The sequence below is a fragment of the Nicotiana tabacum genome, chromosome 2 (assembly GCF_000715075.1).
Source record: "Nicotiana tabacum cultivar K326 chromosome 2, ASM71507v2, whole genome shotgun sequence".
Taxonomy (NCBI): domain Eukaryota; kingdom Viridiplantae; phylum Streptophyta; class Magnoliopsida; order Solanales; family Solanaceae; genus Nicotiana; species Nicotiana tabacum.
This window is the reverse complement of record NC_134081.1, coordinates 23,463,437-23,535,525: the sequence shown is the minus strand read 5'-3', so window position 1 is coordinate 23,535,525 and position 72,089 is coordinate 23,463,437. Positions and strand designations below refer to the sequence as shown.

Below are 72,089 nucleotides of genomic sequence, written 5' to 3'. Positions count from 1 at the left end.
TGCTGGGAAGGACCTAGATACACATGGCAGGGGTCGTTCCATCCATTTTATACCAATGCATGAAATTTGAGTGGGGATGTCAGGAGATCATGGTCCAAGGCGAGTGGGGTCACTCCGCGTATTTGGAACATGTTGTTCCATTCATTGAAGGACTAGACAGAGTTACTTTCCATGCAGTGGAAATTATGCAGACTACCGAAATGGAAGAGACTGAACAAAACTTAGGAATGCAGTCGCCGTATAGGTCCAAGATGGTTGTGAGGGAGATGATGAAATATGGATACAGGCCAGGAACAGGGCTGGGAGCCAGGTCAGACGGGATCACAAAGCCAATTGAACCTAACGGGCAGAAAGGAAGGGCCGGCACTAGATATCAGCCTTCAGAGGGGAAAGCTCGTACCGATAGCTCCGAGACAAAGGTTTTTGTGCCAGAGCATGTTTCAAGTCCGAGTCAGAGTTTAGTGCCAGAAGATGATATCATCGACGGGATGGAAAAGTTGTTCGTGAATATGATTGAAGAATGTTGTGAAGGGACTGACATCAAGACACCGAGTATCAGGGATGCTAAACCAGGAGAAGAGCTGTGGAATTGGACTACCAGTCCATCTTTGGTTCACTGAGAATCTTGGTAGTATGGACCTGTAAAAGATTTTCTTTCAAAAAGTGCACGGTCAATTGAGGCATGCACAGTGTCTGTACCTTTTTTTCATTTGCCTCTTTTGAATGCTTAAGACGTTCCTCTTTTGATGAAATAAAAAAAATCATTTTCTCAATATATTGAAACTTTATTTACCGCTTCATTTGTACTTAGCTTTTCTTTTCAGTAATCAAAATACTAAAACCCCGTGTTCTGCGATTGTGATATGTAACGAAACCGTCGAGCACAACGACCGAGATTACGAGGAGTATGACGAGAGTATGACGCCAGACAATCTGCCATGGGAGATAGAATAGCTAGAGAGTCAGAAAATCCTAACCTTAAAGAAACAGAAGTGGTCAACCTTGGAAGTGAAGAAGACGTGAAAGAAACCAGAATCAGCATTCATCTAGAAGCCGAGAAAAAGGAAAAATGTGTTGAGATCCTCCGACAGTACGTCGATATGTTCGCATGGTCATATGATGACATGCTAGGATTAAGCACTGACATTGTCTCGCATCTACTGCCCACCGATCATACCAGACTGTCGGTCAAGTAGAAATCCAAAAAGTTCAAACTTGATTTAAGTCTAAGGATAAAGGAAGAAGTGACCAAGCAGATAGAAGCGAAGGTGGTAAGGGTCACCAATAATCCCAGTACCCAAGAAAGACGGAAAGATCAGAATATGCATGCATTACCGAGATCTCAACAAAGCTAGTCCAAAGGACGATTTTTCTCTACTAAATATCCACATCCTCATCGACAACTGCGCGAAGCATGAGCTGCAGTCGTTTGTGGATTGTTTCACTAGGTATCACCAAATCTTGATGCACGAGAAAGATGCCGAGATGACAGCCTTCACCATACCTTGGGGAGTTTACTGCAATAAAGTCATGTCGTTAGGTCTCAAGAACGCCAGTGCCACCTACATGAGGGCCACAATGACCCTTCTTCACGACATGATTCATAAGGATATTGAAGTGTTTGTGGATGACGTAATCATAAAGTCTCGAAAGAGTTTAGAGAACTTGGACGATTTGAGGAAATTGTTTAAACGCCTGCGAAGGTACAGTTTGAAATTGAATCCAGCAAAATGCGCGTTCGGAGTCCCCACTAGAAAGCTGTTGGGCTTCGTTGTAAGCCAGAAGGGGATAGAACTGGATCCATCAAAAATCAAGGCTATTTAGTAATTGCCACTACCGAAGAGTAAGAAATATGTAATGAGTTTCCTGGGTCGATTGAATTACATCAGTCGCTTCATAGCCCAGTCCACAATAATCTGTGAACCCATTTTCAAGTTGCTGAAAAAGGATGCTACCACAAAATGGACAAAAGAGTGCCCCAAAGCCTTCGACATAATCAAGGAGTATCTATCAAATCCACCAGTGCTGGTCCCCCCGAACTCGGGAAGCCATTGTTACTATATTTGTTAATCTTGGATAACGCCTTCGGCTGTGTGTTGAGACACCATGACGAAACTGGGAGAAAGGAGCAGGCCATCTACTACTTAAGTAAGAAGTTCATGCCAGGCGAGTCCAAGTATACCTTGATAGAACACACTTGTTGCGCTCTGACTTAGATTGCCCAAAAACTAAGGCATTATATGTCAGCATACACTACGCATCTGATATCTCAGCTCGACCCGCTCAAGTACATCTTCTAGAAGCCGATGCCTGCTAGAAAGCTAGCTAAATGGAAAATTCTCCTCAGCGAATTTGACATTGTGTACATAACTCAGAAGGCTATCAAAGGGAAAGCTTTAGCCAACCACCTCACAGAGAATCCGGTGGATGGGGATTACGAGCCAGTTACTACGTATTTTCCCAATGAAGAAGTATTATTTGTTGGAGAAGATATTGCGGAATCATACACTGGATGCAGAATGTCTTTTAATGGAGTAGCAAACTTCAAAGGATTCGGAATTGGGGCAGTCCTCATTTCGCAGTCTGGACAACACTATCCAGCATCGGCAAAGATAAGATTCCCGTGTACTAATAATATGGCTGAATATGATGCGTGCATCCTTGGGATCAAAATGGCAGTCGACATGAACATCAAAGAACGTTTGGTCATAGGGGATTCCGATCTATTGATACACCAAGTCCAAGGGGAATGGTCCACCAAGAATGTCAAGATACTTCCGTACCTGCACTGCGTGAAGGAGCTATGCAAGAAGTTCACAAAGATTGTGTTCAAGCACGTCCCCAGGATTCAGAACTAGTTTGCCGATGCCCTTGAAACTTTATCATCTATGATCCAGCATACAGAAAAGAACTATATCGACCCTATCAAGGTAGAGATCAGGGATCCACATGACTATTATTTCCATGTAAATGAAGAACCAGATGGTAAACCATGGTATCACGACATCAAGAAATTCCTTACAACCAGAGAATACTTAGAGAATGCTTTTAATGGTCAAAAACGAGCCCTCGGGAGGTTGGTAGACCACTTTTCCTCAACGGGGAAGTCCTGTACAGGAGGACCCCAGATTTAGATTTGTTGAGATGTGTAGACACTATTGAGGCAACCAGGTTATTGGAGGAAATAAATGCAGGAACGTGCGAACCCCATATGAATGGGTTCATATTAGCAAGAAGATCTTGAGAGCTGGATACTTTTGGATAACTATGGAAAGAGATAGTATCTGTTGTGTACAGAAGTGTCACCAGTGCCAAATTCACGGGGATTTCATCCGGGTTCCGCCGAATGAGCTGAACGTAATGGGTTCACCCTGGCTGTTTGCTGTTTGGGGCATGGACGTGATTGGACCTATAGATCCCACCGCATCAAACGGGCATCGCTTCATCTTGGTAGCTATCAACTATTTCACTAAATGGGTCGAATCATCTACTTACAAGGCCATCACAAAGAAGGTAGTGGCAGATTTCATCCGGAATAACATCGTCTGCACATTTAGAATACCGGAGTCTATCATCACTAACAATGCCGCTAACCTCAACATCGATCTCATAAGATAAATCTGCGAGAAGTTCAGAATCATCTACCGCAATTGCATAGCTTACAGACCACAAATGAATGGGGCAGTCGAGGCAGCCAACAAGAGTATCAAGAGGATTCTACGAAAGATAGTGGACAATCAAAGACAATGGCACGAGAAACTATCTTTCGCCTTACTGGTTTATCGAACCACCATGAGAACATCCATTGGGGAAACACCGTACATGTTGGTATATGGCACTAAAGCTATGTTACCCGCAGAGGTCGAAATACCATCTTTAAGGGTCATTCAAGAGGAAAATTTGGATGACACAAAGTAGATACGAGTCAGACAGGAGCAACTCATGCTCATCGACGAAAACATAATGGATGCAGTATGTCATGGTCAGCTATATCAGAACAGGATGGCCAGTGCATTTAATAAGAGAGTGAAGCCTCACCAGTTCGCACCGGGGTAGTTGGTCTTGAAGAAAATCTTTCCCCACCAAGTGGAAGCCAAAGAAAAGTTCGCACCAAACCAGCAAGGCCCTTACGTGGTTCACTGAGCACTGTCGGGTAGAGCTCTAATCTTGGCAAAAATGGATGGAAGAATCAACACGAATCCCATCAACTTAGATGCAATTAAGAGATACTATGTTTGAAGACAAATAGAGTTAGGTTTTGCTGTAACAGAACTACGTTCAATCTGACTTCCTATGAGGGATACGTAGGAAACCCACGTAGGGTTAGGTTTCTCTTCCCCCTTTCTCTTGTAATAGAAAAAAACAAATATCACTTTTGTATGTTGCTCCGGAACTAAGCCAATTTGATTTCCTTATAAAAGAATACGTAGGCAATTCTCATCGGATTCAGTCATCTTTTGTAATTGAACTACGTTCTAGCCTGATTCCATTTGGATACGTAGGCAGTCTGAGTAAGACTCGGCCATTTCATTCTTAATCTCATCATTTTGTATTTGTTGTAATCGAACTACGTCTTGACTTAATTCCATTTGGATACATAGGCTGCCTGAGTTAGGCTCGGTCATCTTCATCATATTTCATCATAATCCATGAACTACGTTCAGACCTAATTCTGTTCTAGATACGTAGGCAACCTAAAAGGGTTCGGTCACAACCTTAGGAAAACCTTTGTAATGCATTAGTTCGAATTAGGATGCAGACGCAATGGCAAGCAGCTGCATTATCAGAAGCATCACGGAAGATCAACATCAACAGGATGAAGTTTTCAAGAAAATACGCTCGCATGTGGAAAACTTTTCGTAACACGTCACAATTTGGAACGACGGCATTTCCCTTAAAAACAAAGTATTTTCAAAATGTTTTCTGAAAAATACAGTAATTTGTTCTACCTACCGAACTTCACGGGTCAACCATATCAAAGGCCAGGGCAAACCAACATTGTGGTCGACATAAACCAACTTTCCCGCCCCCACTAAGAATTTTTCTTTGAGTGCAGGTTCAATAGGGAGCAAGGAAGCATTAAGACCATACTGGGGGAAATGACGGATCCGCCACCTGCCTAAGATTATCTCTTTTTCTCCTTTACTTGAATTTTTCCAGTACAGCTAAGGCTAATCTTTGAATCCTTTATAGGTACCTCGGAGTTTGACCGCTGATACAGGAAAAACATGTACATAGCAAACCGCCTGCTCAACTAAATGGAGCACCTTGTACAAACGAGCCATCAATTTCACCAATTGAAGTCCTGTATATAGCAAACTGTTAGCTCAATCGATCGGAGTGCCCTGTACAAATCGAACGTCGGCTCCGCCAATCGGAGCCTTGTACATAGCAAACTGTTCATCTCGCCAACAGAACAATCCGCACCGCTACTCTATCGAAACGGATTCCAGAATAGACAGTCGCAAACCTCGTCACCGACGTTCTACCAATCGATGGCCACAACTTAGCTTCGCAGTCAAGAGTATCTCTTGGGCATGCTTTTCTTTCCCTTTGCTATTACTTTGAATATTTTGACATTTTGCTCATGCAGCTTCAGGCATGATTGCAGTCTTAGTCAATCACTCCCAAGCGGAGATTATTTTACATTTCAGCTCAAAACTCTCCCAACAAGTGGAGATGCACTCTACAACTCAAGCTCTCCCAACAAGAGGAGACATTTCTCAGTGCAAAGCTCTCCCAACAAGTGGAGATGCACTCTACAAATCAAGCTCTCCCAAAAAGCGGAGACAATTTTCAAATGCTCTGACAACTACAGAATGGTACACAGCCCGACTAACAAGTAGAGTCAAGATCAAGTATCACATTATCCCGATCCCAAATAATGACTCGCCGGCAGCCAGGCATCATCATTCCTGCATCATCTACATCGCATCTTAATATATTCTGCAATGCAATATATGGGTATGCATGTATTTCATCTGTTTTGCAGGAACAAACATCGCAACGTGGAACTCTTTCTATGCAACAGACCAAACTACAATGCTATGAGGGACAACAAACTTATTAGCGGGCCAAGGATCCAAGTTCAAGCACAAAACGACTAGTGAAACTCAAAATTTTCAAATCCTTCAAATCAAGCCGCAAATTCAAGTTATGATGAGTGCCCAATCCCCCATCTCATCGTATCGTCATAATACGATACTGGGGAAGTCCTACGAGTATCGTTTCCTCAAACAATCTTCTCTCCAGAACTACATGAGGCCTGATCCTCGTTAAGCCCGAGGTAGGTAAGCAATTCAAAGCCAGAATTCGGCCTCAATCTCTCCAAAATTCTTCCCAAAATTTTCCTTAACTCCCAATCCTGCAATTCATAATCTTTGTGCCATTCTTGAAATGCATGCCTAAAGTCGAGACAAAATTATCTTTGATTTAATTTCTTTGCCCGAAAACTCTTTCATCGTCTCCGGTCAAAGAGGGGCAGCTGTTGACGGCCAATTTTGACCCTCCCTTTTAAAATTAATTTATTTATACTTAATAATTTACTATAAATATTTTGAAAGTATTTTCTATTAATAAACACCTATTTCTACAAATTAATTAAGTATTGGTTTTGAAATTAATCATTTATTATTAGTATTATGTAATTATAAATATACTTACTATTTTAGGATTATTAAAATAACTTTTATATACATCACATAGGCCTTATAATTAATTACTCCTTAATTTCTTGTTAATTAGACTACTATGTTAATAATTTAAAATTAATGTTATAATTCAAAAAATAAAGTATTTATAAATAATTAATTAAAACAGTTTGTAATGTATATAATAATTATAATTTTACTATATTTTATTAAAAATTATTAAGCTTATTTAATTTAATTATAAAAGGGATCAAAAGAGGCTAAAGGCTATAATTGCACTTCTCTATCAAAGACCAAGTGGCTATCTTTTAGATCATCTCTAGCTCAATACCTAAGACCAATCCGAAAACACCCAGTCCAAGTCCACCCCTATCTTTCCACCCTGGCAATCCTTGCCATTCCCTTTAAACCAATAGATGTGTGCCATGTCACCTATCTCAATCACTCACATAACAAACACAACTGATCCGAGCCTTCCATCCCACATATCAACAACTCTGAATTCGTCTCCATTTTCTTTTTAATTTTAATATCCCTGGCAAGCTTAATCTTGGCCATTGAAACCAAGGCATCTAACGCCCTCAAATTTCGTCCATAAAAATGCTTAAATCCCAGATTATCAGGATCGTTGATCCAAAAGATCAACATCCCAGATCCCTTCCCCTAAGTTTAACCTAAAGAGATGACCCCAACTATTCTCCTAACCCTAATCATTTCCACATCGAACGGCCGCGCCTCTTTCCTCTTTCGTTCACTTTTCTCTCAACCTCCCATGAATATCAATCAACAGACCTTGCACATATTCGTGCAAGTTCATAAGATTTCTTAGAAAATCATCTCTCCGGCTTCCCTATTCGTGAATCTCACTGATATTTCCCTATTCATTGATCAAATCAAAAATACCAAAATTTGAACCTTAGAACCAAAACATTATTTCATCTTTGTTCTTTCAAATCAAAACTCGCAGAATTATTCGCTTTGTCCCTAGGCTGTGAGGCACGTGATTAAAATTCCTTTTTCACTGATTAAATTCAAATCCCCTCAAATCTAAAACCCTAGCTTGAAGATGTAACTTCAAATCGCTTAAATCCTCTCTCGCTCCGTCAAATCGGAGCATGCATGGAGTTTTGTAGAGGATTCATTATGAGGATTCTTTACCTAGAAGTCAAACGCAGTGCCTCTAGGTTTTAATTCATGACCGATGGTCTTTTGCCTTCAACAATCGATCTCTCTCTCCTCAGGTAAAAATCCTCATTGTTTTCCCCTCTACTCTTCTCTGATTTCACTTAGTTTGCTCACATTATCAGCTTATCATCATTTTCCATTATCAAATTTGAATTTTGTTGAACCCTAGAGGCATTGAATGCCGCTATAAAAGGAGCCTTCAATGCTCCCACCTAAAAGACCAGACCTAACACGAACACGAAAAGAAATACTAAGATTCAAAAAAGTTAGGCTCTTTACTGATTTTTTGTTTCTCTTTTCGTTTCTGAAGCTTTCACAGCTCAAGCTTGAAACTTTGGGTCCTAGGCAATTAGAAATAATCTCTGTTTGGTCTGCTTCCCTAGAGAAGGTCAATACACCTCCAACCTTTCTCTTTTGATTGTCTTACTCGAATATCATGAACATGTTATTGTCTTTTGTTAATTGTATTCGTTTATGATGTTTGTCATTAGTGTAGATGTTATTTCTAATTCATGATAATGTGTTGTCAACTTATGGTCATGTGACCTTAATGACTTTCATTCTGATTGCAAATAGTCTACATGATTAAGTTTCCATAATATGCCTCAATGACTTCTCATGTTTGCCGAGGCTTCAGATTTTCTTTTAATGATTCTGTTGTGATCTCTATATCTACCATACTATTTTTTGCATTCTGTTGTTACATAATCGAGGTTGTTGTTCAATAATTCTAACTAGAACAGACCTGAAAGCTCATGGTTTAACCCTTCTCCATTTAGCTAAAGTATGTGTAAGTTTATGTGTCTAAATGATCTCCTTCTCTATATAAGTGTTTGTTAGCTCTAAGAGCAGCTTCTGAGTCATTACTATGACAGTCTTATTGTCACGACCCAAAATCCCAACCTGTCGTGATGGCGCCTATCTCGATACTAGGCAAGCCGATAATCTCAATAAACCACAATTTCTCTTAAGTTTGAAAATATAATATTTAAATACAATACAAAATTCCACAAATACAGATACGAACACTCCCCAAAACCTGATGTCACTGACTACATGAGCATCTAATATGGATACAAGTTAAAAGAAAATGGTCTATAATAGTCTAAGACCAAATACAGTAAACAAAGAGATAGGGAAGGAGAGACAAGGTCAGCGAAATACGGCAGCTACCTCTGAATCTCCGAAAAATCAACTGTGCGAGAAAATCAACACTCACTATGTCCAGAAGCACCTGGATCTACACACAAAGTGCAGGGTGTAGTATGAGTATAACCAACTCAGCAAGTAACAATAATAAATAAGGAATTGAAGATAGTGACGAGCTACACAGTTATAGTTTATTTCCAGTAATTCCAAAAGAGAATAGACATGCTTTCAAATCCAGCAGTTTAAGTCAAATCAATTTATGCAGTTCAAGTTCATGTAATCCGGATATAAAATCTTTCAAAGAATTTCACAACAATGACAAATAGCAACTAAGTGCAATAATAAATGAAAAGCAAGTACAGCCTCTCAGGGCAATAATCACTCCACTTGTAACAACAACTCAACCACTTGACTCTCAAACCTCAGCACTCACACTCAATGGGTACCCACGCTCACTGGGGGCTGTACAGACTCCGGAGGGGCTCCTACAGCCCAAGCGCTATAATCTACACGGACAACTCACGTGCTGCATGGACAACTCACGTGCTATAATATCCTGCACGGACAACTCACGTGCCATAATATCCTTAACTCACCGACAGGCCCTCGGCCTTACTCAGTCCTTAACCTCTCTAGTCTCTCGACTCTCAGAAATCACAAAGATCAACCCAAAGAAAGATAACATAGTGGATCAACAAATATCCAGAAAGACGAAGGTATAATACGCAAGAAAAATTATGATTGAGTACAAGACAGCAATTAGTAAATAATTCAATAAGTACGCGACCTCTGCGGGTCCCAACAGTACTATAACATAGCCTAAGCATGATTTCTAACATGATTTACAGTCAAATTTCTTCAACACATAGAGAGCACATAGCTAACAATATATTATTCAACTATACAGTTTCCACGGGACAGACCAAGTCACAATACCCTCGGTGCATGCCCACACGCCCATCACCTAGCATGTTCGTCACCTCCAAAATAATCACATGACACAAAATTCCGGGGTTTCATACCCTCAGGACCATATTTAAAACAGTTACTTACCTCAAAATGTTAAATTCTTTACTCTACTATGCCTTTGCCTCGTAAATCGGCCTCTGAATGCCTTGAATCTAGTCACAAATAATTCGTTTCAGTCAATAAAATTTATTGAAATTAATTCCATATGAAAATATAATTTTTCCATAAAAATCCGAAATTACACTCCAAAAATTGTCAGTGGGGCCCACTACTTGGAATCCGATGAAACTCACAAAATCCGACAACCCATCCAATTACAAGTTCAACCATACTAATTTCACTCAAATCCGACTCCGAATCAGTGTTCAAATCTCGAAAATTCTTTTTATGAAATTGTAGAAATTCCTCCGATTTCTCTTGAAAAATCAATAATCTAATGCCAAAAACGAAGATTAATTCATGGAATATAATAACAAGGGAGTCAAGAGCACTTACCCCAAGTTGTGTGGAAAATTTCTCTCCAAAGTCGCCCAATCCGAGCTGCAAAATCCGAAAATGAAAAAAGAAACCAAAACCCACGATTTTATCTTCTGTCCAGTCATTTACTCTTCGCGATCGCGGAAAATGCTTCGCGATCGCGAAGCGCAAAAATTTCCAGCCCAAAATTTGCCTTTCGCGATCGCAAAGAACAAGTGCCCAGCTCTTCTAGACAGCCTCTAGTATAATGGTCATAACTTTTTGTACAAAGCTCCAAATTGCAAATGGTTTAACTTTCTGAAAACTAGACATCAAGGGCTATAACTTTAATATATTGCTCACCTCCCAATTCCTCGTATATTGCGAAATATAAGCTCCCAAGTTCAGCCCTGTGCAACAGCAATTTCCAAACTCTTCGAAGATAGCCTATAGTGTATCCACCATAACATTTTGTATACAACTCCAAATGACAAATGGTTTACGTTTCTGAAAACTAGACACAAAGGACTACAACTTTTATTTTTGGATCATCTCCAAATTCCTTATAAATTGCGAGATAGAAGCTTCTAAAATCGGTTAGTGCAGCAGGATATTCCTCTACGCGATCGTGAAAAGGCTTCCGTGATCGCGATGCATACTTCTGTGGCCAAAATCCAGTAACTAAGAATGGCCTAGAAATGGTCTGAAACCACTCCGAAACTCACCCGAGCCCCTCGGGACCTCAACCAAATATACCAACAAGTCCTAAAATATTATACGGACTTAGTCGAAGCCTCAAATCACATCAAACAACGCTAAAACCATGAATCATGCCCCAATTCGAGCTTAATGAACTTTGAAATTTCAAATTTCCACAAACGACATCGGAACCTATCAAATCAAGTCCGATTGACCTCAAATTTTGCACACAAGTCATAAATAACATAACAGACCTATTAAAATTTCAGAATCGAATTTCGACCCCGAAATCAAAAAGTCAACTCCCCGGTCAAACTTCCCAAAATTCAACTTTCGCCATTTCAAGTTTAATTCCTCTACCGACGTCAAAATAATTTTTTGGACACGCTTATATGTTCAAAATCTCCATACGGAACTATTAGAATCATCAAAATTTAAATCCGAGATCGTTTACACATAAGTCCATACCCGGTCAATTTTTCTAACTTAAAATTTTTAATTATGAGACTAAGTGTCTCATTTCACTCTGAATTCTCTCCGGACCTGAACCAACTAATCCAGTAAGTCTTAAAACGAATGTAAAGCATAAATTGAGCAGTAAATAGAGGAACAGGGTTGTAATTCTCAAAATGACTGGTCGGGTCATTACACTTATGCTTGTGTTTAACTGTTGGTTGCATCTCTAGGTCTCTCTATATGAAACAGTCTTATTAAGGTGAACTTTTATGAATATCAGTAACCCTTCTACATATATTCTGTTATAATTAAGTTATTTTTTCATAAAAATAAGTTTTAGTCGTGTTTGTTATAATTGAATGATAACTGTTTTTAAGTTGAGCATAACTGCCTTATGTTAGGTGTTAATCTTAGTCTATACAGTTGAGTTAAACCTATTTGGTACAATACCTCCCTTGCCTTTAATCCCCTTTTATGACATTGCTGACTTGGTCTCATAATAGGTAAAACTCACCCTGTCTATGTAAGATCATAACCTCTTTTGAAACATCTATGTTTAGTTGAATGAAAATGTTGTATGTACCTCTATTTGTCTTCATATTTCATATTCATGTGCATTGTTTTGAAACTGAACTCAGTCCTCTCTTTCCCTGCTAATCTGAACTGAACCTGGTATATAAATCCTAAGAGAAACTTTTTATTGCTACTGCTTGGACATAATAGTTTACCTAAGGTTAATATTATTATGAAGATGCGATTCTTCCCTCAATTCCAAAATGAAGTAAGATTGATAATTTGTGATCCTGTTAAGCACCTTTAGGATTTCCATATTTGAATCTGTAAACATGTAGTCATACTAAGAGTCCTGATTATGTTCTGGTATCTTTAATAACACTTGTAGAGGTTGCTAACTATGACTATTTGTCCGAACCTTTACTGATGCTTTAAAGAGTTCCAAGTAATGTTGTTAACATATGTGTGTGCTAGTGGTAAGACCTAATCTAACCGACCTGAGATCAATCTTCTAGGACAGAGGCATTTATATTTTTGGGTTGCTGCATATCTGAACTGTGTGCTCTTTATAAATCCTTAAAGTGTGATCCCAAGTGTTTGGTTCTTTAGCAGTAACATTATAATGTTCTTACCTCTATGTGTGTTTGGAATCTAACCTTCAGACTTGTTTAAAGTGTGTTTCATTCATTTAGTATTAGGAATATAGTTATAAAAATGAAATTATTTATGTGTCCTTATGCTATTCTGCCAAGAGGAAGTATACTTCTGTGGTAGGGTGTATTATGGTAGTTGGTTTACATTGAAAGAGCCTCATTGGCACTTAAACCTATGGAGAAAAATGAGTCATTAGTGGTTAGGGATATTTGGGAGTAGAGTTTAACCCTAGGTTGGGCTGCTCTTCCCGGCATAAGCATTGACCTGGGCCTTGAGACCCTTGGGAACTTTAAAGTGCCGGGAGATTCAAGGGGGCATCGACCTTAATTGGAACTCTCTCCTTAGCCCTTAATTCATTGACACTTATTATTCTCTTTGGGTTTAGTGTCTAATGACAAAGAAAGGTTTTCAATATAAATTATTTACCATGTATAACCGCCACATTAGTATAAGTTCTCATAGTATTTGAATATTGATAGTTTGTTATGTTTTGATCCAATCATGTACTTATGTGTTTCATGCATGATTGAATATACAGAATATGTATCCAATGACCTTCTCTTTTTTTACATGTACATTTGCTTGGGCCTGTTGAGTTCATAAGGAACTCAGGCCCAAGTCCAGCATTACTATCTTTTTGGAAATTCGAAGTTAGTTGTCACCGTCCCTATTACTGTTGGGCCTGCCTCTTTGAGGCCCAAATACAAGAGTTCACTCATTTCCTTTAACTCTTTTATTATTTACGGCTTAATTGCCTTAGCCTTACTTCCTTGTCACATTTTGCTACGTTCTTGTTGTTATTTTATCTCGCATGTATACAACAATTATATATTGGATTGAATGATTTTATTTATATCTTAAGTCATATAAAACATAGGCAAGCCTTAAATAACATAGGATTAAAAGAAGTATTAGTTAGTAACCAATCCCACAATCGCTAATTACAATTTATTTTGCTATGTTTTCGCTAATTTTTTTCTTAAAGGATTTTGAAACCCAAAATCATAGTAAGAGACGACAGCTCCTCTCTCAAAAAGGAAAAATCAGATGTGAAATGCAAGTTTTATCTTCAAAAGGTAAATCAAATCATTTCGAAAATAAAGTGTTGTCGCCCCAAAAAAATAAAGATTTTCAAATGGTTTTCTTCAAGTCTAAAAGACAAGGTATATCTTAGGGTTACTTTCATAGCACATTCATCTCATTAGAATGATATACACCTCCATGCTTCTTATAAGACAAAGCATTTTCTAACTTAGCTCTTCTTTTCACATATTTTCATACAAATATCATATATACCTTTAAGCTCTTTTCAAGCATATATACACTAATATCATTTTTTCTAAGACTCTCTTTTAAATCCATTCTTTTAAACTACACCCTCCCTTTGTAAGAATTATGTCCTAATATATGGTAATTCATACCCTTAGTACACTAGTTAAGGCATAGTATAAATAATTGAATCTAAATCTAGTCTAAGTCCTATGGAGCTATCTCAGGTAGATTTTAAGGGGTTCCTAACACCTTCTACTTAGAAGAACAAGAACCCTTACCCATAATCTCACCGGTTAACAGACTAATAAAGAATATGACTTAGTAATTAAATAGGTACCCTAGTATACCCTTAAATATTAGGTGGCGACTCTCTTTCATCAACAATAGAGAAATCACAAGTTGAATCTTGTTTTGACTAGTGCAATATACGGTGCAACAATGGGTATAAAATGGCTTATGGTTATTGAGATAACGTGGCATCGTGATTTGGGGTCACTCGGGATGAGTGTTGATTGAGATCAGTTATGTGTTTGAAAAGAATTATTACCACGAAGGTAAGCAAAGAGTAAATCGAAAGAAATCAAGTTAGTTAGTAGTGGTTTGGATCAGCATAGTTAAGCAAATGATCGGTTCCTTCGGTGTGGTGATGCTATACAGGTGTTTGTGGCTATACTTTCGGGCTTGGCAGTGCATGTAACTTGATTGGTTTAGAAGTATTTAATTCTGATTGTTCTGTTATGTGTGAATGGATCCCGAAGGAGTTATGGCGACCACAACTTGAGGTTTGTGTTAGCTGCTGTTATGGGAAATTGGCTGCGTATTGCAACTATTCTTTGGAAGCGAGTTAAATAAAAGGTTTCTAGCTGATGAAGTGTTTACTCTACTGGTGGTTCAGGAGTTATGATGAAATTCTTATACTCTCACGTAGCAACATGATAGGTGCAATGAACGGAATGGAAATTGGAAGTTGAAGATCAAGGTCACGGTTCAGTTTTGATAAGAATGTCACGAGATCGGAAAAGCAGGGGAAGATTTCAAATGTTTAGAGTATGTTGGAGCTTTCTTAGTGTCGCTTGAGAACGGTGTTCTGTGTAAGAGGCATTGTGTATTTATCTGAGGATCCTTGATTTGCATTACAGAATTAGTACGGTTGGTGGTATGGATATGCAGACTTTGCTACCTGATGCGGAAGGTGGTGGGAGTATCTCCCACGGGATGAACGTATAAGTATGGTGTGTCAGTCATTTAAGGGGCAGAGATTTAAATCGGGTATGGAGATTCTAGCATTGTCGCTGATTGGATAAATTATGTCTAAGAGACGCTCTATTTCTTTGGTTATGGACTATGAAAGTTTGTTCCAGATTTGACGGTCAATCGTATGTGTCATGGATAAGGTCATTGTGTATTTTTGGGAGGTTATATACCTATTTGCAGATGATCAAAATCGGCTTTGAGGTCCGTGGATAGGCCTAATGTGAATGTATTTTCTATGCCAGATTAGATACGCTTAGTCAGCATAGCATTGCTTATGGATGATTCTTCGGGTGTAGTGGATGATATTCTTAGTGTCGTCTATTTCAGGTGCTATTCTTTTATGCCATATGGGTTGTGAGGTGGCTTGATTATTCATATGTGTATTGTGCTCTGGCGTAGCTCATGGTATTATATGAGTGAGATGGCTCTTGAGATGTCGATTTTTTGATGCACCTTAGTCGTGCATGGCTTTTGTAGCGCATGACGCTATCTATCTCCCCCAGGGTTGTGTTTATGCACTTGGCGTGCTTGTGGGCGATATTCGAGAATTTTGTGGGTATGAGCAGCTTGGTTCGGTAGGTATTTTCTTTATTGATTGTTATGTCTGGATCGGGAGGTGCGCCGCCACGGGTATGATGTTCGGATCGGGTTGTGCATTGTAACGGTATAATGTTGGGTACGGTTCCTTGTATGGACCTTGTGTGTTCTGTTTCTCACCTTTAAGATAGGTATGCAGTATTTGTTTGGTTGTCTTATTCGTTATGCGGGCTGGGTAGTTCTTCGCCAGAGTTTGTTCTTCCTTATGGGTCATATTTGAGTTGTATCTTGTTGGCTCATTGATGGTGTCATATGAGATTTTAGACGGTGTTTGAGGTAGCTTATTGCCCGAGTAGCTTGTACTGGGTGAGACGAGGTTATTGGACCTAGAATCAGTGTAATCAAATTTATATTATGTATATTAGAAGGAAAATGTCACCAATCGATTCAGAATGAGGTAATGGTTCTTGTCAATCGGAGAGACTCCATGAGTTATTGATTTGATGGGTGGTTATGATTTCCTACACATCTCCTTCATCGTTGTAGTATTGTGAGGGTTGGAACGGGGCTTATATGTGTTATGAGGTATACTAAGGGCTTCGGGTTCATGAAGTTGCAGCTATTGTGGTTGGAGGATGTTATTATGGGCATAAAAATTATGCGGTGCAATGTGTGATTATAGCATAGGTGGATTATCATATTTTGGGTTCATCGTGTTGAGATTGATATGGCGTTCGTATCTTAGAAACAGACCTGGTAGATAATTTCAGATGTTGGGATTTGGTTCTAAGGCTTGTGTGTTAAGCTAGAGAGAAGGATCTTCAGTCTAGCGTTAGCTAATGTGCTCTTATAGATTGTGGTGGCACGGGTAGGCGCGCGTGGTGTCAAACAATGATTTTGGGCAACTCCGAAATGGTTCTTCGTACATTCGAGGACGAACGTATGTTTAAGTGGGGGAGAATGTAATGACCCGACCGGTCGTTTTGAGCTCTAGTGCGTCATTCAGCGATTTGAGGCCTTGATTAACTTCACTATATGTATTATGACTTGCATGCGTGGTTGTTTCGATTTTTGGGATGTTGGGAGTTGATTTGGAAGGATAATTCTCAATTCTGAAGGTTTAAGTTAGAAGAGTTGACCAAGGTTTGACTTTTGAGTAAACAACCTCAAAATTGGGATTTGAATGTTCTAATAGGTTCGTATGATAATTTTGGACTTGGGCATACGTTCGGGTTGAGTATTAGATGGTCCGGGAGCGTTTCGGCGCTTAATGTGGAAAGTTGGTGTTTTGAAGATTTTAGAATTTCTTAAGCTTTATTTGAAGTGGACTTTGATGTTAACAATGTCTGTTTAGGATTTCGAGCCTTGGAATATGTTCATATTGTGATTTATGACTTGTACGTAAAATTTTAGCGTCTTTCCGGAATGTTTAAGTATGATTCGGACGCGTTCGTCGAAGTTTGAATGTTTTAAAGTTGAAAAAAGGATTTTGTTCATGGTTTTGATGTTATTCATGACGTTTTGAGACTTTGGATAAGTTTGGATAAGGTATTAGGACTTGTTGGTGTGATTGGTCGGGGTCCCCGGGGCCTTGGGTGAGATTCAGGGTGGTTTCGGACCATTTTATCTTATCTTATAATTGCTGGTTTCTTGTGTTAGGGTTGTTCATCGTGATCGCGATGATAGGCTCGCAATCGCGTAGTGTTGATGGGAGCTGGGTGAAGTTGTTCTTCGTGATCGCATATGGAGGCTCGCAATTGCGTTGTTCATTCAGATTGTTACATCCCATGTTTTCGTACGTAAAAGTACGCCATAAGTAAATTGATGAAAGCTCGGAAATGAGATGTTACATCCTGCATTTTTGTACGTTAAACTTCGTCGTAAGTTAATCGACGTAAGTTCGGGAATGGGATTAATTAGAGATTATAAGCATTATGCTATTTCAAACAAGTGATGAGTAAATTCGTGAAGGTGAGAGGGTAAGCAAATCGAAGAAAATAAATTTCGTTGAAGTTTGACATTTTGGGATAAAATACGGCCCGAGCTAAAATGCCCGGTATTTATGGAATAGTACCATACAAGGTACCACATGGACATGATAGTAAGGTGTATAAAGTATATTAAAAGTGAGTAGTATTTTAAGTAAATTGAGATAATTTTTAATTATGTGGATAATCGGGTAATTATTAATTTTAGTGGGAGATTAACACTTAATTAAGATAATTTGTGGTTTATTGTTGAGAATGGATAACCACCCACGTGGCAGCAAACAACCTTAACATCTATGACTCTTAAGTCATTAGAAAAGGTGGCAAACTAAAGGATTATGTGGTTAAGCCACCACATGAAGTGGGGCCCATACAAATCCAAATATAAGACCCTTCTAAATTAGAGATGAGTGATTTGGCATTCTTAAGAACGTCAGATCACATATACATTTAACAAAGGAAAGCCACTGTAAGTCTTAAGAATGTGAGAGTCACATATCCATTCTTAGGAACGTGAGGGTCATATATCAAAATGTGAGATTTGGCAATTATAAGGGAGTACGGTGCAATCTTTCTCAAGAATATCATACGTATTTTTCCCTACTTCGATCCGCCGCTATGCGTTGTCACAATCAACGGTGTTAAAGGGATTGTCAAGAGAATCGGTTCAGGTATGTTAAGGCTATCCCTTCTTTCTTTTGGCATGATCCATACAAAACGAGTAAACGCACAATTTTCATAAATGACCCTATTCATAGAAGTAATAGGGGTGTCTATATTCTTAATTCCCCATGTGAATTATTATTATATCTTCTGTTCATGGATCTCAGAAAAATACGTAATTGATAAAGTTTATCCGAAAGGCATATTAATTTTATGATATTCCGAGAAATCTTATTAACGTAATTCTTGTGCATTTCATGCATTTATACATGTACATTGACCCATGACCAGATGGCATTATATAAGCGCATATTATATGTATATGGGATATGGGAAAAGGTTATGGCGTTATATACGCACCACCACCTGATCAGCTGGTATACTTTCACGATTTGCCCACAGTGGCCGAGATGATATGATGGGATGCCCTCAAAGGCTTGATGATGTTATGAATGCATATACCTAAGCATGGTATGATATTTCTACGCATATGCATGACATTGTAAATATTAATGATTCACAGAGTTATTCAGACATACATATCGAGTCTTTTACTCCATGTTTTTCTCATGTCTATTGTTTACTGATTTTCATTCCTTACATACTCGGTACATTATTTGTACTGACGTCCCTTTTTGCCTGGGGACGCTGCATTTCATGCCCACGGGTTCCGATAGACAGGTCGAGAATCGCCCAAGTAGGCTATCAGCTCAGCGAAAGGTATTGGTGCGCTTCATTTGCTCCGGAGTTGCTTGTTTGATCAGTATGATTTAGATGTGTATTGTTTGGTATGGCGGGGCTCTGTCCCGACCTTTATGACAATTATGTATTCTTAGAGGCATGTAGACAGATGTCATGTATGTAAAAGATTGTATGGCCTTGTCGGCCTATGTTCAATGTACGAGTGATTATTTTGGTCTTATAGGCCCGTATGTCTTATGTATGATTTGGTATTAAGTGTTTTATTCTAATTATCCTACGGCATCCTTTTCATCTCATTTACCTATGATAGTATGATAAGAAAAGATACGTTATGTTGGTACTCGGTTGATTAAGGTACCGGGTGCCCGTCGTGGCCCATCGGTTTGGGTCGTGACAAAAGTGGTATCAGAGCAGTTCTGTCCTAGGGAGTCTACAAGCTGTGTCTAGTAGAGTCTTGTTTATGGGTTATGCACCACACTTATAAGCATGAGGCTATAGAGCATTTAGGATTGTAACTCTTTCTTCTTACTCTAGATCGTGTGATAGAGCTCAGTTGTAAGAACTCAATTTCCTAAACGCTATCTTATTCATAATACGATGAGGCCTACATCCAGAAAGATGGTTAGTAAGAAATATAGCTGTAGAAGAGTTGAGTCAGAGGAACTCAATTTTTTCATCATGCTTATGATGGATAAATATGAGGTATTCAGCCGATCATGTGTGTACTAAGATGTGTAAACTTTTTGATAAGGATCCCTAAGGCAAGAATATCTATCTACCCCTATGGTGAAAGCAATGACAGATTCAAAATATAGATACAAGTTTGAACAAGTAAAAGAAGCAAGATGAAGAAGGGTACGAGGCGCCCAGTTAATGAAGATTATCAGTATTTACAATTCAGGCAGAGGAATATAAGCCTTTTGAGTTACCTTCAACAATAACAGAGGTATGTACAATTGGTCACACCCATCTCAGTTATGCCCTATGGGAGCTGATAGATATAGTTTAAGAGAAGGACGAGATATCAGGATCCGATTAGGGTTAGAGTAACCTAAAATGGTGCATGGATTGTTAGCATTAGTGGATACTTCCGAAGGATAATAGCAAATGTGCTAATAGATCTCCTGGTGAGACACCCAGATGGTGCACTCTAAAATAGTACAGTTAAATATGAGTACTACAAAGATATGCACTGGAAGCCTTGAAGGGATAAATATTACCTCAGTATGGCTCCCGTCCCTAGTAGAGAAAGAATGTTAGGCAACCCGAAAAGCCAAGGGATGGAGCAAGGGAAGCTAAAAGAAAAATAATGTCTTATTGAAGTTTTCAGAATAAAGTGCTAGACAAATATTAGCAGGGAAATAAAAAGAGAATTAATGAAGCATTATGAGTAAGATGTGATACATGGATGACAACGGTAAATCAAAACAATAATGACAGTATTATAGATTCTATAGACAAGGGAAGAAAAATACGAGAGGTGACACGACTTGAGGCAACAAAAAAGTATATATAGGTCATAAAGTCACATCCTCATTTCGAGAAATAGGTTTGTGACTTTAACGTGATTACCAGAAGGAAAAGTTAGACCCTAGAGTAATAGAAATCACGGATTGGTGCACAAGATAAACTAAACATGAATTAGGGACTGAGTGATTTGATAATGGTCGGCATCATGAGAATTTCAGATTGCGTTTCGGCGATAATAAAATGCACGACAGAAGAATCCCCTTTAAAGGTCATTCAGGAAGACGCTTCCCTAAAGTAAGCAAAGTGAGTAAAGTTAAGCTTAAGGGATTGTATGTGCCAGTTACACTAAGTGTCACCCTCGCGAGTGAGGAATTTTGTTATCCTTGGTACAGAAGGATTACTGCGAGGCGAGTAAGGATCATCGATGATGTGAAAAGATGCCAAAGATAAGAAGGTAAAACATCTATACGTAGATCATCGCAGCACTAAATCTTAGTGCTCCCCTAAAGGGGGGAATATGGTGTGATGTGGCATTAAGTCAGAATTAAGTGGTTCTAGTAACTATGGAATGGTAAAGGAAGAATGCGATAAAATGAGAAAGGAATAAGATTGCACTTATTCCAATCCTACAGATATGCTATGATTCCAGAACATTCTGTGAACACGACGTCAAGGAGAGGAAGTAAGGGTTCCTGCTAAGATGTTATTGATAGATAAGGAGTCAGTGCAAGACGTAAGTTAAGACAAAGGAAATAACCCAAGAAAGATTACTCGAAATATTGATATGAGAATGGGCCAACAAGTAGTTAGTAGTTGATTCAGGAAGAACCTAGTTATGGCTAGATAAGATGATAAAGACAAATCAACATATCAATGCAAGATAAACATAGGGAACCCCAATATGGGGAATTCAGCCTCACAGTTATGACATTGTAATACTTGAGATATATTCATATAGGAGTTGGGGAAGTTAAAAAGGTACCGTATGAGTATTACGGAAATAAAAGAAAATTCCATTGGGAAGACAGTCGAAATATCAGTTCAGAAGCAACCCTACAAGCATAAGGGCGTGGAGGTAAGTAACTATGGATAATTATAGGCGAGGAAGGACATCAAAAATTCCGTCGAGTATACGATGTAATAAGCTCGCAGCTTTACAAGAGTCAGAGGGTCCTCCCTAAGTACTACAATGAAAGACTAGCCGAGGAAATAAGGAAGAAGATTTCAACCTAAGCATAGTAACTTGAAGAAGAAATGGTCTTGTAACAACAGTCTCATAACAACATTGTATGCACTCCACAAGGAAGTGGCACCTAGCGTGGCTAATGAGCGGGAAATGAAATAAAATGCAATATTCGAGACCATCACAAAATTCCAACATGCATGGGAACTAAGATAAGCTAAGTATGCACGCAACAAGGGGGCATAAAGACCAAGAAAAGTAATTGCTTACGTTTAAAGAAAGCTGAGATGGAACGAAAGGAATTATTCGATCAATGATCCAGAGTTAGTTACGTTATGAACGCACTTAAAATTCCGGAGTATTATCCATATAGCATATATATTGACATTCATACAGCCGTAGAAGACTCCGGTATAACTTAAAAGAAGGAATTGAGCCCAGGGCATAGACAAAGGATTGAATTGTCAGAAGATTGTATCATGGATATTCCATAGCGCCCATGAAAGGCTAAAGTAATAATTAATACCAGGAGCCAAAATCGAAAGATAGCTTAAGCCTACATAAAGGCTGATCAGAAGGAAGAGGAAACTAAAGAGTTACATCAACCAAGTAAATCAGGAGTCTGATTATTGGACCCCGAAAATTATAGAAATCGTGATTGAAAACATTGCAGAATCACCCTTAATATCAGAGGTACAAGAGAGATAGTACAACGACCGTATTTCATAACGGCTCTATGAGAAAGCCAGTAAGAAGAGTACCAGCCTCATAAGAAGTCAGTATGAAGCTCCCACCGGATTGTGTATGCGCCAGAGGTGCAAGTATTATAATAGAACTTCAAGTTGTGGATGTGAATCATACCTATATGGAAGGGAGGTCATGAAGGAAATAGAAGATGTGATGCGATATTTTAAGGCAAGTAAGGTAAAGGTGAATAACGTACGAGATACTCAGGTGCAGAAGATTGTGAATAATCTATAACTTCAATATGAAGGGCTAGAAGCGTTGGGATTCAGTATGCAGGAATGATAGCGATGCCTTCAGTGGCATATCTTCCAGCCTATGGTTTCTAGGTATCGAGAGGCCTAGTTAAGAAGTAAAGAAGAGTTTGAGACGATGTGATATCTCGCTTGATGTTCCAAAATAACACAAGAAAATCTATGGTGCAAGCAAGTTAAAAGAAGGTTGTGTACTAGATATGTGTAGGTCGCAAGCTAAAGTATGGTAAAGCAACAAAATTTTAGGAAAATAGGAGTAAGGATAAGAAAGGGCGAGTGAGAAGGTGATGATAATGGATAAGTCCTTAGGATTAAGCCCATGAAAACAAGAGAGTTGATAGTTTCTCTAAGTTATAGAAAGCTCAGTATAGCCTGGATGAACTCAAAGGAGTCTAAGACTAATAGCATTTAAAAGAGATGGAATGCTGCCCTGGTAGTAAAATGAGGGTATACTTGTGATAAATGAAGGATGACGTTTGGGCCTTCGATTGAGTGGTGATTTGAACGGATTTCATGTATTGTACAGGATTAAAATACCCACGTAAGTGAGTCACATTGGGATGCTATAAAGTACGGTTATTGAAGTACAGTATTGCCGCTAAGTGGATCAGGAAAATCACTTCGAATATTCCTCGATACAACGTAAGCCCTAGTGGCAATGTTTTACGTAAGAAGTTTCAGGATATCAGTGGTAGATTGTAGATCAAGATTGAGCTAAATCAATAATGGATGGATAAAAGTTACAAAGTACTAAATGAGATATGGCAATATTCGTAAGTTCGATAAAGTACCGACCGAAGAACTTCAATACACCTATAGATGCCCAGAGGGACATCTTGTCAAGTTCTGTATATATTCCCAAAGTGAGGCTTAAAGATTGGCTAAAAGCTGAAGGGAAGAGTCGCATAGGAGCACATATAAGGAAAAGTTCCTATAGGCTGCATGATAGAAGGTAGCAACAGTTACGAGATTGGAAGGATTCCAACCACAAGTCGTGGTGTGAGAAAGAGGCCTAAAGAGGATAATGCCTTGTACTTTGGGATTCATTCACAGAATAATTGCCTAGATGGCAAGAGGTGTACTAAAGTATTTGGAAGACATAGGTTATGATAATGATAAGTGCATCACTCAACATTCGAGGACGAATGTTCGAAAGGGGGGAATAATGTTACACCCCATATTTTCGTACATAAAAGTACGCCATAAGTAAATTGATGAAAGCTCAGAAATGAGATGTTACATCCCGCATTTTTGTACGTTAACATTTCGTCATAAGTTAATCGACATAAGTTCGGGAATGGAATTAATTTGAGATTATAAGCATTATGCTATTTCAAACAAGTGATGAGTAAATTCGTGAAGGTCAGAGGATAAGCAAATCGAAGAAAATGAATTTCATCGAAGTTTGACATTTTGGGATAAAATACGGCCCGAGCTAAAATACCCGATATTTATGAACTAGTATCATACAAGGTACCACATGGACATGATAGTAAGGTCTATAAAGTGTATTAAAAGTGAGTAGTATTTTAAGTAAATTGAGATAATTTTTAATTATGTGAATAATCTGGTAATTATTAATTTTAGTGGGAGATTAACACTTAATTAAGATAATTGGTGGTTTATTGTTGAGAATGGATAACCACCCATGTAGCAGCAAACAACCTTAACATCTATGACTCTTAAGTCATTAGAAAAGGTGGCAAACTAAAGGATTATGTGGTTAAGCCACCACATAAAGTGGGCCCCACACAAATCCAAATATAAGACCCTTCTAAATTAGAGATGAGAGATTTGGCATTCTTAAGAACGCCAGATCACATATACATTTAACAAAGGAAAGCCACTCTAAGTCTTAAGAATGTGAGAGTCACATATCCATTCTTAGGAACGTGAGGGTCATATAGCAAAATGTGAGATTTGGCAATTATAAGGGAGTACGGTGCAATCTTTCTCAAGAATATCATACGGATTTTTCCCTACTTTGATCCGCCATTACGCGTTGTCGCAATCAACGGTGTTAAAGGGATTTTCAAGAGAATCGGTTCAGGTATGTTAAGGCTATCCCTTCTTTCTTTTGGCATGATCCATACGATACAGACGAAACGAGTAAATGCATTATTTTCAAAAATGACTATACTCATAGAAGTACTAGGGGTATCTATATTCTTGATTCTCCATGTGAATTATTATTATATCTTATGTTCATGGGTCTCAGAAAAATACGTATTTGATAAAGTTTATCCGAAAGGCATATTGATTTTATGATATTCCGAGAAATCTTATTAACATAATTCTTATGCATTTATACATGTACATTGACCCATGACCAGATGGCATTATATACGCGTATATTATATGTATATGGGATATGGGAAAAGGTTATGGCGTTATATACGCACCACCATCTAATCAGCTGGTATACGTTCACGATTTGCCCACAGTGGCCGAGATGATATGATGGGATGCCCTCAGAGGCTTGATGATGTTACGAACGCATATACCTAAGCATGGTATGATATTTCTACGCATATGCATGACATTGTAAATATTAATGATTCACAGAGTTATTCAGACATACATGTCGAGTTTTTTACTCCATGTTTTTCTCATGTCTATTGTTTACTGATTTTCATTCCTTACATACTCGGTACATTATTTGTACTGACGTCCCTTTTTGCCTGGGGACGCTGCATTTCATGCTCGCAAGTTCCGATAGACAGGTCGAGAATCGCCCAAGTAGGCTATCAGCTTAGCGAAAGGTATTGGTGCGCTTCATTTGCTCCGGAGTTGCTTGTTTGATCAGTATGATTTAGATGTGTATTGTTTGGTATGGCGGGGCTCTGTCCCGACCTTTATGACAATTATGTATTCTTAGAGGCATGTAGACAGATGTCATGTACGTAAAAGATTGTATGGCCTTGTCGGCCTATGTTCAGTGTACGAGTGGTTATTTTGGTCTTATAGGCCCGTATGTCTTATGTATAAGTTGGTATTTCATGTTGTATTCTACTTATCTCACGGCAGCCTCTCCGGCTCAGTTATCTATGATAGTATGATACGAAAAGATACATTATGTTGGTACTCGATTGAGTAAGGTACCGGTGCCCATCGCGGCCCATTAGTTTAGGTCATGACACAGATGGTTCATCGCGTTCGCGTGGAAAGGGTCGCGAACGCGAAGTGTTAGCAAGGTGGCCTGGGTTTGGAAGACTGTTCTTCGCGATCGTAGGGATTAGTTTGCGATCGCATAAAGTGTTGGTCTGAGGCATGATGGTTTGGCCTTCACGTTCACACATCTGGGCTCGCGTTCGCGTAGGCTGTTCAGGCAAATATTCGTGATCACGTTTCATTGGTCGCGTTCGCGTAGAAGAAATCTAGGGCAAGGCTGGCTTGGCCTTTTCAATCGTGAAGAGGAAGGACCTGGGCAGACTTGATTTTTATACGGGATTTGGATCATTTTCACTTGGTTGGGCGATTTCTGGAGCTTCTGGAGGGGAGCTTTTCATCATCTATTATAAGGTAAGTTATTCTCACGTGTTGTAAGATAAATGCATGGATTATATATGTATTTAAACATGTAATTTTGTGAAAATGTGGGATTGTAGAAGAAAACCCAGAATTTGATATTTTTGGATTTTGACCAAGGAGTTGGACATGAAATTAGGGATAAATTATATATTTCAGTTCGTAGTTCTATGGGTAATAATTATCTTCAAAAAAATTTGGAATTCGGCACATAGGCCTGAGGGTTGGCTTTGTTGACTTTTCGATCGGAATTGAGAATTTGCTATTAATTATTAAATTATAAGTGTTGGAGTATATTTTGATTGGTTTGCATATTATTTGGCTAGTTTTGGATCGTTCGACATCATTTGAGGTGCTAGAGAGGCGTTGGAGCCGGTTATGGAACTTCGAAGCGAGGTAAGTCTCCTGTCTGATCTTGTGAGGGGAATTTATCCCATAGGTGTTATATTTCTCTAGTGCTATATGTTGTGGGGGTACGCACGTATAAGGTGACGAGTGTCCGTGCGTATGCTAGAATTCATGATTAGGTTCGGGTAGACTTAGACTCATGACATGCTTTAATTAGAATAGTTGAGTTATTCTTGCCTAGGGTCAGGTGGGGTGATATATATTTTTCCCGAGGCTAGACCTGCGTCAAGTATCAGACTTACGATTCATGATATATGGAGAGCTAATTGATTAGCAGTAAAGATTTCACTTCCTATTACAAATTTCTCCCATGTTGTATATATTTGTCCGGAAGTTTTTTTGAATTTCACAACTCATACGTATATTCATGAGTGGGGTTAGTGACATGTCAAGTCTTCATTATTCCTATGGGATCGGGCTGATCGCCTCAGAAGTATCATTATGGGATCGAGTCGTTCGCCTCGGTAGTATTATGAGATGCATCTATGATTCGTGTCGGTCGACCTTCCGCAATGTACACGATTATGGGATCGTGCTGAACGCCTCAGCGGTACTATTACGGGATTGGGCCGTACGCCATGGAAGGAATTTGTGCCTTTACTCTTATGGGATCGGGCCGCTCGCCTCGGCAAAATCTTGCAAAATACTTGATAAGGAGTCCGCGTATTCGTGAGTTTTCCTGACGTGAGATGTGACTGTTGATTTGGTGTTGATCATTACGTATTCCATTTGAGGAGGTATCCGTTATTTGAGAACTGTGTATTCACTGTTCAGTCGTAGACCGTATTATTTGTCTATATCTGTTCTCACTGTTACTTACCACGTTTCATACTTGTCTACTTTATTATATTTAATTTCTTGGACTACTAGTACGTGTCAATATCGACCCATCACCCCTACTTTTTCGGGATTAGGCTAGATACTTACTAAGCACGCGTTGATTTACGTGCTCATGCTACACTTCTGCACTTATTATGCAGGTATATATTTCTGGTGGTCATTTAGGCGCAAAGGTGCAGTTATTGCGGAGACTTTACGGTGAGTTGCATCCCATGTTACGATCCACAGCACACGGAGTCTCCTTCATGTTCGTTTATGTTATCTTGTCTATTTTACATTCCTACATTCCAGACATATGTTGTGTTGGTATTGTATTTCTTAGTAGTTGCTCATGCACTTGTGACACCGGATTTTGGGATGATCTAGTAGGTGTTTATGGTTTGGCTCAATATTGTCATCTTTTATTTTATATTTATTTAAATTATATGTATCCATGATTTTAATACATTAATTTCTTTATCTAATAAAATATACGATTTCAAAAGAAGTAGAATGAATAATTATTTAAATGGTTCACCGTTGGCTTGCCTAGTGGCAATGTTGGACGTCATCACGGCCTATAGTGGGTTTTGGGTCGTGACATATATATATATATATATATATATATATATATATATATATATATATATATATATATATATATATATATATATATATATCAAGATAAATAATAATATAAAATATAGTATTTGTTGGTATTTTTTTCAACATTGAACTAAAATAAAGTAGATTAAAACTCTAGAAAAACTAAAGCAAAACTAAAATGAATAAATATACATAAAATTACTTAAGTAACTTTGAGACGGGATGGGTCAAAAATTAATTGTTTACAACGTATTCACTTGGATTTCGAAGTCAACTTTTTCTTATTTTGCTAGGACAAGGCTATTTGCGCTAAGATTTTTCCTACACCTAAAATAGCCCTTAAACTTAATTTGAGAAAAACTTAGACCTTTGTCAAGGAGAGCAATTTACGAGCACGAATCATATAGTTTTTCATCTATTATTTATCATTTTATGATTTTGAACGTTCATATGATTGTTAGCATGAACATGAGTGGCTTGTTTCGACTAATAATGCCCATCTATTTTTGTGTGGACTTTCATCAACAATAGGTTTTGTATGAACTCCAGTCCAATCCTAATTAATTATTTTCTTGGGGTCCAACCCAGACAACGACCACTACTATTTTGTATAGGCTTACTTTTCAGAATAAGGTGAGTTCTCTTATAGAATTATATCAGTTATCACTCTAAGGGACCGGTCTTTAAATATATTTTTATTTCTAACTTTGTTATAGAAATAGGATTTTTGTTCAACAAGAATACGTGGAAGCGTGAAATTCTTATTTTGCGGTAAATATTAAAAGTTAATGATTAATTACTGTTAAATCATTTGAATGTTGATAATTTATTCTTAAATTTTTAGTTAAATACTACTTCAGTGATTACTTAAAAAATCTCAAAATTTTATTGTTTGTCCTTAGAAAGTCTTAAAGAAGATAACATGAGTCACCTTAATTTGGTGTATTTGACTAAATTGGTGATTGTAGATCGCTTATGTATAGATTGTTTGTTTTAAACTTGAAATCATTTGGAACATATTTTGGGTAGTTTGATCAAAAATAAAATTACAAATTCGAAGAGCTCTTTGTTGAACAACACAAAAAATTATGCCAATCATGTTAACTGTGATGAACAATAGATAAGCAGATACAAACAACATAAAGCCATACCAATCTGGTAGAGTTTGTTGAATAATTGAACAAGCACATACCTAAGTCAATCAGGTAAAGTTTATAACAAATAGGTCGAATACAGATAACACAAAGTTATGTCAATATGATAGAGTTTTGTGAAAATTAAATAATTATAAAGCCATGTCAGGTAGAGTGTATGAATAAATAATAATATAGGTAGAGTAAATATAACATAAAATCTACCGATCCTTAAAAAATATGGACTATATTTAAAGAGCAAGCAGGACTATTCCTGTCAATCCCCCGACTTTTTGGTCCAATTTTTACTCATCCTAACAGAGAGCTCTAAAATTGCTAGGAGGATAAACTTCAATATTTTGCACAAGGCTAAAGAGATAAAATATTCTTTACTAACTTACTATGAAAATAATATAATAAAAACTTATTAACTTACCATATCTTAAGTGATATTTAATAATTAACCTACTTTATAATTGCCTTAAGATAATGGTACTATTATCATGTAATCACAAGTGGAACATAAAAATATTGCAATGCATCTCTATATAGTAAGACAAAAAATGCATAATATAAGAATTGCCTTAATTCTCTTTAACTGGTTATCATATTTTAGCCAGTGGACACTTAAAAAAATACTATAAAAAGGTAGTGGTTGGCTAGAACTATATCACTGAAATAAAAAAGTTCTAGAAAAGAAATGGCAATTCCTAAAAGTATTTTGCTCATCATTGGTGGTGTGGCAACTTTGTTTTCCATAGCTTTGGCTACACCAGGGACTGCCACATTTTATACGAACTATGTTCGTAAGTATTTTTTCTTTCTTTCTTTAAAATCTTAATAGTTTCAAACAAAATGGGATTTAAGTTGTATACCTTAAGTGGTATAATTTCTTTTTTACTCTGTAAGTAAATTTTAACTTAGAATATCAGGTATTATTTTTATCTGGTTATTATAATTAATGTTTATCGAGATATCTTCCGGCACTATATAAAACTTGATATTTTTTACACCATCAGCGCTAGATTTAAACTATAAAAAAAAAAAAGCTTTATCGATAAGAGAAAAAGTATGAAAAGTGATTAACGTATTACTCTTTATGAAATAATTTTTTTTTTTTAAAAAATCTTGGTCATACATGAGTTTATTTTACTTTAGAAACAAAATAAGAACAATTATTTTATTCAAGTGAGCAACAATGCAAATGTCTCATTCATTTATTTGCTTGATACTAGAAAATATATATTTTTTCATATAGTTGATTCTAAACTTTTTTGGAACTGAGGTGTAATTGTTATCGTTGTCGTAGCTTCGGCATGTTATGGAAACACACCCCAAGGTACCATCATAGCAGCAGCAAGTGACCCTCGCTGGAATAATGGTGCAACATGTGGCAAATTTTTCAATGTCACATGCACCGGTCCAACAAATCCAGTGCCACACCCTTGCACTGGCAAGAGTATTGTGGTAAAGATTGTTGATCATTGCCCTGGATGTGGTGGAACCCTAGATCTATCAAAAGAAGCTTTTTCAACTATTGCTAATCCTGTGGCTGGTGTTATTAAGATCGATTATGTCCAGTAAGTAATTTTTTTTACATATACATATATCTATACTCCTTATTAAAAATACTAAATTCAATTTAACCCTTTAACTGCATGTCATATCTGCCACTGAATACATTGTTCTATGACTTTCAGGACCTCATGAGAACATCAAATATGGCGCATCGAATTCCAATCTATAGTATATTTCGCGTGTCGAAGTATACTCCATATTGAAGTTGATTTGATCAATAAATCACAACGGGATGCATGTACTTGATTAATTCTAAGAATAAAAGTTCATCGTTTTCTTTTCTCTTTATCTACGCTGGAAGATATATTGAGTATACTTTATCAAGCGCATGCCGTTTACCGTATAATTTTCTTTATTTTTTTTGCATTAACTCCTACCTTGTAAATAACACAATAAGAATCGAATTACAATGGAAGGGGACATAAAAGCCAATACCTCTATGAGAACAGAAAGAAACCTGACTAAGTTTAAGCATAGAATAAAAAATACCAGGTTCATAAGAAGATCCTAAGAGATAGTGAGAGGATCTGCTACCATATAATTATATTATAAGATCTTGATAATCTGATACAAAAGGCAATCAAGAAGAGTAACTTTTTTGTAACATATATTGATCAAATTAGATATTACTTCATGTCTATATTATCCTTCATTCAAGGTTTTGGCAAACCATGTAATTAAGAAAGATATATAATAATTTTATTCATACAAGTTTTTGCCTAAAAAGTAAATGCTTCTTTTTTTAAAAAAAATACCGGATATTTTGAAAAATCATTAGCTGGTTGATTGGCTAACGAGACTTCAATCTTATTGGTGAGGATTTGATTCTCTACCTTGGAATCCCATTACTATAATAAATCAAAAAAGTAAGAGCTTTCATGGCGACAAACAAAAGGTCATCACAAAGGTCATCTCCTGCTAAGAAGCTTCAATTTAGATTGTAAGATCCACATGTGATTGCCAATTATATTGGACTCCCAAACTTCCTTAACAATGTCTAAGAAGCCCTCTTGATTAACCTAGAAATTAAGAAACTTGAAGTAACTGACGTGGCTTTGGTTAGTGTTAAAGCACTTCATGAGTAACGGCCTATGATCATAGCTAGTTCTCGCCAAGTGTCTCACAGTAGTGATCTGGAACTTCTGAGCCCACGTGTCATTAATAAATATCCTATCAAGTCTTTTCCAAATTCTCTTGCTTGGCCTTCTATTATTTCACCATGTAAACTTAGAACCAGAAAAACCAATATCAGTCACCCCACAATTGTCCATACAGTTAATAAACTCCAAGCTTCTATGAATCCTATGAGGCCTTCCCCTTTAGCTTTTCATCTGGATCGATAATGACATTGAAGTCTCCTCCAATACACCAAGGACCATCAATGCTAAGATTGTCTTGTTCAAGGCTGTCCCAAAGGTCTTTTCTATCAATTGAAGTGCATTTTGCATAAACTGCTGAAATATAAGAACTGTGGTTGTTAATATCATCTTCAAACTTTATGGTAATATGTTGCTCATCCTCAACTATCAATACAGAGTGACACTTGATGTTCCAGAAGCACCAAATTTGACAATTGCAGTTGGAGATACAATGTTGAAATCCAAAAAACTTCATGTAACCATCAAGCTTTTCATTATTCACAAAAGGCTCAAAGATGGCCAAAAATTGTGTCTTGTTTATGTTGATCGAGTGCTTAAGCCTATGCATGACTTTCTTAGATCTCACCCCTCTAATGTTCCAAAAAGTTGTACTAATCATTAGAACTAGTTGGGGATAAATCCTCTTGTTGTTTCCTTTTCTGTAAAGGATCAGTTTTGTTCATGTGCCTTTTTCCAGTTTTCCTAGTTTGGATTCTTCCTATTTCCTCGGTGGTACATGTTTGATATTTGTTGTTTATCTGGTCTTGGAGACTTTTGTTAATCTCCTGAGTACTTGATTTTGTTTCCTTGCGGCAGTTAGAAGTTGTTTGTCTAAGAAGATCACTAGTAACCTCGTCGTTGTTCTCAGTCGGATGGATAAATTTGGGAATATTTAGTTCAACAATCAAATTCACTCCCGGTTGATTAATAAGATACTATGGTAAAGTGGATGAACTAGAGCTATCACTGACCATATTAGCACCCCTAATTGCTAGCTGGTGTTCTTGATCAACCCTTGTGTTGGTGTCAATCTCCCCTGGCTTACCCTTATCATGCCTTCTATCTTCTTTAGAAATGTTTGGAGCTTCAACAATATTTGTAGTAGGATTATTATCCATAATAATTGTGTTAGGATCGGGAACCCGGGTAGTGCAGAATTTAGCCAAACAACGGTATAATGACAATAACAAAGACAATGGAAGTTGATAATAACGGCAATTAAAGAATATAAAGAAGACACAAATTTAACGTGGTTCGGTCAAGGTGACATACGTCCACAAGCGGAGAGGAACAATTTCACTATACCAACAAGAGTACAAAAATTAGAGTAAATACTCTAATTAATCCCAAATACCCCAAGAGAATAACCTCATAAGATCACTCCAAAGAAAGGGTTCACACAAATGTTTCCCAACACTCACTCTCTTACAAAATACTCTATAATAAAAGAGGAGAAAGAAAGACAAGAGTAAAACGCTCTTGAATTGATGTGTTTTCAAATGAGGAGAAACTCCTCTATTTATAGCAAGAAATCCTTGGCCTAATAATGGATATTATGTCATGGCAAATGTCATGATCTACAAATTTGTTATAATGGATATTATGTCATGAAAAATATCATGAACCACAAATTTGTTATAATGGATATTATGTCATGGCAAATGTCATGAAAATTTGGTCATATTACAAATCTCCACCTTGGCCTAATTTCGGCATATATATAGTAAATTTTCTCCACCTTCTCCGCAAAAGCCCTAATGGGCAAAATCATTCTTCATAAATGCCAATCAAGTTCAGGCAAAGCTTGAACTTGGACACTGGAAGAGGTTTTGTGAACATATCAGCAGGATTGTCTCTAGTGTTGATCTTCTGAATAGAGACTTTTCTTTCAGCAATGGTTTCTCGGATAAAATGATATTTTATATCAATGTGCTTCGTTCTCTCATGATACATTTGATCTTTAGTCAATGGAATGGCACTTTGACTATCACAGAAAATGGTAATACCACTTTGGTGTAAACTGAGTTCCGCAAATAGACCCTTCAACCATAAAGCTTCTTTGATCGCCTCGGTCACTGCCATATATTCTTCTTTGGTAGTAGATAAAGCTACTACATGTTGTAATGTAGCTTTCCAAATAATAGCGCAACCACTGATGCAAAATACATAGCCTGTCAGTGATCTTCTTTTGTCAGGATCACCTGCATAATCTGAGTCTACAAAACCAACCAAAGTGTTAGTATTTCTCCCAAACTCCAAATATGTGTTTGAAGTACCTCGCAAGTATCTGAGAATTTATTTCACAGCATGCCAATGTGCTTTACCAGGGCAAGTCATATACCGGCTTACCACGCTCACTGCTTGTGAATTGTCTGGACGTGTACAAACCATTACATACATAATACTGTCGACTGCACTGGAATAAGGAACTTATGTCATGTACCTCTCTTCTTCCTCTGACTGCGGGGACTAAGCAGCTGATAACTTAAAATGAGCAGCAAGAAGGGTACTAACTGGTTTAGCATTTTTCATGCCAAACCTCTCCAAGACTTTCTCCAAGTACTTCTTCTAGGTCAGAAATAGCCTGTTGGCTTTACAATCTCTTTTGATCTCCATGCCAAGGATTTTCTTAGCTGCTCCCAAATCTTTTATCTCAAATTCACTTTTCAGCTGACTTTTCAAATTGTGAATTTCTGTTAAATCCTTAGCAGCAATGAGCATGTCATCAACATATAATAATAGGTACACAAATGAACCATCATTTAACTTCTGGAAGTAAACACAACTATCATACATACTCCTCGAATAATCATGACCCAACATAAAGGAATCAAACCTTTTATACCATTGTCTTGGAGACTGCTTTAATCCGTACAAGTATTTCTTCAACAAGCAAACATGATCTTTTTTTCCTTCAATTTCAAATCCTTCGGGTTGATGCATGTATATTTGTTCCTCAAGTTCGCCATGTAAGAAAGTTGTCTTAACATCAAGTTGTTCTAATTCCAAATCATACATGGCAACAAAGGCAAGCAAGACATGAATAGAGCTATGTTTAACAACAGGTGAGAAAATATCATTAAAATCAACTCCTTGTACCTGACTATAGCCCTTTGCAACCAATCGTGCCTTATACCTCGCATCTTCAACCTTTGGAATGCCATCCTTTTTTTTGAAGACCCATTTGCAACCAACAATTCTTTTTCCTGATGGCGGCTTCACAAGAGACCAAGTACCATTCTTGTGGAGAGACTCAATTTCTTCATTCATTGCAATCAGCCTCTTGGCTGAGTTAGCACCAGAAACTACTTCTAAATATTTTGATGGTTCTCCAATTTCTTCAATTTCCTGTGCAACTGAAAAAGCAAATACAACATAATTTTCAAACCTTAATGGTTGTTTACCTTCTCTTCTTGGTCAATATTTGGCTATAGAATACTCTTCTTCTTCTGGTTCAACTTCAGGAGTCTCAACTTCAGGAATTTCAGCTTCTGTCTCAACTTCAGGAGTTTCAACTATATTTTGCTCCAAAGTTGATGAGCTTGGCTCATAAGGAATGCCAATCTCAATCTCCACCTGGTCATGTGTACTCTTTCCTTTATCTGTATTACAAGAACTAGAAGACTCTTTTCTAGAATGTAATATAGAGGATTCATCAAAGGTTACATCTCTGCTAATTATAAATTTTGGTGCTGTGGGATCAGAATACCATAGTCGGTATCCTTTCACCCCAGATGCATACCCAAAGAAAATGTATTTTTTAGCCATTGGCTCTAATTTTCCATCATTTACATGCATGTATGCAGGGCAACCAAATATCTTTAAATCAGAATAATTAGCAGGAGTACCTGACCACATTTCCTCTGGAGTCTTAAAGTTCAAAGGTGCAGAAGGATCTCGGTTGACTATATAACAAGTTGTAGAGATAGCTTCTTCCCAAAAGGCGTTTGTCAACCCAGCATTTGAAACCATGCAACGAGCCCTTTCCAAAAGAGTTCTATTCATCCTTTCTGCCACACCATTTTGCTGAGGTGTCATTCTCACAGTACGATGTCGAGAAATTCCTTCATTCTTGCAAAATTCGTTGAATTCATCATTACAAAATTCCAAGCCATTATCTGTTATAAGCCGCTTAACCTGTTTTACTGTTTGCTTCTCAATCAAAACTTTCCATTGTTTGAAATTTAAGAAAACATCACTTTTATTTTTCAGGAAATAAACCCAAACTTTCCTTGAATAATCATCAATGAAAGTTAACATATACCTGGCACCACCTTTTGATGGGATACGTGAAGGACCCCAAAGATCTAAATGAATATAATCCAAAGCACCTTTTGTTCTATGAATCACTGGAGATTTGAAGCTGACTCTTTTCTGCTTCCCGAACACACAATGTTCACAGAACTCCATATTTTCGGTACTTTGGCCACATAAGAGACATCTTTTGCTGAGAATGGAAAGACCTTTTTCACTCATATTCCCCAATCGCATATGCCATAATTTGGTGATGTCAGAATCTGATTTATCTGATATTGAAACTGCAGCAGCACCTGTAACAGTAGATCCCAAAAGAGTATACAATGTACCAGATCTGCGTGCTTTCATGATCACAAGAGCACCATGAGAAATTTTCAGAACTCCACCTTCACCTGTGTACTTGTACCCAAGAGATTCTAGAGTACCCAAAAAGATGAGATTTTTCTTCAAGTTAGGAACATGTCTAAAATCGGTGAGAGTTCTCACCACACCATCGTGCATTTTGATTTGGACTGTACCTTTTCCAATAACTTTGCAGATATCATTGTTGCCCATCAAGACAACTCCACCTCCAATAGATTCATATGTGGTAAATAAATCTCGACTGGGACACATATGATAAGAACAACTCGAATCTAAAATCCACTCATTGTTAGATTTGAAACTATTATTAGTTGCTAAAAAAATAGTTCCCTCAGTCTCATCAGCAGCTACACTTGCTTCGGCAGTGTCAGTATTTTTGTGCTCATTTTTCTTTTCTGTATGCTTTTCTTTATTTTTCAATTTAAAGCATTCAGAAATAATGTGACCTTTCTTATGACAATATTTGCACATGACATTTCTGTATCTGGATTTTGACCTTGATTTAGGTTTCTCACTACTTGAATCTTTCTTATTGGATCTACCTCTTATGAATAAGCCTTCCCCTTGGTTCCCACTAGTTTCCCCAGTAATATCTCTATCTATTTGTTCTTTTGATTTCAAAATAGATTTGATATCTTTATAAGAGATATTATCCTTTCCATAAAGCATAGTATCTCTTATATGTTTAAACGACTGGGGTAAGGAAACGAGCAATAACACAGCTGGATCCTCATCTTTGATTTCAGCATCTATGTTACTTAAATCCATAATAAGAGAATCAAAAGTATCAAGATGAGTAAGTATAGAGGTACCTTCAGCCATACGAAAAGTGTAGAGTTTTTGCTTTAGATAAAGCATGTTTTCTACTGTTCTTTTCATATATAGGGTTTTAAGCTTTTTCCATATGCCTTTGGCTGAGCTTTCTGCTGCAATTTCACGCAAAACCTCATATGAAAGATTTAAAATAATACCTGTTTTTGCCTTTTTATCTATGACGGTAAATTCCTCGTCCGTCATTTTATCCGACATCTTCTCCTTTCCTTACAGTGCCAAATCTAAGCCATCCTGAATTAGGATAGCTTCCATCTTTAATTGCCACATTCTGAAGTTTGCACTTCGGTCAAATTTCTCAACATAAGACTTTATTAGAGTCATTTTGGCTATTTAAACTAACCCGGTTAGATCTAGCTCTGATACCAATTTGTTAGAATCGAAAACTCGGGTAGTGCAGAATTTAGCCAAACAACGGTATAATGACAATAAAAAAGAATAGAAGTTGATAATAACGGCAATTAAAGAATATAAAGAAGACACAAATTTAACGTGGTTCGGTCAAGGTGACCTACGTCCACAAGCAGAGAAGAGCAATTTTACTATACCAACAAGAGTACAAAAGAGAGTATAAAAATTAGAGTAAATACTCTAATTAATCCCAAATACCCCAAGAGAATAACCTCACAAGATCACTCTAAAGAAAGGGTTCACACAAGTGTTTCCTAACACTCACTCTCTTACAAAATACTCTATAATGAAATAAAGGAGGAGAAAGAAAGACAAGAGTGAAAAGCTCTTGAATTGGTGTGTTTTCAAATGAGGAGAAACTCCTCTATTTATAGCAAGAAATCCTTGGCCTAATAATGGATATTATGTCATGGCAAATGTCATGATCCACAAATTTGTTATAATGAATATTATGTCATGGCAAATGTCATGAACCACAAATTTGTTATAATGGATATTATGTCATGGCAAATGTCATGAAAATTTGGTCATATTAGAAATTGTTTATACCTCCTGTTGGTGACTCTGTTTCCTTTGATCACTCTGACTTATGATACTCTCTTTGATCTCTGATAGGGACTGTTCACTTTGAATAGAATTGGTGGCTTTTTCTATCCTTCTTTTGCTATTTTCGTGCAGTTGTACTGGTTTGAATATTACTTTGCTTCTTTTTTTGGCATTTTCTCAACTTTCTTCTTTGTTTTCTTCCTCTTGCTTAGTCTCTCTGTAACTGCAGGTCTTGCTGAAAATATAGTCACATTGTTACTGTTAACTTGTGCTATCTCTGCTCTTTGTTGGTTCCCATGACCCTTCTTCTTATTAGCTTCAGCTTTACCATTTGTACTCCCCTTTACAATAGAACTCGTTGCCTCAATTGTTTCCTCAGTAATATTTTTTTTAGATGATTTAGCAACTTCTTTGTTGGTAGGCACCTCTCCTTTCTTAACAATAATATTAGAATTCTGCTTTGTCATACCCTTAACAACTTTTGTAGCATTCTGCTTTGCCACATCCTTCTTTTGGCCTCCATTGCCTTCACTATTCTCTTCCTGATTTTTACTACTTCCTTCTTCTGTTTGCAATAGAATCATATTTTCAGCATTCGTTACCTCTTCATTGACTTCTACAGTTCTTATTTTCTCAAGAACTCTACAATTCATCATATTGTGCCCAATTTTCCTACAATGCTTGCAGTACTTAGGAATGTTTTTGTATTCAATTTTTGCGTATACCCTTTCAGAGGTGAATTCTTATCCTAAGAGCCCACCCATACACTACTAGGTAGGGGTTTCATTAAGTCTATTTCGACCCTAACCTTAGCCATACTAGGCCTTGTTCTACCATGAGTAGCAGCATCTAAGGCCAACGGAGTGCCAACATTACTGATAATTTATTTAACATAATGCCATGTATGTATATTTAATGGTATACCTGGAAGAAGTACCCATACCGGAACAATTGGAGTGTCTTCATCCGGCTTAAAATCCGGCGACTATTTTTGTAGCCACATTTGTAATCCTTCAATTTCGATCACCCTCTTGTACCATACAGAGTTGAAGTCATCTTCATTGGTGAAATCTATGAAAATGTTGTAGTTGTATAGACTCCAATCTTAGCAGCACCTTTAATTGAAAAAAGCTCTCTGAAACTGGACCTTATCCTTTCGATTTGAGGAAGGGGCTTCAGAAACCTACCAACAATAGTTAATTTACATTCTTCAGCCATGACTCTGTAATAGTCTTTAGCTTTAAAAATCACCGTCGGCATCCTATTGTGAATAGTTTGTCGAGCAATCACTGATTCTCGAGGGTGTCGGACGGTGGTCGTTGGAGTAGTTGTTATGGTAGATACTGTGGTGGCATAAGTTAATTTTCCAGCAATTGCTTCAGCAGTTGGAGTCATCGTATCTGGAGGTTCATTTTGGCTGTCAGTACGCGCCCTTTGGATACTATCCGACGGTGCCATGAGGCGGAGTGTATGGTTGACGCGTCTAATATGTTACCATTAAGGGCCAACGTTAGTAATTGTACGGAGAGAGTCTTGGGTCAATATCTAAGAAAAAAAGTGTTAGTGTTAGTGTTAGTGGCGAACTCCTAGTCACCATAGAAATTGATATTTTTTGTCACGACCGAAAAATCTCACCGTAGGGGTCGTGATGACACCTAGTTTCTAACACTAAGTAAGTCTATCACATAACGATGACAATCAGATTATAAAAGCTATAGACTTAATAAAAACTGAGAAATATAATAAAACTGTCAAACACGGATACAATAAGCAATTTTTCAATACCCGAAAATACTAAGTCATAAGCTCTACATGAATACATAACAAGTCTCGAATAGTACAATACTGTTTGGAATACATAAACAGTAGAGAATAAGATAAAAATGGTAACTCTAAGGCCTGCGAACAAGACAACAGGGATACCTTTTTGAAGTCTCCAACCAGCCTCACACGTCACCTAACGATCACCCCGATCCTAAGGACCTGGATCTGCCCAAAGAATGTGCAGAAGTATAGTATTACACCACAGTCGGTACTCAGTAAGTATCAAGACTAATCTCAGTGGAGTAGTGACGAGGTTCAAGTCAAAACACTCACTAGACAAAACATGTACAATATATCAATAGCTAACAACAAAAATTATACATAAGGCAATTATTGTAGTCTCGTCAAAACAGGCGATAACAACTTAACACAAGTAAGGCTCATTTCCAAAAGCAAGTCATTTATTAGAACCGCACACATTTGGCACCTCGTACCTATGTTATTAATCACCCTCGTATGAAAAAGATCTCATTCCACAATATATACCACACTCGCACGATAAGATCTCGTGCCATAACGTGTGTGATACCCATGTCAGTTATCAATAACATGTTCAAGAGGAATTTATCAATGATCAAATAAAGTAATGCATGATAACAACTTTCTTTTTATTTCAATTTGTTACGCTTCCAACAACTCAACCGAATATGAGATAATAACTTCATGTAGGTAAATTCATCTTGATAACCAAATTATCAAGTAACAACAGAGGCATAGATTGGCAGGTTAGAAACCAAGCAATGGATCACGTAAAAATACATGTCACACATAAAGAAGTTATAAGCACAAACAAGAATTACCCTTTTTCACGATCCCACAAACATAATCAATACAACGCTCCCAAGCAATCACATAACATCCCCACAATGCGATCTTTATCTCACCGCATGCGCAACACTAAAGTAAATGTCCGCCTTGTCTCGACGCACGTGTATTAACAATCATCTCACCTTGTCTCACCACATGTGAAATATCAATAATAACAATAGCACGGCAGAAATCTCGTACGAACACCCGAACAATCCGCGCAACAAGTCCACATGTGCCACAATCATAATAACATAGCATGCCAAAATTGTCACCAAGACATAAATTCACAATCTACCAGCGCAATGCACAAGGACAATTCAATAAGAAAATGTGGATGGGTGTTTGACATATAAGCATGAAAGCTAACTCAAATCAGTAACAACCTTACAAATCCCAACTTGTGCAATTTAGGAAATATGATCCTAAAACATGAACTCTAGCATGGAACATTGACTCAAGTAATTATCCAAAGTGAAAAATATGTATTACAGGGATCTCTCAATCAAAACAAGGCAATAAACGCAACCTCGGATCAAATCGGATCATAAGTCACACATATACATGTGTACACACTCGTCATTTCATGTACACATCGCTTGCACATAACACAAATAAGCGATTAAACCAAATTCTGAGGGGCATTCCCTCATACAAGGTTAGAAAAGATATTTACCTCAAATTGCCCAAATCAACACTCAAAAATAACTTTTCCTTTAAAATTCACCTCCGTCCGATTCAAATCTAGCAAAAAATGACTTAATAACATCAAATAATGCAAGAGAATTCAATTTTAGTTAATAAAATTGCGATCTTTGTCCATTTCCAAGAAGTCAACACGGGCTCACCCAGTCAAAACTCGAGTCGAGGGGTAAATCTCGACTACCCATAATCCCCCGAGTTCAAATATATGATTGGTTTTCAAATTCGACAAACTTAATCAAAAATCCCTAAAAATTCTTTTCAAATCCCATGATTTTGATGTTAATATCCATAAGAAATCAAGCTAATTTTTTAAATTTGAGTCAAAATCACTTACCCAATAGCTAAGTATAAAAATTTCCTCCAAATAATTGCCTCCCACCAAGACTAGGGCTCAAAATGTGATGAAATGAGACTAAATCCCGAAATAACGAGCTATAAACGAGTTGCAGATGAAACATTTGCGACCAAAGGTTCGCAAAAGCGACCTCAGGTCCGCAAATCCGTATGCGAGCCCATCTCCATAAATGTGAAACTGGTCCCGTGGCCTAACATCGCACATGCGATGGATCGTCCGCAATTGCGGACCTCGCAATTGCAAGACTTGCAAAACCAGCAACACCTGACCATAATAAAAAATGATCTGAAACACGTTCGAAACTCACCTGAACCCCTCGGGACCTCGTCCAATCATACCAACAAGTACATAAATATCGTACGAACTCGCTCGCACGAGCGAATCATCAAAATAATATTCGGAGCCATGACTCAAACACCAAAACGCATAGAAATCACAAGAACTCAAAAACTTCTAAAATCACTCGACTCGAGTTTGGCGCCATTCCGAGTTTGGCGCCAAACTTTGCACACAACTCAAATTTGATAAAACAGGCCTATTCTAAGTCCCAAAATAGTAATCTGAACCCGATGGTCATAAAGTCAACCTATGGTCAAACTTAGAAAAATTCTAAACCTTCAAATTGCCAACTTTCGACAAAATGAGTCAAATCAATCTAGGAACCTCCGAATCCAATTTCGGGCATACGCCTAAATCCAAAATCACCATCCGAACCTATTGGAACCATCAAAATACTATTCTGGGTTCGTTCTCACAAAAGTCAAACCTCGATCATCTCTTCTAACTTAAAGTTTTCAAATTGAAAATTTCCCTTCCAAATAAACCTGGAACCTCTCGAACATCGAAACCAACCATACATGTAAGTCGTAATACATCATATGAAACTACTCAAGACCTCAAACCACCGAACGGAATGCTAAAGCTCAGAACGACTGATCGGGTCGTTACATTCTTCTCCCCTTCTTAAACAAACGTTCGACGAACGTGCCGAGAGTCGCTCCGGAGCCATCAAATCATTGAATAAACTCGCCATACACATACCCACGGTGATCCCACATTACCTTAATCCATATAGGCCTGACAATATAACCCAGTGAAGATTCCTTCTTCAATTTTAGTCCATAAACCGTAGAATCCAATATCCAACACCCGAAATTCATTATAAGATCTGAACCTCACATGTATACATTGTACAATCCTAAACCAGCTGCATCAAGCCATAAGCATGTTCCAAGATACAATCGCACAACGTACCACTTAACCCATGTACTCATAGTGAATCCTTCTGACCATAATAGCTGCTCATTAGTAAATCCGGTACCTATAAATAACCTCATATCAAATAAAACCTTGTTCAAAACCTCCACCTTACTGTTAAAGATGTAAGAAACATGTAAAACCCATAATCACTCTCCCAATCAACAAGTCATGGAGTTCCCTCGCCCCGATGTAAATTAAAAATATATAAACCTTATACTTTAAAAAAATTATTAAGGAATCAATGCCCAAACCCACACCAAAATTTAGATAGTTCGACTCTCACATTCAACCTAAAATATCACATTATAAACTAATATAACACTACATTCAATGTCTTGTCCAGTGGTGCCATATATTCATACAAGATGATTCAAAACATATTAAAATGTCACACCTAAAATTTGCACTCAGTAATTTAAGGCAACTTTTGAACCCCCTTACCATTACAGTTGAAAATGTTGATTCAATTGCTCATATATAATCCTTAAAATAATTATTTTTACCCTATTTCGCAGTGCAATTTTCTGGCAAGGCCCATGCCTCTCTTTAGCTCTGCCACTGGTCTTGTCCGTACTCCCTGAACATAGCATATCCGAGCCTAATGGCAAAGCAATTCCTGTAACAACCTGCTTCAAAACCCATTGAATTAAACCATCACAGTGCTCCAAATCGAAGAGCAAAGGAAACTGCTCATGCCTCTTGAATGAGTAGCAGAAATCAAACAAACATTCATAATATATAATTTTACTTGATTGAAAAAGGCATTCATATATACAAAAATAAGGGTAAATTACATTAAACACCTCTGCATTGTAACACAAATGGCATGATGAGTGTTTCCCAGTCTTGTTAGACCGTATAATCAAGACTAGACAGTTAAATAGAAACAAAAATAGGAATGATCGATCACCTCATCGAGTTGCGGTGTCAACAATGAAATGTATTATGCAAATATGAAATACCTACAGGAGCTTCCATATGTACATTATCCATTACTTATACTCTCTGATCAGAGAATAATAGCAATGGGTGCTCTTGCTAAAGACAAACAAGAAGGAAAAATTACTGTCGTCTTCTTCTTCTCTGAGCCTAGTCTCTTTTTCTGTAAAAATTATAGTACTTTTTATTTTTAATACTGTAGCTTTTTCCTCGTAACACTAAAAACATCGATAGTTTACTCTTTTTTCTTCCCGCCCAATGGTTTACTTTGATTTAATTTTGTCACACTGATAATACAAATGTGAGTAGATTTCTCAATTAATAATAGAAATTATACAAGAAAATTATTTTTCTTAGTTTGTAACAACAAAGTAATTCAACTCTTGTCATTTAACAAAAATCACCGAAATATTTGCATTTATGATATTTTTGGCAACTCGCAGACGCGGCAATACTTTTATTTTTACGTAAAATGGTCAAAAATGTCTTTGAAGTATCTGAAATATCTCAAAAATGCCCTCCGTTTGTTTTTGGTACCAAAAATATCTTTGTCGTCTATATTTTAGACCACAAATGCCCTTAAACTATTAGTCTTGTCATTGAAGGTGACATGACAGTTTAACTGGGTTAAATTTGCTTACATGGTCATCCCTAAGCAATCCAACATGGCAAAATTATTTTTCTAATTTTTTTGAAAAAAATTTTAAAATACAAAATCAACACTTATTCCGAAAAAAGTAAAAAAATTCTGAAAAAATTATTTTCCGAAATAAATAATTTTTCCGAAATTTTTTTACTTTTTTCGGAATAAGTGTTGATTTTGTGGTCCAAATGCCCTTAAATCGTTATATAGTTTTTCGGAAAAGTTATTTATTTCGGAATATTTTATTAAAATATAAAATTAACATATATTCCGAAAAAGTAAAAAAAATTCCGGAAAGTAATTTTTCCGGAATTGATTTTACTTTTTTCGGAATAAGTATTGATTTTGTATTTTTTTTTAATTCTGGAAAAATATTTTTTCCGGAAAATAATTTTTCCAGAATTTTTTTTTATTTTTTTCGGAATAAGTGTTGATTTTGTATTTTTTTTTTCGGAAAAATAATTTTGCCATGTTGAATTGCTTAGGTGGATGGTCATGTAAGCAAATCTAACCCAGTTGGACTGTCATGTCACCTTCAATGATAAAATTAAGAGTTTAAGGACATTTATGGTCCAAAATATAGACAACAAGATATGTTTGGTACCAAAAACAAGCAGAAGACATTTTTGTGCTATTTCAGATAGCATTTTTTTTCCCTTTTCCGTACTTTTTATGAAGCCAAACAATTAAGAAATAAAAAACCAGACATTACTTTAGTGACTCGCACCAATAACTCAGACCCGCTACCTTTTGTTTTCCACTCTAATGATGGCTTCCTTACCTTCCCTCTCGGTCGGAGAGGAGGTCAGTAGAATAATAAATTGTTTTTTATTTTTTTATTTGGCTTCAAAAAAATGTTATCACGGCCAAGTTGCCAAAAATATTACATGGGTGTTGTGAGTGACTTTCTCTATGAAATGGCAAACGTTAAGTCATTTTTATGTTACAAAATGATAATATTGAATAACTTTTGGGTTACAACTATAAAACGAACTTTCTTGCACAATTTTTATTAATTAAATTATGGGACTAGAAATCTAACTCTACAATGTTGTTATAGGTAATATAGTACAATTTGTTAAACTATTGAAATGATATATATAGGTAAGTATCTACTCGGATCAGGGGGCTGTTTGGTTGAAATTTTTTGTTATTAGCATATGTGTATTAGACTTGAAGAATGAATCCGTTTGGGACAACAACGAAGCTAATAAGGGGGTTGAGGTTTGACAAATCAAGACTGGGCTTCATTTAGCCGCTTATGTAGCAATAGCGGAACTAGAATTTTTAGACCGTGGGTGCTCAATTATTCTTAATTTAAAAATTGCTACTTAGACAGGGTGCTTAGTTACTAATATATTTGTATAAATTATTATTTTTTCTATATAAGTAGTAGTGTTGTTTTCAAAAGCAATGGGTGCTTAAGCACCCATATGACATAACGTGCATCCGCCATTGTTATGTAGTAAGAAAAACTCTGAGTTTGACGTTGAATAGTCATTGTGAGTTCATCACCGGTGGCAGCATATGCTGTGGGGAGAAAAGCATTTTACCTCACTTCTTACAATTCCAGTATCAGTTTGTCCTTTGTATCTTTTATCAATTTTATATTAAATTAGTTCAATTTAATTAATATATTGAAATTGTTAGCTCAGTGTTTCTTTAAAATTTATTATTTGTGTCATATTGAGTTATTTTAATTTTTGTTCTAATTTATGTTATATTATTTATTATTTGTAGATTAATACCTTTTAAAGTTATTTGTATCAATATGTGCAAACTTGTGTATTTACTGTTCATTTTTGAATTTTAATACTTCTTTATATTATGAAGTTGTATTTATTCTTTATTTTATTTTATGTATTTAATACCACCTCGAAATGACATTCTTCAGGGGCATTATTGAAAAAAGAAAAGAAAAAAAACATACACAATTGACTTTGTTGTAAAATGTAATTCCTATCGAAGACTATCATCTTATTAATGTTGCATCACCTAATTGACCCCGCTTGAACAAAATCATTGGTCTCCCACCGACTCTAATAGGCTCTGTCACAAAATTCGCTTATTACTGTAAGTAAGAGACTGCACGCGTCTTGAAAAATAAAGAAAGGAAAAAAAATTGTGTGGTTATAAATCATCTCATTAAGGGTAAAATAGAAAATTTAAAGTTAAATTATTTATAAATAAGGAAGTATGACATTCTTTTTGGGATAGACAAAATAGGAAAGTATTAAATAAATTAGGAGAAAGAGAGTAACTATTAAGGATCTATTTCAACATGAAACAAAGGGGATAATATACGGGATGGGCAGAACGAGTTGTGATACTTAGCTTGATTCAGGAAAACTACAAACTACAGGACATAAAAAAAAAAATACCAATCCTAAGGATCCTTAGGATTAATTATAGATCCAAGCCAACAACAGAAAGATTTGAGTTTTAGATTTTGATTTAGTTTTCTAGATTTTATATTTCAAATCATGTATTTGTAGGTAAATATATACTTAGTCAAATATATGGCAATAGAATCTTAAGTAAAACTAATAACCCAGAAAATAAGATAAGTAATCTATTAAAATTATAACTTAGATTAAACTATACTGAAATGATGTACCGTGTCATTGTATATAAGTTAAATCCTAATAGAAAGTTGTTAAATGAATTCGAATGGAGTATGTATTGCTTACGCAAATAGAAGCATCAGTACAAAATACTATCCCAATAGAAGCATAACCTGTAAAACTGGTAACTTAATAAAACTACAAACTAGTGATCAATTGATTTGGAGATATATATATATATATATATATATATATATATATATATATATATATATATATATATATATATATATATATATATACACACACACACACACACACACACACACACACACACACACACACACACACCCACTAAATAGACAGAGTTTGAGTCAAAAGAGTGAAAGTTCATGTTATTTTCCTTCGAAAATGTAGTTCCTAGATGTCTGCCCATACTGATTCATTGGCAAACACTCAACTCTGCATTAAGATTTTGGTGTACAGGGGACCAAGTTTTGAGGTTAAACACAAGAAGATATAGACAAGTGAGTGCAAATACAGTGAAAGTACTGCAAAAGTAGTACATGTGTTTGCTAACCAGCCTGAGAAACTTTCAGGTTGCACTTCACATCTTCATCTATCTGCTTCTTCAACAAGTGGTTTAGGCCCTTCGTCAAAGCTGATGATGATGATGATGTTAAAGAGGCCTTCAGCAAACTCAATGCTTCTGACTTGCCAACACTGATCACTTGCTCTTCAATATCATACATAGGCACATTTAGTTCTTGGAGTAAGCACATAGTTGATGTTGAAGACAGAGGTCTCACTTCCAAATTGTCTATAACATAGAAAAGGGAGGGTGCCTCAGCAAACTTTCCGAACTTGCCAAGAAAACTGCTCCTTACAGGGTCCGTTGGGTCAAATAAGTAAGTATCTGCAGTTCCGATTTGCAGTAGCGGATTCTCAGGATTATGGTAAGGGGCAATACCAGGCTTGAGTAATATCCTCTTAAGATTGTGATTCTCCACACTTCCCCAAACATTCCTATTCGCATGCGTATTGAACCATTTCGAATCTAAAGCCTCCACACTTTTGTACAAGTTATCTATGGAACCCAACCCACAACTCCCTTTTAGAGCATCTTCAATTGATCCTAAGGGAATGGTCAAGAAGTTGAAGAGAAAATCAATGAATTCATTGCCTGCCTCTGCGCACAAGACCTTGTTTGTAGACTTTCTTAGTGTTAGCCTCAGCTCCAATTTCTTGGTGTTATTACTTGTTCCATTTTCAGAAATGGATGACAAATTTCCAGACTCAGGCATTGTGATGGTGTCTAGTCTTGCTCTTTTTTGTTTTTGCTTAGGCAGAAATGCATCAGACAAGGGAGTCTTTGAGATCAATGAACGTGCAAGTAGATGAATTACCTAAATGGTCGAGAAAAGGATCATGTTACTAGCTGCTAATTGCAATATACGAAAAATCACAACAAAACATTTTAAACGTACAAGCAAACGTATCACCAGAAAGACAGAATAATACTCCCTCCGTTTCAATTTATGTGAACTCATTTGACTGGGCACGGAGTTTAAGAAAAGAGAGAAGACTTTTGAACTTGTGGTGTAAAATGAGGCACAAATATTTTGTGTGGCTATAAATTATTGCATAAAGGTAAATTGTTTCCAAATAAGGAAAGAGGTCATTCTTTTTGGCATGGACTAAAAAGGAAATAGGTTCACATAAATTGAAACGGAGGGAGTAGTTAGATTTATAAAGTCCTGGTAAATTAGTAATCACTAATTTTCTTGACCTTATTGCAATTTACAAAAGGGTAAGGATATTACCTCATTCTTGCCAGCTTCTACAAGCATCTCCCTGATATGAGTCATATCACTCAAGCCACCATTAGAAAGCATCTGAACAAGAGAGCTTGGAGAAGCACACTTGAATTGCAAATCGTCAGTGATTAGAAATGATATCCCTCCTTTGAGAAATATGTACTTATCACGACAAGTATTTTCAACTGAATCTTTCAAAAACTTCTCTTTGTTAGTCTTCCCTCCACATTGGCACTTCACATTCATGAAATAGCTCATAAATGAGCAATCTGAGCACTGATAATACTTCTCGGAGTCTGAATCATCCACATTAACTTTCAACTTCATGCAATACTTTGGATAGGGATTTCTTGGATTTAGCAGCATGGTTTTGCAATACTCTGCGAACAGATTTTCCTCGTCAAGGTTTTCAACACTGTGGTACAAGTTGTTCATACAACCAACAGCTCCGGCTTCTGCTTTAGTGAGTCGCATTATCGTTCCCAGTGGTAAAGTGAGAAGGCTAACAAGTATGTCCATGAAATCTACTCCGGATTCAGCTGCAACTACCTGATTTTTCTTTTCATCCACCCAAAGCTTCAAGAGAACCTTGGTTTCTTGCTCGTTGTCCATTTTTAAAGCAATTAACTGATGAAGACTCTAATGATTTAGCAAACCACTGCTGATATGAGATAGAAAGTAATTAGTCCAGAGTCGAGATAAGGGCGAACGAAATGGATTTTCTAGCTCTCAAAGTAAAAGATGTAAAAAATTGTTCAAGAAATGAAAGAAGTACTTAAAGTAGATAGCACGGATATGGACAAGGGGACACAAATATAGAAAGATAGACATTTTTTCAGGGCGGAATAAAAAGAAAAGAGTTCCACATAAATTGGGAGGAAGGGAGTAACAATTAAGGGGGCATGACATGTGACAAATATATTTCTATTCATTAAATGACAAAATGAGCAATATGCTGGTAAGAATTAACATACGCTGATAAAACAACAATATGTTATTACACATGCCAAAATGAACACCAAAACCAGCACAACATTACACAACAATTTTACAAGTCCAGAACTACTAAAATACTACCTCCTGAAGCATACAAAATATATCATCAGGCATCTACAATTTAATAATAATCCCTCTGTTTCATTTTATTTTAATCTTTATGACGGCGTTGTCCAAGCAAGGCTGCTTAGCAGCGAAACTAAGTTCAATGAAGGGGTTCAATGGAATGCAAATAGGGTAAAACACAAATCGTTTTGAGTTTTCGAATCCCCTTGACAAAAGGGAAAATTTAAATATAGTGATAAATGTTTTTCAAAAACTGCTTAAGGTCTTTGAATAGGATAAAAATCATTGTTTTATATATATACAAGTTTTTGAATCCCTTGACATAAAATTTTTAAAAAAAAAAAACAATCCAATGTTAGGGTTCAAAAGTTACTTGAAGCCACAAGTTTGAATCTTAGGTATAGCAATTTTGGTTCCACCACTGAGATTGTTTCTGCCTCAACTATTTCATCAAATATTCAAGTAGTTACTCTTGTTTCTCAATTTATTGACAACAATTTTTAAAGTATCTTTTTAAATATTCTTAGCTTTAAAATTACTACTCCAAACTACTTATGCAATATTTAAATATGTAAATTTTATTTCAAAATAAATTAAAAAAATGGTTGCTATTTCCAAAGAAGAAGAAGGAGGAGGAGGTGGTGGAAAAATACCTTTGTTGATCGTCGTTTTCTTCTTCTTTGATCACTACTGGAAGCTACTCAAGGGTTTTACTACTGTAACTTTTCCTCCTAACACTAAAAGCCCCGATGGGTTACCTTTGCTCCCGCTCAATAATTTACTCTTTTCTTTTTTCCTAGTTTTAAAAGGTGGTGTGGGGGTGAAAGTTTCAACAGGCTGCCCAGCAATTCGGGGCGTACGCCCGAGCATTTGAGGCTTGTTTTAGTGAGGCGTAAGCTCAAGAGACTGTTTCCAATTAAAATAAAATTTGTTGAATAAGTCTTTCATATAATACCGAAACTTGTAAAGTCAGCTTGGTACTCAAAAGTTTTAAAAAAGAACTGAAATATATTAAATTTAAAAGTCAAAATCTTTTTTATTGATTGACGTCCTAATTTATAGTCTTTCCCAATTCTGTATCTTGTTCGCTAATTTGCTAATATCTCCTAAAAGCAACAAATATTTAAAAAAAGATTTTACAAATACAAAGAGAACTACATTCTCCTTCGTAGGACCAAGTTCAAAGTTCAAATTGCAAATTAGTCATCCTTTTTGTTTCTCCATATAGAAAACTTTATTCTTTTCGACTCAAGTTACTTGTACTTCTAAATAACGTATAATAGATTGTCTTGATTAATTTTTTGTGGGGATGGAGCATATATATATATATATATATTCACATATTTATAGTTTTCTTCAATTTTTATGTAATTTTACCTATTTATAAATATTTACTGTAAGTATATTATTTTATAAAATATTAAAAATTAAATACATATGGGGCTTACGCCTCGCTGAGACATATATAAAACGCCCCTCCTTACGCCCACGACTTTTAAAACATTATTTTTTCCCGCTCATTGGTTTACTTAATGGACTTAATTTTGATGCGCTGATAATATACAAAGTGAGATATTTTGATAAATTTCAATTTGAATTTAAAAAATTATTTTAGTTATATTTTATGTTTTATTTATTGATCTCATGTAAAAAAGAACATGTAATTAAAATAATATCTGTCAATTAATAATGTTTCTTTCATTTTTCATTTATTCCAACAACGGCCCCCACTGGTTTTTTATATACTACTTTCTCTGTTTTAATTTATACGGTATATTTTTTTATTAGTCTGTTCCAAAAATAATGATACAATCTATAATTGAAAATAATTTTAAATAACTTTGATGAGAAGTTTTTATCACACAAATATTATAACCCCACAAAGCTTTTACCCTTTATGCTTTAAATGCTACAAATTTCAAAAGATTTTTTTTCTTAAACTCTGTGCCGAGTCAAAATGTGCTATATAAATTAAATAGATGGTGTGCTAGGTTATTCTGTTGTAGATAATTGACTCTAACATTAATCATTTTTAGATTGTATATAGAGGTGTCAAATGGGCAGGTTGAGCTAAATTTGGGTGGGTCAAAATGCGCTGAGTCAATAAATGGACGGGTCATTTGACCCGCCCAAAAATTACTTGGGTTGAGACGTACTGGGTCAAGATGGGCTAAAATTTGAGTCATACCTCAACCCGTCCAGCTCTTATCAAGCTTTAATTAATGTGTGTTATTTTTTTATTAATTGTTTAATTATCAAATAAAACTTTTTTTCTTTTGTTATGGTCATATATAACATATCAAACAAAAAATAATTATTTTTAAGAAATTTTTGTAAAGTTGTTCATGGATCAATTTGGGCTAAAAAAATAGCCTAACTTTAGATGTGCTGAGATGAGCTGGGTCAAGATGAACTGAGTTCAATAAATGAATGAGTTATTGACTGGACCAACCTTGGGTGGGTTGGACGGATCAAATGAGTTTGGACTCAAATTGCCACCCTTAATTTTATATTTGTCGCTTGTCCAATTTTAGGAGCTATTTGACCAACCTCTTCATTCCCAAATCTTTAAAAGGCCAAAAGATTTACTTTTAAATTTGTTTTGTTTTATAAATCATTGAAGAATCGTGATACAAAATATATGACAAGTTTCAATCATTTTAGATCCAATATTAGGTCACAAAAATAACAACATATTCCCAAAAATATTCCCTTCAAATTCAGACGAAATGCATGTGCAACGCTTTTGAATAGGTCTAGAATAATATTTGGTTTAAGTTGTGCAGTGAGGAGTCCCGAGGTTCTTAGAAAATTAATTGTGCAGGTTGTGCTTTATAGAGGAGATTGGAACACTAGAATTGCTAGCCAGCTCGAGATTTGATTTACTACCCTAAGATTCTTGTATTAGGTGTTGTTTTTTCTTGAAACAGTGGGTCTGGGAGGTTAGATGATTAGCAGTTATTTTGTTATCAAGTTGGGGTCCTGTCCAACTTTGGGTTTTGGTTCTTTGCTTGTACTTATTACTTTTCCCTAGTAAATAAAATTCTTTAATTACCAAAAAAAATAATGGGTTAAAGTTTAAAAAAGAATATCAAGTTGAGGTTGAAAAAGAATATTTGGAAGAGAATTGTCTGTTAGTCAAAACTGTAATACTATAATGTATTATGAAACAGTAAATTTTCTGAAACAGAAACTTCATCAGTAAAAGAATATCGAAATAATCAAACAGAATCTGGAAAATAATTTCAGAATGAAATCAAGCCCACTGAATGCATAGTGTGTCCTTAAGGAAATTATTCCCCTCAAGTATCCGAGGTGTTGGAATATTATCCTCCCACGATAGAACGACTTAACTCATCAGTGTATTGGTACCAACAACTCTAATGAACTGCGAATCACTTAATAGTTGTAAATCACACTGGAATTTATTTGTGCAGAAGAAGAAGAAGAAAAAGATCAGAAAAATTCGTAAGGAACCCAAGGCATATTTATAGCCATTTTCTGGCATTGTTGATGAAAAGTTTGCAACCTTTCAGAATCAGTCATGGTTGTTGGAACAAGCGGGAACGATTCTCGTTTAAAATATTTGTTTCGCGGGTCCTGGGTTATTCTGGGTTGACTTTTCGTTAATTAATTTAATTAATTAATTGAAAGAAATTTATTCCAAAAAGGTTAATCAATCAATCGATCTTTGACCCAATCTGAACCCGAACCCGAATCCTAAGCCGAGCCGAGCAAGCGCCGCCGACAACGACGCGATGCTTACCTTCTTTCCAACCCATTTAACACCAAGGGAAGTGCTTTATCAATCTAAGCACATTCAATTTTCTTTCCACCAACAATGAGGGACAATTGCTATTTCCAAAGCATAAGGGAGCTCACTTTCCCTTCACATTTCTTCCCTGTGTTTCCCATTCACCAAACTTCAATTTCAACAATCCCCACATGAATGGGGAATGGCTATAAGACAAAGCAATGCACGGACGAGTGTGTGATTTACATGAAATTGCATCTGGATAAGTAGGTTTGCCTTTGAACTTTTTGTAGTGAACTTATATCGGATATACTCGGTCAATCGGTAGATTTGATATCTTTGAACCGTCGAGCTTTGTTGTATACCTAGACAACATAATTCACACAATCAACTCTTAACCATCTATGGTTCTCACGGTTGTGTTTGTTTCAGCCATGAACACCGCCTGGTTTAATGAGTGCTTAGAGAATGGGCATTTACTTTCATTCCCCTTGAAACGGCTTATACTTCACACTCACATAGATGATTTCTAAATGTGTAATCCTATAGACACACTATCTGGTCATTTTCTGCCAGACTTAGCAAATCATTAAGAAGCTTTAAGCTTTATTGACTCATCAAAATACCTTAATACTTTACCCTGATTTCTGAACATTGCCTTCATTACGAGAATGGGTAGAGTTATTTGACAATGTTGAACCGCCATTCATAACTTTGTTTGATCTCTTTGAACCTAACTCTTGGGATCTCCAGTCTGCTAGGTAGAGTTACCGCCATGATGACTTGTCCTAGGCCTTAACCGCATTCCCTTCGATGATCTTTCAACTGCCTCTCTAGATAGGCCTTTTGTAAGTGGATCCAATACATTATCTCTTGACTTCATGTAATCAATTGTGATAACACCACTAGAGAGTAGTTGTCTAACGGTATTGTGTCTCCATCATATGTGACGAGATTTTTCGTTATACATAACGCTCCCTGCCCTACCTATTGCCGATTGACTATCACAATGTATACATATAGGTGCCAAAGGTTTTGGCTAAAATGGAATATCTTCCAAGAAATTCCGGAGCCATTCGGCTTCTTCACCAGCCTTGTCTAAAGTTATGAATTCAAATTCCATTGTAGAACGGGCGATGCACGTTTGTTTGGATGATTTCCAAGATACTGATCCACCACCAATTGTGAAAAAATACCCACTCGTGGATTTAACTTCAGATGATCCAGTGATCAAATCTGCATTACTATATCCCTCAATCACGAAGGGATATTTGTTATAATGTAGAGTATAGTCTTGGGTATGTTTCAAATATCCCAAAATTCGTTTCATTGCCATCCAATGTATTTGATTGGGATTACTTGTAAACCAACTCAGTTTGCTAATAGTACATGCTATATATGGTCGCGTGCAATTCATGATATACATCAACCTTCTCAATACTATTGCATAGTCCAGATGTGAGTCACTTTCACCTTCATTCTTTTAAAGTGCATAACTCATGTCAATTAGAGTCTTGGCAATCTTGAAATCCAAATACTTGAACTTGTCAAGTACTTTTTCAATGTAGTGATAATGCTAGACCTTGTAGAGTCTTGTGAATTCTGATTGCTAAGATCACATCAGCAACTCCTAAGTCTTTCATGTCGAATTTGCTAGCTAGCATGCGCTTAGTAGCATTTATATCTTCCATATCTTTGCTCATTATCAACATGTCATCAACATATAAACAAACAATGACTTTTTGACCTGGAGTGTTTTTAATATAAACACATTTATCACAGTCGTTGATTTTAAAACCATTTGCCAATATTGTTTGGTCAAATTTAGCATGCCATTGTTTGAGTGCTTGTTTAAGTACATAACGCGACTTAACAAGTTTGCACACTTTTCTTTCTTTACCAGGAACCACAAAACCCTCAGGTTGTTCCATATAAATTTCTTCCTTCAATTCTCCATTTAAGAAAGTTGTTTTAACATTTGATGGATTTCAAGACCATACAAGGCCGCCAGTGCCACTAACACCCTAATGTATGTTATCCTTGTTACTGGTGAGTAAGTGTCAAAGTAATCAAGACCTTACTTTTGTCTATAACCTTTGACAACAAGTCTTGCCTTATATTTGTCAATAGTGCCATCAGCTTTTATTTTCCTCTTAAAGATCCATTTCGAACCTAAAGGCTTATTTCCTGGAGGAAGATCAACCAATTCTCATATTTGGTTATCCAAAATTAGTTGGATATCACTATTGACTGCCTCTTTACAAAATATTGAATCAGAAGATGACATAGCTGCTTTGAAAGTTTGAGGCTCATTTTCAAGCAAGAATGTCACAAAATCTAGTCCAAAGGAAGTAGATATTCTTTGACGTTTGCTATGCCTTGGATCCTCTTCACTTGGATTATTTTCCTTTGGTTCTTCCCGTGATCGTTTAGGTCTTTCACTTGACAACTCGCATTCAGTTTTATACAGATAGATATTTTTAAAGAATTCAGCATTATCTGATTAAATTACCGTATTAACATGAATTTTAGAATTATCAAATTTATGAACCAAAAACTGACATGCTTTACTATTTATAGCATATCCAATAAAAATACAATCCACAATTTTTGGTCCGATTTTACCCTTTTGGGTAAAGGTAGTTATACCTTTGCTAAACACCCCCACACTTTGAAATATTTCAAGTTGGGTTTTCTTCCTTTCCATTTTTCATATGAAATATATTGCGTTTTGTTGTGAGGTACTCTATTGAGTATTCGGTTAGCTGTAAGGATAGCTTCCCCCCACAAACTCGGCGGTAAGCCGGAACTTATTAATAACGAATTCATCATTTCCTTTAATGTTCATTTTTTTTTCGCAATTCCATTGGATTGAGGTGTGTAGGGGGCAGTAGTTTGATGGATAATTCCATATTCCGAACATACTTCTGCAAACGGAGATTCGTATTCTCCACGCCTATCACTTCTAATCATTTTAATCTTTTTATTCAATTGATTCTCCACTTCATTCTTGTATTGCTTAAATGCTTCAATTGCTTCATCCTTACCATTAAACAAATAAATATAATAATATCGAGTACAATCGTCAATATAAATTATAAAATACTTTTTCCCACCATGAGATGGTCTTGACTTCATATCACAAATGTCAGTGTGAATTAAGTCTAAAAGATTTGAATTCCTTTTAACATATTTATAAGGATGTTTTACAAACTTAGATTCAACACATATTTGACATTTTGATTTATTATACTCGAATTTAAGTAATACTTCTAAATTAATTAACTTCCGCAAGGTTTTTATAATTGACATGTCCTAAACGAATATGCCATAAATTATTTGACTCCAATAAATACGAATAAGCTGAAATTTTATTAATACTATCAACAACCATTATATTGAGTTTGAAAAGGCCCTCTATGAGGTAGTTCTTTCCAACATACATATCAGTCTTGCTTACAACAACTTTGTCAGACACAAATTTTATTCTGGTTTGTTTTTGTTTGTTTTGTTAGTCAAACCATTTCCCCGTTAGTCTAATGCAAAATCTGGTCCCGATCCGAAACCGAAAATCGAACCGAATCGAAGCTTAATAGCTTACTGGTAACGGATTAACGGGCGGGGAACATATTGAAATTTTTTTATTAACGGCTTATCGGTTTGGGGCGGATTATTCAATTTTCTTAATGGATAATCCGTTAACTCGTTAAGAATATATATATATAAAGGTAAGGGAAAATGTGAAAGTATGAACTATGAAGATGTTTTTTTTTTTTACATTCCGATATGTTCTTTTGTGCACTGCATAATATTTTATTCTAATACTCTATCTCTATTCTCTATTACTAATTTACTATTAGACATTTAGAAACCCTAACGCCTAAATTTCAACCAGTAACCACCAATACTCTATCTCGTCGACTTCCAGTACTCTATCTAACGCCAAAAATATATATAATAGTTTAGCCACACAAATTAGTTTTAATTAAAATTTGAATCCAAAGTGACTAATTTTGCAATTGTTTCAAGCCCATCCCTTTAGAAGCCCAATTTCCATGACCCGCCTGGCCCAACCGGATCTCCCCTCTCTTTAAAACACTCATTTTCCCAAACCCTAAGAAAAAGACAGACGGATCCCCCTTTGAAAACCCTAGCCGCCTGGTCTCCTTCCTCACTCACCCATTCCCTTTCACGCAAAAGGAAGCCGAGAATTCGCCATCATGCACACACATCTCACCTATGAAAAAAGTTAAAACAAAATCCCTGAATTCTCATTTTTCTAGATCATGATCTGAAGAAGAAAAACGAAAACCTTCGGTGGATTAGATTAGTTAGAGGACTTCCTTTAGGTCTAGTGCTATATCTCGTTCGTGATCCCCACCCGGGAATCACATCACTTTTTTAATAGCGGCCCCACCGTCGGGGCATAAGCGCCCTCTTGCTACCCATATGCGAGGCGCCGTCTTAGCCTTCCCTGACGTCTTCTCTTAGGTTTCTTCCTCCCGCGCCCGTCGCCCCACTGGGATGTCCATAATTGAAGCATTTTTCTTCATCGACTGTCGGTTTTTTACTAGGTGGCCGATGTCTTTGATGCTTTGGTTTTCGCAGGAAAGGGTAAGGGTTCCAAACTTAGCGTGTGAGCTTTGATGAAGACTTGGAAAGGTTTTCTAATTTCTGTTGTGTTACTTGGAGAATTTATGGGTTTCTCATTTGTTTTTGGATTGAAGTTGAGGTCGACATTGCTATTCTTCTGCTGTTTGCTATCAAAATCGTAGCTGAGCTTCCTTCATCTCCATTTCTGTCCTTTATCAGCTGTTTCAAACTCTATTTGTCAAGTATTTTAGGTACACATTCCTGAATCTGTACTATTTCTCCATAAAAATGGCTGAAATCATGAATGAATTTGTTTCTGATGTTCCATCTCCATTTATGTGATTGTTTTTCTTAATAAATTGCTCATTAGACTTATATATGATTTTGTTAACGAACCAAAGGGATGGCTGCCCATTTCAATTAAGTTTAGACCGTTGGAGTCTTATTAAATATTAGTTAATTGAGATTAGTTTTTTAAAAAAAAAATTCGGAGTTGTTAATGGGCTTTAGGTGTATGCATACTAGTTAACAGTAGTATTTATCACAGTCTCTACTTCGTTGCCTAATGCTGAAATTTGGTATATGCATATTTTTTACAGGGATCTACTCACTTATGGATTAAGCTATTGTTTGAACTTTGAAGCTGCAGAAATTCAAGCATTGTTAGGCGTTAGCTACATGACAAACATTTTTGTGTAGTCTGCTCACTTATGGATTAATCATTTTGAAGTATGTATTCTGGACTCACTTTGAATATAGACTGGAATTTTATCATTTCAGAATTAATCAGGGAGCATTGACTTTTCCTTTGCAGTTGTGGGCGGAGGAAAGACATATATATTATGGACTCATCTGTAATGTAGTTTGCTTTGGGATGTAATAAACTCATCTATTGTATTCTATAGACTGGAATATAGTCTGCTGAGCATAGAAATTTTAGTTTGAGTCACAATGGTCAGCAAACAATTAATGCATGCAATATAGATTGAATTAGGCCAATAAATCGCCCGATAACCGCCCTATAAGAGCTAAACCGATACCAATCCGCCCGATATCTTATCGGGTGGCTAGCGGATTAATACATTTAAAAGCCGATAATCGATAAGCCAAACCGTTAAGAGTAAATAACCGTCCAATCCGCCCGATAAGCAGCCCTAGTAGGAACATGAAAAATATTGTTGAGCGTTAACACCTTGCCGGAAGTCAACTTCAGGATTATCTTCCCATTAACCCTAAATCTTAGCTGTTATAGTATTTCCCAAGGAAAAGCTCTTCTTCGGGACCAATAGTAGAGTAAGTCGTAAATGCTTCTTTGATAGCACAAACATGTTGAGTGGCTTTAGAGTCAATCCTCCACTCCTTCAAATTTCCAACTAAGTTGCATTTCGAAAGCATTGCACACAGATCATCAATGTCATCGTTCTTCTCCACTATGTTGGCATGTCCCTTTTTCTTGTCCTTTATTGGGAGACGACAATCAGGGGCTTTGTGACCAGTTTTTCCACAATTGTAGCAGTTTCCCTTAAAATATTTCTTGTTCTGCTCCTTAGTCTATCCAGATTACCTCTTCCTCTGCTTACTTTTTAGAGCAGTTTTCTCAACGATATTAACTCCCATAATCGTTGAATTTCCACGAGACTTCTTCCTGGTTGTTTTGTTATCTTCCTCAATCTTGAGACGAATCACAAGATCTTTCAACTTCATTTCTTGGCGCTTGTGCTTTAGATAGTTTTTGAAATCTCTCCACGAAGAAGGCAACTTCTCAATCATTGCAGCCACTTGAAATGCTTCATTCACTACCATACCTTCAACAATAAGGTCATGAAAAATAAGTTGAAGCTCTTGAACTTGGGTTCCAACGTTTTTGCTGTCTATCATTTTATAGTCTAGAAACTTGGCAACCACAAACGTTTTCAAGCATGTATCTTCAGTCTTGTACTTCTTCTCAAGTGCGTCCCATAATTCTTTCGAAGTATTCATAGCACTGTAGACATTGTACAAGTCATCCTCCAAAGAACTTAGGATGTAGCATTTGCAAAGAAAATCTGCTTGTTTCCACGCCTCAACAATCATAAACTTCTCATTGTCTAGCATGTCGGCGGCAGGCACTAGAGGGTCTTCATTGGTGAATTTTTGCATACCAAGCGTGGTAAGCCAAAAGAACACCCTTTGCTGCCATCCTTTGAAATTGGCTCCAGAAAATTTCCTCAATTTTTCGGCTGGTGGCACAACAGTTCGGCTTGACGAGGCTATCGTCATTGCTGTAACAGTCACAGAAGGTTTTTCATTATCAATTGCTATTTCTCACTGTCAACAACAGAAGAGTTAAATTAAAGGCAAAAAAATAGAACAGTAAACAGTACTATAATTAATAATAAATAGTGTATTTAATAAACAAAAATCGAAGTTTTGTATATACTGTTTCACAAGAAAAACGATGAAGTTTTTATGTTCTTCAAATCATTTCTGAATTTTAATACTCCGATGAAGTTTTTATATCTTTAAATCAGAAATAGAAAAATTCAAAAGGAGTAGACAACCACAAAGGTTTTAATCTCCAAAACAGAATACAAATTACAGTATAACTAAATTCCTTAAGATTGTTAGTCAAAACTGTAATACTATAATATATTATGAAACAGTAAATTTTCTGAAATAGAAAAATAGAAATAGAAACTTCAGCTGTAACAAAATGTCGAAATAATCAAACAGAATCTGGAAGATAATTTCGGAATGAAATCAAGCTCACTGAATGCACAGTATATCCTTAAGAAAATTATTCCCCTCAAACCCAAAGTGTTGGAATATTATCCTCCCAGGATAGAACGACTTAACTCACCAGTGTATTGGTACCAACAACTCTAATGAACTGCGAACCACTTAATGGTTGTAAATCACACCGGAATTTATTTGTGCAGAAGAAGAAGAAGAAAAAGATCAGAAAAATTTGTAAGGAAAGATTTTGGGATCAAGACATATTTATAGCCATTTTCTGGCACTGTTTCTGAAAAGTTTGCAACCTTTCAGAAACAGCCATGGCTGTTGGAACAGGTGGAAACGATTCCCGTTTAAAATATTCAAGGAAAATAAATTTAAAATAATCCGGGAAAGAAACGGTCCGGGTCGCGTCGCATGTTGACTTTTCGTTAATTAATTAAATTATTAAATTGATCTTTGACCGAAACCGAGCGAGCGACGACGACGGCGCGAGGCTTACCTTCTTTCCAACCCATTTAACACCAAGTTTCTCAATATAAACACGTTCCCTTTTCTTTCCACCACCAATGAGGGACAATTGCTCTTTCCAAAGCATAAGGGAGCTCACTTTCCCTTCATATTTCTTCTCTCCATTTCCCATTCACCAAACTTCAATCCCAACATTTTCAAGATCAAATAATTTACAATACAAGAGAGATGCAAGATTATTCAAATCTAACAGAGTTAGGGAATTGAACCAGAAATAAAAAGATAGAGAAATCATAGTTGTGAATATATCAGGAAGTAGTAACAAAGTCTTAATTTATAAGAGCACTCAAATTGCTAGCATTACCATCTAACTTCACCTCATTTAAATGAACTAGCAGGGCAGTAAAAGCTTGCTCAGTAGGCAATACAAACAACAACGCCTCAATCCCAGGAAATAAAGTATATATTATATATACTAATATATCCAATATATAAGTCTTCGCTGTTCATGTCGCTCCATTTTAAACTCATCTCAATCCAAATATTAAGCGGACAAGACAATAAAGAACAAAATGGCATATTAGTCCTTCTCTTGTTTAGGTTTATTCAAGAAAGAGCTCAAGGCAAGTGTCAAAGCAGATGATGACCCGATAAAAGCTGCCTGCAGCAAGAGCCGTGCCTGTCATAGAAACCATTGTATCATTTTTTTCATTGGATTAAAGCAATGCATATTTAGCTTTTAGTCTGAGTCCAGAAATTACCTCTGCCTTATCAATGAAGATCACTTGCTCTTCAATGTCGCACAAGGGTACATTTAGTTCTTTGAGTAAGCCAAAACTTGTTGTAGAACACATAGGCCTGACTACCAAATCGTCCGAAACAATAAACAAGGATGGTGACAGTGTTAATCTGCCAATATCACTTGTGCCACCACTTGTGCACCTGGGGTCTAAAAGGCTATGATCGTCGATTTCCACAGAAATCGGAAGCAACTGATTCTGGCATCTATGTCTTGGTGCGACACCGGGGTTGAGTAATCTGTCTTGACAATAAGGAAACCATTTTGACTCCAAATCTGTCACACTTTTGTACAAGTTGTCTATGCATCCAAGTCCAGAAATTCCATTTAGAACACGGATCACTGATCCAATAGGAAAAGTGAGGAAACTGAAGAGAAAATCGACGAATGAATCATTTGCTTCAGCATACAGTATCTTGTTTCTAGATTTGCTTAATATTAGCTTCAGATTTATTTTCCAGGAGTTTCTGGTGTACTGGAATTCACTAGGAAACAGTGGTGAAATTCTTGGCTCAGGCATGATGTTGTTGTCAACTATATTAGCTTTCTTGTTCAGAAACACCTCAGTCAAGGGAGATTTTGAGATCAATGAACAAGTGAGAAGTCTTAATATCTACAGAGAAAAACGAGGAAAATGCACATAAGATAACATAAAAAAGAGGAAGAGGGAATTCCTAGCGCGAAACAGCATTAAGTTCTTGTAATACATCACCTGAGTTGCACTTTATTAATTTACTGAATCGATTTCCTCTTTAGTGTTTTTCCTTTCTATTAGATTGGACATCTTAAACTGATTTTTCATACCTTGTTATTCAATTATTACCCTTAAACTGAAGAAACTTTTACTGTCATTTGATTAGGATATTTTCAAAGGGGTGGTGCACATATTGTCCATTTTTATTACTTGAGACTTGAAAATGGAGCAACAGTTGTTTTGCTATCTGTATCTGCTATGCATAGTGCGTATCTTATTTCTTTAAGTTCGCTACTTCAGTCAAATGATATGATCAAGAACCTAAGCTAATTACTCTAGATTACAACAGCAAACAACAACTAGGTCATTGGTTATGTGAATCTACATCGACCCTGTCGCTCCATTTAAATTCATCTTAGTCCAATGTTATGCAAAATAAAAATATAATGTACTGGGAGTTCTCTATATTTTCTACTGACATGACCAAAAGGCTCCTAGAAATCATAGGGCCTAAAGTAACGTAATAACACAACTAAAACTTAATCCCAACTAATTGATATATGCCTATATAGATACTTTTCTTTCATTGTGCCCTATTTTTTTCGCTAGGTATGCACGGATTCATTACTCTAGACTGCTTATTCAAAATCTAGCAATAATAGAAAAGCAACATTCTTACCTCCTCCTTGCCAACTTCCACAGACATCTCTCTTATCTGATTCATGTGGCTGTAGCCAAGATCATCAGAAAGCAGTTTTACAAGAGAACTTGGAGAACCAGGCAACACTCTTAAATCATCACTGATTATAAACTCTATTCCACCCATAAGAAAAACACCATAATAATCATTTGTTGGATTTCTTATATCTGAAAATATCTCCTTAGTTGTCCTCCCTCCACAATAACATTTAACATTGACTAACCAGCTCTTTAATGAGCAATGCTCTTTAGAGCATTTGAAGTACTTGTTTGAAACTGAATCGTCTATGTTCACTTTCAACTTGAAGCAATCTTCATTGCATGGATTTCTTGGATTTAAAAGGACTGACTTACAATTTTCTGAATAAAGATGCTTTACACTAAGATTTTCAACACTTCGGTATAAATTGTTCATACAAGTAGAAATTGGACTTATCTTTGACATTGGCTGGCTGTTGGTTAATCTGATTATTGTTCCAATTGGAAAGGTGAGAAAACTGAATAATATATCCACAAAATCCCTGTTGGATTCAGCAGCAATAACTCTATTTTTCTTGTCATCTACCAAAAGTTTCAAGGGAACTCTGGATTCTTGATCATTAGCAGCCATTTTGAAGGGAATCACTAACTCATAAAAAGTCTTTTTCTTGAAGAAAAAAGTGAGTGATCTAATGTTTTAACTTAAATGGAAGTGAAAGGTTGTAGGGATATTATATAAAAGGTGTGTTTCTTATCATAGAAGGAAGAGTTGATGTAAATTGAGGTTTTCTTTGTTTTTATTTGAGTCACTACACAATTGGAATAAATGGAGTCAAGACAGATGGTGGCATCAAGAAAACTTGTTTCTTAAGAAAGAATGAAAGCTAAAGAGAAAAGTTAAAGGGAAAAGACAACATTTAGTTCCATTCTGACTTTAATTCTTAATTTACTGGCTAAAACTTAGAAGTGAAGTGATTTACCACTGTGCCAATTTCCTAGAAATTAAACTCTTCTTATGGAAGAAACTACAATAGAAAAGGTTGTGTTATTTTTGCAAGTGATAATTTAAGCTTGGTCAGGCGTCCTGTTGGGCAGTATTTTTATTCAAATCTTCTTAATTGAATTATATTTTTACATTTTCATGAGAATGAAATGCAAGCACTTTGTTAAAAAGAAAAATAAGACAATAACAATCCATTGATCAAACGAGATTATGAGACACAGTCAATCTATGAGGGTTAATGTAGCAGCTTGACTGCTACCAAGTTAACGAGGAAACAAAAGAAGGAAAATAAATTAAAGAAGGAGCAAAAAGTTCATTATAATTCTCTGATGTCTTGAATACAATGAAAAGATAAGGACCATAACAAATCAACTCTGAGGCGTGTCCTCTTTCTAGAATCTATTTAAAATCCTACGGAAATTTTGTAAATTCACACTACTGGACTCAGCTACTCTACTGGGCCTCCACTGAACGTGGGCCTTTGTGAATTAAAGATTTGGGCCAAAACAACCTGAGCAACAATACACTAATAAACTCCTTTCTTCAGCCATCACTATACTCCATCCCCCTTGAGAACCTTGATGTAAATCAAGGTTCATAGTATGGAAATTGACTTCTCAGGAATGAGTATTCCTCCCATATTGCTTCCTCACTAGCTAAGTTTGCCCATTGCATCAGTACTTCGGACACAACTCTATTATGCTTCTTCACCATATGTCGGTCCAGAATTTTCAAGGGTTCTGTCAATATCTGACCATCTGTTGTGCAATGTGGAGGATCTTGAGTGGAAAATACTTTTTCTACGATTTTCTTTTTCAGTTGAGACACATGGAAAACATGGTGTATTTTGGATCCCTCTGGCAAGCGGAGTTTGTACGCGATTGATCCAATCTTTTGAATCACCTCATAGGGTCCGAAATAACGAGCAGATAGCTTCAAATTCCTTGGGACTGCAACAGAAGACTGTCGATACGGCTGTAGTTTCAAGAACACCCAATCCTCTGCTTCAAAGTTCCTCTCTTTTCTCTTCCTATCGGTATACACCTGCATCCTTGCTTGTACTTTGGTTAAATTGTCGTGTAGAACCTTTGCCATCAATTATCGTTCCCGCAGAATCACATCTACCGACTCTAATTTTGTCTGAGCAATCAACTCAAATGTGGGTTGGGGAGGGTCATACCCGTACAAGGCCTTGAAGGGGGTCATTCCGATAGCTAAGTGATAACTGGAGTTATACCAAAACTCTGCCGATGCTATAACAGAGATACGTATCCAAACATCTATTCAATCTTTCGGACTGTCTGTTGGTTTAGGGATGATATGTTGTACTTGGTTTCAACTGAACATATAAATCCTTGAACAACTCTTTCCAGAAAGTGCTAATGAAGAAGGGGTCACGATCAGAAACTATTGAGCTAGGCATTCCATGAAGTTTGCACACGTTATCCAAAAATAATTGGGCAATTTGGTTTGCTGAGTAGGGGTGTGTCAAGGAAACGAAATGGAAAAATTTAGTATATCGGTCAATCACCACCAGGATAGAGTCTCTACCATGTGATTTTGGCAATCCACTGATGAAAATCCATGGCTAGATGCTCCCATGCACGAGATGGTATGGGCAGAGGCTATAGAAGACCCGGATAAGCAACATTTTCTCCTTTGTTTCTTTGATAGACTTTGCATTCTTTGAGTTGGTTTTTGATATCGTGTAATAAGCTCGGCCAGTAAAAGAGTGATCTGATTCTTTGTTGAGTAGCAAATATCCCTGAGTGACCACCCCAAGGTGAAGAATGCATTTCTGATATCAAATTCTGTCTGATGGAACCATGACTCCCCACCCATACTTTCCCATTATGTCTAAGAATTCCATCCTGAAGTTGTAACCCTGCAACTGCTGCTGGATCCAATCTCAGTTGAGTAATCAACTTCTGGGCTTATTCATCGTCAATATAGCTAGCCATAATTTCCTCGGCCCACTTGGGCTGAACTGTTGAAATCCCATAGCAATCTCCATCCTTAAATCTTCGAGTCAGAGCATCTGCAGCTACGCTCTCAGTTCCTTTGCGATACTGAATTTTGTAACTGAGGCCTAACAATTTAGTTACTCCTTTATGCTGTAGGGAGGTCGTAATTCGTTGATCTTTTAGGAACTTAAGGGTGAAATGGTCTATCTTGATGATGAAATGATTCGGTTGGAGATAGTGTCTCTATTTCTCCACAGTATGTAGTAAGGCAATTAGCTCATTTTCATAAGTGGATAGTCCAAGATGTCTTGAGCTTAAGGCCTGACTGATAAATGCAATTGGGCGATCATTCTGTACAAGCACTGCCCCTACTCCCTTACCACTTGCATCTATTTTTACAATAAAGGGAATTGCAAAATTGGGAAGGGCTAGGACTGGAACTTGAACCATTGCTTGTTTCAATTCCTCAAAGGCTTGAATAGCCTCAAGGGTCCAATGGAAATTACCTTTTTGAGGTGGTTGGGCAAGGGCTTGCTTATTGTAGCAAAGTCCTTAATGAATCTTCTGTAGTACCTTGTAAGGCCCAAAAATACTCTCAATTCCTTGATGGATTTGAGTTGATACCAATTCAGTATAGCCTATATTTTGGACCCATCGATGCTTACCCCTTAACTAGGAATAACATGACCCAAATATTTCACTTTTTTCTGTCCAAAACTACACTTTGACCTTTTGATGAATAGGTGATTAGCCTTAAATAAGTCAAAAACAAGTTGTAGATGACTCACATGATCAGCCATGGAAGCACTGTATACTAATATATCATCAAACAATACTAGTACAAAGCGTCTGAGGAAAGGTCCAAAAATATGGTGCATTAGCGCCTGAAAAGTGGCTGGCGCATTGGTCAATCCAAATGGCATAACACGAAACTCCTAAAGGTCATGATGTGTTCTAAAAGCCATTTTGAATTCATCACCATCCTTCATGCGAATCTGATGATACCCGGATCGCAAATCCAACTTTGAATAGAAGAGAGCTTCATTTAGTTCGTCTAACAAATCCTCTACCATTGGTATATGATATTTGTTTTTGACCATGATTTCATTAAGCTTACAGTAGTTAACACACATACACCAACTTGAGTCCTTTTTCTTTACTAGTAACACTGGTGAAGCAAAAGGAGATACACTTTTTGTAACAGTTTGTGCCTTTAGCATATCTGCAATTATTTCTTCAATGGAATTTTTCTGCTCAAATGAATATCGGTATGGCCTAAGGTTAATAGGCTTGGCCCCAGGCACTAGTTCGATTGTGTGATCACAGTCCTGACTCAATGGTAATCCGCTAGGCTCTTGGAATACTTCCTCGTGCTGGCCCAATAATTTCAGAACCTCATGAGGAACCTATTCCTGGGCCTCCTTGGCCTCCACCAGAAATAATTGGGCCACAAAATTGCATTGGCCCTTATAAACTGCTTTAAAAATGGCCTTTGCATCTACATTGTAAAGTCTTCCTTCATTCACATCTCCAAACAATGTTACCATCTCCAACCCGTATTTGAACGTGATGCTTTTAAGCTTGGTATGTAGTAGTATTAGAGTAAATGAATCAATCCAATCCATCCCTAATATAATATCACAACCACCAGCTCTTAGTACTCTCAAATCAAAGTTAAAAAACAACTGTTGCATTTCCCAATGGAAATTCTTCCACACTTGCCTACACGGTAAGAGCTGCCCGCTTGCTACTCTGGCTATCATGGGCCGACCCAACTCTTGCACGCTCTCATCCCCAATTTTAGCCACCTCAGGGTCCAGAAAATTATGAGTGAACGCTGAATCGATCAAGACTGTCACCTTGAATCCCTTAACCCATCCCACTATCCTTATTGTGGTTGGGCTATCACCATGACCCAACATAACGTTAAGGGTCACCAAACCTTGCTCGAGTGCTTCTTCTCCTGCCACTACTTCTGTTTCCTCAATTTTATCAACTGCATCAACAAATTCTTCTCATTCCATTGTATTAAAGGTCTTGTTTTTGCATTGATGCCCGGGATGCCATTTATCATAGCATTTGAAACATAGGTTCTTTTCTCTCAATGTTACCAAGGATATGGGCTTTTGGTTACTGGTTTTTATGTGCACAAGTGGAGGGTTTCGAGGATAAGTGATGGCCAGAGTAGGTTTTTGTGTGTGGCAGGTGATTCTGGGATGGGGTTTTGAATGCAACTGTTGGTACAAGGCATTAAAAGATTTTTCATACAATTTATCTTTCTTGTAGGCCTCCATTAAGGTTCTGGGCTCAACATCTTGCACCAAAGGTTTTATATGATACCTAAGTCCTCCAATGAAACATAAAACATAATATGCTTCAAGGACAAATGGGTTTATCAAGGTCAGCAGGCACCTTAATTCTTCAAATTTCTTTTTATAACTATCCATATCAGTCAACTGTTCCAAATGATTAAACGTGGCAACAATTTCAACGGGCTGATTGTTACCAAATCTTTGGCAAATATTGAAACAAAACTGAGCCCTAGAGACATTCCCCCTAGTACAATACATAGTTATCGAACCAGTTGTCGACATAATCCTTCAAATGAATGGCTACGTATATCATATTCTCCTCGTCTGTGATCTTATAAAGGTCAAAATATTTCTCACGTTGCCTCAGCCAACTTCGAGGGTTCATCTCATCGAATTCAGGAAAATATAATTTGGTCTTTGGCAATTTCGAAGATGAACCGGTATGATCTAACGCCCCTTGATTATAATGGTCCCATATTGTATTGGTGGCTAGAAAATTACCAAAATAAACTGGAGAGGTTTGCTGTAGGTTTATAGGCTGTGAAAAAGGGGTTGAATGAAAAAGGGCTAGTAGAAGTAGGATTCGAAGAAAATAGGCCAAACAAACTCAAAAAAATTTGAGTGAATGAAACATGAATATTTTGTGGGTAGTAAGGGTGTGTGGACATAAGATACGAGCCCATGGGAATGAAATTCTGAGTAGTTGTAGGAACTGAGCTTGGAATGGGTTGAATAAATTTTGCAGTCATGGGGTATGAACTAGTTATAGGGCGGAAAGCCGTCGCTGACGGATTGAGAGTAGGGTTTGTGGCGGAGCTAGAAATGGGTGTACGTATAGGTGGTGTTACTGATAGAGAAAAATTTTCAGTAGTTGAGTTAGGAGAGAAAGGCGGGGTATTGTTTCTCATATTACCTGCGACTGAAGATTGTCCAGCCTCCATGAATGGGCTTCCGTGTACTCCAGCGATTTTGCTTTGACTATCTATTTTTAATAGCAGCTCTTCAATACGTCTGGTAGTATCAGTCACTTCTACCATTTTTGTCTCATAGCTCGCTTGCTTTTCTTTCATTATATTCAGTCTTTTCTCAAATTCGTCAATGAAGCTTTGGAGTTGAGCTTCTACTCGTTTAACTCCATCATCACCCGACGGATTGCGCTGTTTATCCACTATTCCGATTGCCAGAATCAGTGGCTCTGGTACCAAAATTCTAGCAGATTGACTGCTACCAAGTTAACGAGGAAACAAAAGAAGGAAAATAAATTAAAGAAGAAGAAAAAAGTTCATTATAATTCTCTAATGCCTTGCATACAATGAAAAGGAACCTAAAAAAAACAGAACAGTGAAATCTAAGGACCATAACAAACCAACTCTGAGGACAACACGTGTCCTCCTAGAATCTATTTAGAATCCTATAAAAATTCTGTAAATTTACACTACTGGACTTAGCTACTCTATTGGGCCTCCACTGAATATGGGCCTTTGTAGAATTAAAGACTTGGGCCAAAACAACCTGAGTAACAATACACTAATGAAATCCTTTCTTCAGCCATTTAAACAAAATGGTCGTGGAAGTGAGACACACAAATCTTAGTGCCAAACACTATAAAATCTAATATGACTGGTTCTCTTAGTCACAAAGTAAAATAGTTCTTTAATAAATCACATTTGAAGGAACTTAAATTACTAATACAACAATCTTGAGTAGAATATGAAAAACAAAAAGAAGAAGAAAATGCTTAGTAGAATTGGCAGGGGCTGTGAAAAGAAAAAAAGATAAGTAGGGACAAAGTGCCAAGACTGTTATAAAATAAAGACAGTAAAGTAAAGATAAGTATAGAGAGAAACTGATATATTATTCAAACTTCAAACTTCTGTACATAATGAACCGAAAACTCTTCTATTTATAGAAGAAAGGAAGCTGCTCTGTAAGCTACTATTGCAACCTGATGTGTAAGCTGCTTGTAAGCTGCTGTGTAAGCTCCTTGTAAGCTGCTGTGTAAGCTACTTGTAAGCTGCTACTCTAAGTTGTTGTGTAAGCTGCTTGTAAGTTGTTACTGTACCAGATATAGATAATCTTCTACCATGGGTAATATTTATCCATAACGGAGTACCAAAAGGATAAGCTTCTTCAGGAGGCTTATTTCCAATAGAGTACTAAATAGATAAACATATTTACGGCGGAGTCTCATATGGATAAGCTTCTTCCAGAAGCTTATTTACAACGGAGTACTAAATAAATATCCATAATATAATATATTTATAACACTCCCCCTTGGATGTTCATTAAAAGATAATGTGCCTCATTAAAACCTTACTAGGAAAAAACCCTGTGGGAAAAATCCTAGTGAAGGAAAAAGAGTACACATATTTAGTAATACGCATTGCTAGCTGCCTCATTAAAAACCTTATAAGGAAAACCCTGTGGTAAAAAACCTTAGTAAGGAAAAAAGAGTACATCGCGTATTTTACTCCCCCTGATGAAAACCTTGTTTCAAATATTTAAGTCTCCGCATTCCAATCTTGTATACCATCTTCTCAAAAGTTGAAGTTGGTAAAGATTTTGTGAATAAATCTGTCGGATTGTCACTTGAACGGATTTGTTGCACATCAATGTCATCATTTTTTGAAGATCGTGTGTGTAGAATAATTTTGGTGAAATGTGCTTCGTTCTATCTCCTTTTATAAATCCGCCCTTCAATTGGGATATGCAT

The 72,089-nt window shown here is 36.6% G+C and overlaps 5 protein-coding genes across 6 annotated transcripts; 2 read left to right on the top strand and 3 right to left on the bottom strand.

Annotated features, from left to right (window-relative positions):
• Positions 1-2,306: 2,306 nt before the first annotated feature.
• LOC142166324 (uncharacterized) lies at positions 2,307-2,858 on the top strand. Its single transcript, XM_075225312.1, has one exon. It carries the CDS (start codon positions 2,307-2,309, stop codon positions 2,856-2,858), a length of 552 nt encoding a protein of 183 aa, XP_075081413.1.
• Positions 2,859-29,992: 27,134 nt separating this feature from the next.
• On the top strand, positions 29,993-30,876 carry LOC107782361 (putative EG45-like domain containing protein 1). The gene is made up of 2 exons (XM_016603236.1): positions 29,993-30,098; positions 30,602-30,876. Exons 1-2 carry the CDS (start codon positions 29,993-29,995, stop codon positions 30,874-30,876), a joined length of 381 nt encoding a protein of 126 aa, XP_016458722.1.
• Positions 30,877-47,882: 17,006 nt separating this feature from the next.
• Positions 47,883-51,178, bottom strand: LOC107782367 (uncharacterized). 2 transcript variants are annotated; one of them, XM_016603245.2, is made up of 3 exons: positions 51,047-51,178; positions 49,338-49,992; positions 47,883-48,920 (listed from the first exon to the last, which is right to left on the bottom strand). In XM_016603245.2, exons 2-3 carry the CDS (start codon positions 49,941-49,943, stop codon positions 48,090-48,092), a joined length of 1,437 nt encoding a protein of 478 aa, XP_016458731.1. In that variant the 5' UTR covers positions 49,944-49,992; positions 51,047-51,178; the 3' UTR covers positions 47,883-48,089. The 2 variants fall into 2 exon arrangements, with proteins under 2 accessions (XP_016458731.1, XP_016458730.1); XM_016603244.2 differs by having other exon boundaries at positions 49,338-49,989; positions 51,047-51,175.
• Positions 51,179-62,209: 11,031 nt separating this feature from the next.
• On the bottom strand, positions 62,210-64,875 carry LOC107782365 (uncharacterized). The gene is made up of 3 exons (XM_016603243.2): positions 64,099-64,875; positions 62,688-63,338; positions 62,210-62,605 (listed from the first exon to the last, which is right to left on the bottom strand). Exons 1-3 carry the CDS (start codon positions 64,726-64,728, stop codon positions 62,507-62,509), a joined length of 1,380 nt encoding a protein of 459 aa, XP_016458729.1. The 5' UTR covers positions 64,729-64,875; the 3' UTR covers positions 62,210-62,506.
• Positions 64,876-65,688: 813 nt separating this feature from the next.
• On the bottom strand, positions 65,689-66,195 carry LOC142166319 (uncharacterized). Its single transcript, XM_075225302.1, has one exon. It carries the CDS (start codon positions 66,193-66,195, stop codon positions 65,689-65,691), a length of 507 nt encoding a protein of 168 aa, XP_075081403.1.
• Between the last annotated feature and the right edge of the window lie 5,894 nt (positions 66,196-72,089).

Coding starts and splice junctions, on each gene's coding strand:
- LOC142166324 (XM_075225312.1), top strand. CDS start 2,307: ATGCCTGCTAGAAAGCTAGCTAAATGGAAAATTCTCCTCAGCGAATTT.
- LOC107782361 (XM_016603236.1), top strand. CDS start 29,993: ATGGCAATTCCTAAAAGTATTTTGCTCATCATTGGTGGTGTGGCAACT. Junction 30,099..30,601: donor ATTTTATACGAACTATGTTC/GTAAGTATTTTT, acceptor TCGTTGTCGTAG/CTTCGGCATGTTATGGAAAC.
- LOC107782367 (XM_016603245.2), bottom strand. CDS start 49,943: ATGGACAACGAGCAAGAAACCAAGGTTCTCTTGAAGCTTTGGGTGGAT. Junction 48,921..49,337: donor TAGAAGCTGGCAAGAATGAG/GTAATATCCTTA, acceptor TCGACCATTTAG/GTAATTCATCTACTTGCACG.
- LOC107782365 (XM_016603243.2), bottom strand. CDS start 64,728: ATGGCTGCTAATGATCAAGAATCCAGAGTTCCCTTGAAACTTTTGGTA. Junction 63,339..64,098: donor TGGAAGTTGGCAAGGAGGAG/GTAAGAATGTTG, acceptor TTTTCTCTGTAG/ATATTAAGACTTCTCACTTG. Junction 62,606..62,687: donor TCTTCATTGATAAGGCAGAG/GTAATTTCTGGA, acceptor TTTCTATGACAG/GCACGGCTCTTGCTGCAGGC.
- LOC142166319 (XM_075225302.1), bottom strand. CDS start 66,195: ATGGCAAAGGTTCTACACGACAATTTAACCAAAGTACAAGCAAGGATG.